Source organism: Brachypodium distachyon, chromosome 3 (assembly GCF_000005505.3).
Source record: "Brachypodium distachyon strain Bd21 chromosome 3, Brachypodium_distachyon_v3.0, whole genome shotgun sequence".
NCBI classification, from domain to species: domain Eukaryota; kingdom Viridiplantae; phylum Streptophyta; class Magnoliopsida; order Poales; family Poaceae; genus Brachypodium; species Brachypodium distachyon.
The window spans coordinates 37,144,863-37,212,060 of NC_016133.3; the positions used below are offsets into that span (position 1 = coordinate 37,144,863).

The 67,198-nt window shown below is 45.4% G+C and overlaps 11 protein-coding genes and 1 long non-coding RNA gene across 20 annotated transcripts; 8 read left to right on the forward strand and 4 right to left on the reverse strand.

Moving 5' to 3' along the window:
• Positions 1-3,290: 3,290 nt before the first annotated feature.
• LOC100837490 (alpha-humulene synthase) lies at positions 3,291-6,798 on the forward strand. Its single transcript, XM_003572114.2, has 7 exons — positions 3,291-3,561; positions 4,031-4,304; positions 4,455-4,842; positions 5,192-5,410; positions 5,551-5,686; positions 5,797-6,045; positions 6,239-6,798. Exons 1-7 carry the CDS (start codon positions 3,379-3,381, stop codon positions 6,530-6,532), a joined length of 1,743 nt encoding a protein of 580 aa, XP_003572162.2. The 5' UTR covers positions 3,291-3,378; the 3' UTR covers positions 6,533-6,798.
• Positions 6,799-7,332: 534 nt separating this feature from the next.
• On the forward strand, positions 7,333-20,622 carry LOC100837794. Of its 5 annotated transcripts, XR_731630.2 has the most exons (14): positions 7,333-7,518; positions 8,238-8,335; positions 8,526-8,755; positions 9,395-9,562; positions 11,324-11,681; positions 11,786-11,929; positions 13,276-13,428; positions 13,511-13,627; positions 14,397-14,474; positions 14,557-14,706; positions 15,936-17,672; positions 19,131-19,181; positions 19,301-20,097; positions 20,325-20,622. XR_731630.2 is itself a non-coding variant. In XM_010236796.2 (13 exons), the coding sequence occupies exons 1-13, from the start codon at positions 7,419-7,421 to the stop codon at positions 19,382-19,384; spliced, it is 3,468 nt and encodes a 1,155-aa protein (XP_010235098.1). In that variant the 5' UTR covers positions 7,333-7,418; the 3' UTR covers positions 19,385-20,273. The 5 variants fall into 5 exon arrangements, 4 of the variants coding, with proteins under 4 accessions (XP_010235098.1, XP_014756574.1, XP_014756575.1 ...); XM_010236796.2 differs by lacking the exon at positions 20,325-20,622 and having other exon boundaries at positions 19,301-20,273; XM_014901089.2 differs by lacking the exon at positions 20,325-20,622 and having other exon boundaries at positions 7,390-7,518; positions 8,171-8,335; positions 8,611-8,755; positions 19,301-20,273.
• An 8,844-nt stretch (positions 20,623-29,466) lies between these two features.
• LOC100826053 (thioredoxin-like protein CITRX, chloroplastic) lies at positions 29,467-31,311 on the forward strand. The gene is made up of 4 exons (XM_003574383.4): positions 29,467-29,768; positions 29,850-29,972; positions 30,792-30,872; positions 30,964-31,311. The coding sequence occupies exons 1-4, from the start codon at positions 29,538-29,540 to the stop codon at positions 31,078-31,080; spliced, it is 552 nt and encodes a 183-aa protein (XP_003574431.1). The 5' UTR covers positions 29,467-29,537; the 3' UTR covers positions 31,081-31,311.
• Positions 31,312-31,653: 342 nt separating this feature from the next.
• On the reverse strand, positions 31,654-32,635 carry LOC100826363 (cytochrome b561 and DOMON domain-containing protein At5g47530). The gene has a single exon (XM_003574384.4). It carries the CDS (start codon positions 32,573-32,575, stop codon positions 31,913-31,915), a length of 663 nt encoding a protein of 220 aa, XP_003574432.1. The 5' UTR covers positions 32,576-32,635; the 3' UTR covers positions 31,654-31,912.
• Positions 32,636-33,768: 1,133 nt separating this feature from the next.
• LOC100838100 (berberine bridge enzyme-like 23) lies at positions 33,769-35,886 on the reverse strand. Its single transcript, XM_003572116.4, has one exon. It carries the CDS (start codon positions 35,687-35,689, stop codon positions 33,962-33,964), a length of 1,728 nt encoding a protein of 575 aa, XP_003572164.1. The 5' UTR covers positions 35,690-35,886; the 3' UTR covers positions 33,769-33,961.
• Positions 35,887-36,379: 493 nt separating this feature from the next.
• LOC100826991 lies at positions 36,380-39,214 on the forward strand. 2 transcript variants are annotated; one of them, XM_003574386.4, is made up of 2 exons: positions 36,380-36,749; positions 37,874-39,214. In XM_003574386.4, the coding sequence occupies exon 2, from the start codon at positions 38,008-38,010 to the stop codon at positions 38,680-38,682; it is 675 nt and encodes a 224-aa protein (XP_003574434.1). In that variant the 5' UTR covers positions 36,380-36,749; positions 37,874-38,007; the 3' UTR covers positions 38,683-39,214. The 2 variants fall into 2 exon arrangements, with proteins under 2 accessions (XP_003574434.1, XP_010235099.1); XM_010236797.3 differs by having other exon boundaries at positions 36,380-36,738.
• A 6,431-nt stretch (positions 39,215-45,645) lies between these two features.
• Positions 45,646-48,231, forward strand: LOC100826678 (ras-related protein RABA1f). Of its 2 annotated transcripts, XM_010236798.3 has the most exons (3): positions 45,646-46,139; positions 47,358-47,833; positions 47,941-48,231. In XM_010236798.3, the coding sequence occupies exons 1-2, from the start codon at positions 45,922-45,924 to the stop codon at positions 47,788-47,790; spliced, it is 651 nt and encodes a 216-aa protein (XP_010235100.1). In that variant the 5' UTR covers positions 45,646-45,921; the 3' UTR covers positions 47,791-47,833; positions 47,941-48,231. The 2 variants fall into 2 exon arrangements, with proteins under 2 accessions (XP_010235100.1, XP_003574433.1); XM_003574385.4 differs by having other exon boundaries at positions 45,647-46,139; positions 47,358-48,231.
• Positions 48,232-49,111: 880 nt separating this feature from the next.
• Positions 49,112-52,938, forward strand: LOC100827294 (RNA exonuclease 4). Its single transcript, XM_003574387.4, has 7 exons — positions 49,112-49,470; positions 49,568-49,652; positions 51,048-51,156; positions 51,243-51,331; positions 51,402-51,466; positions 51,553-51,631; positions 52,472-52,938. Exons 1-7 carry the CDS (start codon positions 49,202-49,204, stop codon positions 52,634-52,636), a joined length of 861 nt encoding a protein of 286 aa, XP_003574435.1. The 5' UTR covers positions 49,112-49,201; the 3' UTR covers positions 52,637-52,938.
• Positions 50,508-54,143, reverse strand: LOC100827597. 3 transcript variants are annotated; one of them, XM_024460917.1, is made up of 4 exons: positions 53,842-54,143; positions 53,459-53,703; positions 52,968-53,335; positions 50,508-50,862 (listed from the first exon to the last, which is right to left on the reverse strand). In XM_024460917.1, exons 1-3 carry the CDS (start codon positions 54,007-54,009, stop codon positions 52,972-52,974), a joined length of 777 nt encoding a protein of 258 aa, XP_024316685.1. In that variant the 5' UTR covers positions 54,010-54,143; the 3' UTR covers positions 50,508-50,862; positions 52,968-52,971. The 3 variants fall into 3 exon arrangements, with proteins under 3 accessions (XP_024316685.1, XP_024316684.1, XP_003574436.1); XM_024460916.1 differs by having other exon boundaries at positions 50,508-50,865; XM_003574388.4 differs by lacking the exon at positions 50,508-50,862 and having other exon boundaries at positions 52,883-53,335.
• Positions 53,214-54,597, forward strand: LOC112271562. The gene is made up of 2 exons (XR_002964686.1): positions 53,214-53,355; positions 53,466-54,597. It is a non-coding gene; the product is annotated as an uncharacterized LOC112271562 (long non-coding RNA).
• A 4,659-nt stretch (positions 54,598-59,256) lies between these two features.
• Positions 59,257-60,435, reverse strand: LOC100838702 (proline-rich receptor-like protein kinase PERK8). Its single transcript, XM_010238377.3, has one exon. The coding sequence runs from the start codon at positions 60,433-60,435 to the stop codon at positions 59,257-59,259; it is 1,179 nt and encodes a 392-aa protein (XP_010236679.1).
• Positions 60,436-63,101: 2,666 nt separating this feature from the next.
• Positions 63,102-66,839, forward strand: LOC100839007 (receptor-like protein kinase HSL1). The gene is made up of 2 exons (XM_003572117.4): positions 63,102-66,058; positions 66,154-66,839. The coding sequence occupies exons 1-2, from the start codon at positions 63,502-63,504 to the stop codon at positions 66,531-66,533; spliced, it is 2,937 nt and encodes a 978-aa protein (XP_003572165.1). The 5' UTR covers positions 63,102-63,501; the 3' UTR covers positions 66,534-66,839.
• Positions 66,840-67,198: the final 359 nt, after the last annotated feature.

Sequence of the window (67,198 nt, forward strand, 5' to 3'; positions counted from 1 at the left end):
CGGAGCTTTGACATGATGTTGGGTGCATGCAGTGTGGCTTCAGGTGACGAGAGACGGTGCGCGTATAAGGCTAGGAGTAGCCTGGAGCGTGTCGTGAGGATCATGTATCTACAAAGCGTCAAGCAATACACTTGGTGTTGAGATGACACGACGCAAGGTGGAGCACGGTTGCAGTCGGACAAGTTCGGCTGGGGTCAGACGACAGTCTGGCGGATCGATGGGGATGTCGGTCGGAACAGAAGACGGTGAAGATCGGCGACAACGACGTAGGAGCGCGAGTGCTGATGGTGTCCGAATTCTGTGGCGTGGCAACACGTGGCTCAGTGGGGCCTGAGATGGTGTGGGTATGCTACCCAGTAGATCTTGGCCAAGATTGCGGATGCTCGACGCGGTGATGCGGCGAGGTGTGCGATAAGCACGGGACACGACAACAAACCATGGCATATGTGGTCAGACAGTGGTTTGACATGTGTGTAGGGGTGCTGAAGCGGTGTTGGTGAGTACTAGGTTCAAGTTGGTGACTGGGTCTATCAGGAAGGTCTGAAGTGATGGACAAGAGTCGGCCATGGGAAATCTGAGAAAGTGTTTTTGGAAAGTCTAAATTGTCAAAGGCTTAGACAGTACATGACGGTATATTCTGTGATGTTCGGTGCACATGGCAAAGTGCAAGTGACGGGATGCAGAAGGGGGCGGAGTGCTATAGCTGTGGGACATGTAGAAGACTATCCGAAAAAGGATGAGAAAACTGTGAATTTGACTCGAGGTGACTCAAGGGCGACGACGACATTCCTTCAAGTTTCATGCGGGAAGTCAACCATAGCGAGGATAATGAGTTTAGGCAACTCTTATGTGGCACCTAACATGCGAGTTGTTCATTTTCACATAGATCAAGGAAGAGGGAACCAGAGTGACGATACATCGGTGTTGTCGGATATGGTGACCTTATGATCGGTGTGTGATGGCGTTGAAACAGATACTCCGGGAAGTTGGGAACACACGACAAGAGTGTGGAAGAACTTATTTTTCGCGGGAGCATTGACTGTTAATGAATAAAAAGAATTAATGAATAAAAAGAAGGAACTACGGTTGCAGGTGAAGTCATGTGATGTCAAGAAAGTAGCAGTGAAGCTCATGTTTAAGTCCAAGGTACACGGAGGTTCGTGCATGACGGCTTCAAGGTGGTGAGGAACATATTCGTCAAGGTGGAGTTTGTTGAGATATGTGTCGAATATGTGTACGAGTAGAGTTACAATTGGACTTGGATTAGCAGAGTGTTAGGTGTTGGAGTCGAACACGTGTAAGCCAGGCCTAATATATAAAGGCATCGTGGGGTAGCCCAAAGGAACTATGACACCATAATAGCAATAGGCTCGCAGGTGGAGCAGGCGGCTTGTGCCGGCGCCCAGGGTGGCCGGTGTTGCGGTATTATGGGGGGAGGAACGCCCGTAGTGATGCCCCGGGGATGTAGGCTTCGACCGAAATTCATTAACAAATATCGTGTCTCGGTGTCATGTTTAATCGTGCATCCGCCGGATTTCGTAACAAGAGAAACATGAAAGATGGCGGTGCGAAAATCAGAACATAGAAAAATGCAAATTTAGAGGAAATGAAGCAAAAGGAGTTTCAAAATAATTGCTGTGAATTCCGTCGTACAAAGATTAGAATTCTTTAGTTGGCTTATTTTCTACTTGCAGCTGTGCAGTTCCAAACCTATTTGATCACCATGGCATATAAAAAAAACTACTCTTAAGGGCAAAGATGAACAGTCCCAACGGGTGGATTGGTGTGTACTCACTCCGTTTCATAATTCTTGTAGAACTATTACATGTATATAGACATCTTTTAGAAATAGAAATATCCATTTTTGGGCAAATTTGAGACAAAAATTATGAAACGGAGGGAGTATTTTTTTTAAGCAGGACAACAACGAGCAACCATTTTAATTAATTAAAAATAAAAGAAACGAGATGAAGCTACCATTTTATAGGAATAAGTGTCCGCGCGTGTTGTGAGCGTCTGCTTTTGTATTGTGTTTCTAAAAAAATGTAGCAGTTGGGGCAGATGGGTGAGCTGAGATTAGGGTTAGGGAGTGTGCCACATATGCGGACCATATATATTGGGTCTCTGTTGGACGATGTGATGGATCAATTTTTTTTTTGAAAAAGCATCCTAGTAGGTAACTCCCTTCGATGCATAATAAGTGTCGGGGATTTAGTACAGAGTCATACAACTTTGTACTAAATCATCAACATTTATTATGGATCGGAGGAAGTACTTGCTAAAAACCCAACCATATACAAGAATTAAAAGGTTGTTTTACAGTTTTCTTAAAAAAACAGTCAGGACACCTAAACGGCTACTCCTTCCGAAAGCAACGACAAGTATTTATGAACGGAGGGAGTAGAATACTATTATTATGAAAGTCGGTTTGTTTTCAATCAGTGACAGTGCCAAGATCGATTTCAATCATGTGATGTCATATACATGTGTTTTATATGCATGTTGTACTTATTTTTTTTCACGTTGATTTCAACGTGTGCATAATTTAGTTTTGGCAAAAAGCAATATGGTCAGTTGATGATCAGAGAACTTATACGTGGTTTCACCATTGTTTTCCTTCATCTCAGTTGTATATCCTCTTAGCCAGATCCGCTAAACCGTCCGTAATACTAATATATCATCTACGTCAGTTTGTTTTATGAACGGATCGGACTACAAAATTCAACTAAGGTTTTTCATATATCATTCAGTAGTCAGATTTTTTTAGTCAGGTCTATCTGCTAAACCGACTCTGTAGGGGGCGGGCTTATAGCTGTTGGAATAGCTTAAGGGACTAAGACGAAGGGTCCAGAATATATATATACCCTTTTCACTAACTCGATCTTTCTCCAGAGAAAAAAAAAACACTAGTTATTTTTCAGAAAAAAAAACTATATATAGTCATGTTACACATTAGGTATAAGCTAGTCATATACCTCCCTCTCGCAAAAAGAAGCTATGAGTGAGTCATACTCACCTAAAGCCACATATTAAAAGGGTTGCATCCTTTCTATGGGTATACCGTGTCGAATCGCTATGATCACAATCCCAGGCGGATCTCGATGCAATCATGCATGGTCTCATCTCCGTGGACTTGTTTATTAGTGAGGCGCATGCATGCATGTGATTCACATGCAGTATTGCATGGGCTACCCGCTATTACAACAAAGCTCTAGCTAAGCTAGCTAGTTGTTAGGTCGATCGTCTGTAAGACTATAAATAGATATCCCCTGCATGTAGTCCTAGAAACACATCACTGCGCACCAGTGCTAAGCAACGACGTACTCCCTACTTTGTAAGTTGTAACTGCACGTAGCTAGCTGATCGAACCAAATCCAAATGGCCCCAGGCATGGCTGCTGCTGGTGTTGTGAACGGCCAGGAGACGATGATCCAAGCCGATAACAAGAGCAGAACTGTGGTCGCCGCCGGTGAAGCCGTCGTCGTTACTTGCGACAAGTTTGCGCCCTCCGTGTGGGGAGACTTCTTCGTCACCTACATCCCTCCTGCTACTATCTCACAGGCATGCATGGATACACGTACTATTATGTGCGCACACATTTAATTTAATTTACTCAACTGAATTTACTGCTGGTTGTCTCTTCAATTTAGGGTTTATACTTCCTCTGTTTCAAATTCTTGTCATTGTTTTAATGCAAATTTGAACTAAAATCACGACAAAAAAATTAGTAAGGGAGGGAGTAGAATGCAAGAATAAAGAGAATTTCGTGATGTTGCATAGCTAGGCTTTCAGAAACCTGACACCGTGCTCAACATGCATGCATGACGCGAAATCACGTACTGCACGTCCAAATAAATCGGCGCCAACTAAATTATGTACTCCGTCCGATTCATAATAAGTGTCTTAGTTTTATTACAAGACACTTATTATGGATTGGAGGGAGTTCGAAATACCTGAAACTGGTTTAAAACTCACAAGATATATACTTAAAAAAGGCTAACTTTGGTCGTGATCGTCTCCATGGATGCAGAGATCGGAGGAGTGGATGAGGGAACGGGCGGAGCAGCTCAAGGGGAAACTACGGCAGGTGTTCGAGGCGAGCAAGGAGGCCATGACCGTAGCCGACGCGCTAACATATGTGGACACGCTCGAACGCCTGGGCTTAGACAACCACTTCCCCGAGGAGATTGGAGCGGCATTAAGCCGCGTCCGGACGGAATCTGACGACGGCTCGGCTGACAGCCTACACTTCGTCGCCCTTCGGTTCCGCCTGCTTCGGCAGCATGGCTTCTGGGTATCTGCAGGTAAATTCATCTACTGCACGGTGTTATCTTAGCTAATCCATAACGACCCTTTCAAATGCAAAGCGGAAGAAAACGTGGAATGTTGGTTAATTACTTTGAACACCAGCATTGTGCACGCTTTACATGTGTTCTGAATCGACGTGCATGCAGATGTATTCGACAGATTCAGAGACGACCAAGGCAGCTTCAGCAAGAGCCTCAGCAGTGACCCGAGGGGCCTGCTGAGCTTGTACAACGCGGCTCACATGGCGGCGCCAGGCGAGGTGGCCCTCGACGACGCCATCGCCTTCGCAAAGGGTCACCTGATCGAGGCCATCAAAGAAGGCAAGCTGGTTAGGTCCCCAATATTAGCCGAGCAGATCTCCCGGGCCCTCGACATTGCGCTCCCACGGTTCACTCGGCGGCTTGAGACCATGCACTACATTGGCGAGTATGAGCAGGAGGCGGCGGCACACGACGACACGTTGCTCGAGCTTGCTAGGCTCAACTTTAATCTCGTCAGATCCCTTCACCTCAAGGAGCTCAAGGCACTCTGTTTGTAAGTCTTTTCTTCTCACAAGGAAAAAAGTTAGAATAAAATAGATAAGCTGCTCTGGCAACAAAAACAATGATCAATCAGCAGCAGGTACACCAACCAATGATGCATATGGAGTGTGCCTGCCATACAAGAAACATGGATAGAATTAACTTTTGTTGAACCAGATGACGTGTGCGGCCGTGCAGAGGAGATCACATATAATACACAGCTTGTCTCACAAACATCATCCTTAATCAGCTCATCTTAAAAAAAAACACCATCCTCATTTTATTAATGAGAGATTGTGTTAAGAGTAAACACGCAACTTTGACATGTTAAGAGTAAATTAATTAGCGATTTTGGCATGCAGATGGTGGAGGGACCTATACGACACCGTGAAGCTACCGTACGCTCGGGACCGGATGGTGGAGATCTACTTTTGGACCTGCGGGATGCTCCATGAGGAGGAGTACTCCACCGCGCGGATGCTCTTCGCCAAGACGTTTGGAATGGTGTCTCTTCTGGACGACACTTTTGATGTCCATGCCACTCTGGAGGAGTGCCACAAGCTCAATCAAGCTATGCAGAGGTAGGCTAACGAGTTCCCTGCCTCAATATATGACCATCCTCTGTTTCTCTCTGCATCTTGATCTAGACCTGCCTTTTTTCGTCGAGATCACTATAAATAATGAAGGTATCTTAACACTTAACTTACTTGTATGTGCGTAGGTGGGAAGAAAGTGAGGTTTCTATTCTACCGGAGTATCTTCACATGTTGTACATCAAAACGCTTAGCAACTTCAAGGAGTTCGAGGACGCTTTGGAACCTAGCCACAAGTACCGCATGTCTTACGCCAAAAAAGCGGTATGGTGCACTACATTATTAAGATGCATATTCGATCGTTCAACCACAAGCAGCACACGCCTATAGTTATATAGTTATGGCGTGTAATATGTTTTTAAACAATTTTGCAGTACAAGCTGTCATCTGAATATTACCTCCGCGAGGCCATCCTGTCGAGCGAGAGATACCGGCCGAGCTTCAAGGAACACGAGGAGATATCCATCATGACGTCAGGCCTGCCGATGCTTACCCTGGTGACTCTGATGGGCTATGGCGACGTGGCAACCCGAGAGGTGTTTGAGTGGGTAAGCCACGTTCCTGAAATGGTCCGTGCTGGTTCCCAGGTCACCCGCTTCCTCAACGACATCTCTTCCTACAGGGTACTCCATCCCATTCTAAATTCTTGACTCAAATTTGTCTAAATATGTATGTATCTATTCTTAAAAAGTGTCTAGATACATGTAATATTTCGACAACAATTTAAGATCGGAGGGAGTATATACTCATAGACGCATACGTACTTACATGTATATGCCAGTTCATAAATAAAGTACATTCATGATATGTCTGCAGCTGGGAAAGCACAAGAAGGATATGCCTAGCGCGGTGGAGTGCTACATGATGGAGGAGGGGTCGACAGGGGACGAGGCTGTGGAGGCGGTTGCGGCGCTCCTGGAGAACAGGTGGAGGGTGTTGAACCAGGTGAACATGGAGATCGACCGCACGCTCTCGCCGGCGGCGCAGGTGGTGGTGAACATGGCGAGGACCAATGAGATCATCTACCTCAAGGGCAGGGATGCCTACACCTTCGGTGGCGATCTCCAGGACCTCGTCACCACGCTATTCCTTAAGCCGGTTCCCCTTTAGGATGCGATCGATACTGTGTAGTATGACTTAGAGCTACACATTCACTGTCCATGTAATAAGCCTACTCAGCACCTATGCATAATGGCAACAGCCTCAGCCTAGATCGACAAAATAAACATACCTCGCCCATGCTGGTACCCTAAATATGTTCAGATCTAGATGCATTTGCAGTGCCATTTATTTCATCTCTTGTATTTGTAAGCAACGCATGTAATAAGTCGTATAACCGTAATGTATCGTTTTGCCGATTTTGAACTTTGCTCGCAGTTAGAGTGTGATTTTTTTTGAGAAACACAGTACAAACGCAGACGCTCACAACGTGCGTACACTCACCCCTATGAACACGAGTACGTCACCTATCAATGAAAGAATAGTGCCGGTTAAATCTTGAATTAATCTAAGAAAATGTGACACTCATGTCAAGTCTAGAACTTGAACCTGTGTGGGATAATTCCACCACCAGGAACCAGACCACCTGAGCTCTCAGTTCACAGTTAGAGTGTGATGTGCACTGTATTTGCGGCACGGGTGTTTCTCTTTTTTTTTTTTGAGCGAAACCAGTGTTTCTCTTGATCCCTCAAAACATTTGTGGGCTGAAACAGTCATCCAAGCAGTTTGTTAAAGGCCGGACCTAATATTTTTTTTTTGAGGGAGGCCCCCTTAAAATAACTGGACCAAATATATTTCCAGAGCTGTAAGTTACAGCTAGATCGGGCCAATTCCGGCCATCCAAGCTGGGCCTTGCGTAAGCTGGCCCCTTAAAAAACAAAAGAGAGGGACACCGGTTCGCTAGTATCTGCAGAGTGCAGACTCGGGTCAGACCTAAAACCCAAACCGATGCCGTTGCGGCCCTCCGACCGCCCAACCCGGCAAAACCCAGACCGCCATGCTAGGGCCGCCGGAGAAGGTGGACATGGAGGTGGAGCCGGCGGAGGCTGCGGCTGCGCTCGTGGCCTTGGCGTCGGAGCCCTCTCCGTCGCAGCTCGGTGAGCACAACCCCTGTGTGCATACGTCGCGTGGGTGCTACTGATTGTTTGATTCTCGAGGGGATGGGATTTGTTAAGATTGTTGAAGATTTCTGTTCAACTCGGGGACTCTTTGGAGCACCAGCTCCTTCTTACTTCAGCTTCCATTGGTTAATTTCCCCAATTTTTAGCTTCGGTAACTATGAACTATATGCTCACGTTGAACGTCCAGACCTAGGAATGGTGTGAATTTTGGGGCCAAACCTGTTTGTAGGTAGTGCCTGCCAGGCTCTTCACTTGGTGACCTTGCACTATTTTGTTCCTTTTGGTTGCTAACTTATCCTGTTTAAAAATCTCAGAGAACCTTGAGGGGCGCAGTTGCTTGTGTGTTAACCTCAGCATTTTCTGCCCAATATTTGGATTTTGGGTTATCTTAATGAGCCTAGTTCACCCTGTGGCAGGTCTACGTTTTTTTTGTTCTTTTTCGTTATATATTGGATGTTGATTTGAGTCATATAAGGTGATTCGAGAAAGGAGGTTGGGTCGATGGTTAGGTTATTGGTGTGATAATATTAACTAGATACATATACTATTACTAAGTACCTTTGGTTAGGTTATTGTGCTAGTATTTCTGTGATCTGAATTGTGGGGACCTCTCCTTTTGCTGTTTCAGTAGTTGTTGGTGGATTTGCATCTCAAGAATTTCCCAGGACATGACTTATTCTTTCATTCTACACCAGATGTTTTCAAGAACAGAATTCATTTATTGCGTGATGGAAACACGAGTGATTTTGATGCTTGGGTATCTTTAATAGGTTCTGTGGAGGAAACTAATGCTGTAAGTGAAGTCTTTTTCTTTCTGGCTTCAATTTGTATTTGGCAGTTTAGTACTGTCTCTCTATGTCCTATTCGCTATCTCATAACTGAATAAAACTAACTGGAAGAACGCATGGTTTCTTACAATGCTTTTGATTCTGGGCTAATGTATGTTAAGCAGCACCTGGTTGCTGATGTTTTCATTCTTTCAGAATGACATAGAGGTTATTAGCTTGGTCTACCGTAGCTTCTTACTGGAATTTCCTTTGTGCCACGGCTACTGGATCAAATATGCAGCTCACAAAGCACGGTTATGCACATATGAAGATGTGGTGGATGTTTATGAACAAGCCGTCCAAGCAGTTCCTCACTCTGTCGATATTTGGGTCAGTTACTGTGGATTTGGTATGAGTGTGCATGAAGACCCTGCTCTTGTTAGAAGGTAAAGGAGACATAAAAGTAACCTGCACTTCGAGGATATATATTTTTCTTTAGATCTTGAAGAAAAAACATCTGATTCTTCGTACAAACAATTTATTTCCTTGTATTCACTTGAATTTTTTGACGATCTCAGAGTATATATAGGTTTTAAGTTGATAGCAATTGATCAAGTACTAGAACTTCGATCTGTCACATTTTCCAAATAAGCATCACACTTATCATATATCAATTAGAGAACTCTTATGCCTGAGTACGAGCATTGCAGAAGTTAAGAATCAGGGAAAAGAAACAGACTGGGACTATCTACCCTTATTAAAATAGATACTCGAATCACTTATCTCTTCTCTCCCTCCCTCTCTCTCTGATTGGTTGAAGGTTAAATTGCACATATTGTAGGCTTGATTTTTGTGGTTGGACTTGGAGATACATTAAGAAGCAATGTTACCCGATAAAATTGACATATGGTGTCCAATGGAAAGGGTATACTGTAATGACTAAGAATGTAATACCGATATTTGTGGCATCAAGTTATAGACACACAATATGATGATATACATCCTTTAATCTGCTGGATACCCCTTGATCCTTCTTTTATCATGTTGCTGCTCTCCATCAATTTTTTTTATGGATTTTGTGACAGGTTATTTGAGAGGGCCATGTCTCTTGTTTCAAGGGATTACTTGTGTTATCACCTTTGGGATAAGTACATAGAATTTGAGAATTCGCAGAAGCAGCTGATTCAGCTTGCTACAATTTATATTAACATGTTGAAATATCCCACAAAGAAGCTGCACAAGTATTACGGAAGGTATATCATAGTCTCTTCCTTGCATGACTTTGAAGATATCACATTTATTTAACATGGCATCATGCAATGGTAGTGTACAACCTCCGAAGACCTTCTCTCGTGATACATAGCAAGTAAAAAATTATGGCACACCAATTAGGCTTGCTCTCTCTATAAGTATTATTAGGCTACTTTTTCCTCGTTCTCCCCATGGTCCACTACTTTTTTCATTGCCATTGATTCCAATCTTATGCCTGATGGGATGTTTGCTTGTTGAATTCTAACATGACTGACCGTGTAAATCATGTAACCCTCAATCAGTTGCTGAGCATGTCAAGCGAGTATGTGTTGCTCCTCCAGAGGTTAGATTTATCGAGCAACTTGGCTCTTTTGGGAAACATAGCTCCAGTGTCACAAGAGAACTATCATTTTTGCTTTTGCATCGCTCTAGATATTTTGGTTCATTGGATTTTGTAAATTTATTGCAGGTTTTGGTAGCATCTTGCTTGTTTTAGTTTTCGAGGAAAAACTAGCTTTATCAGGGTTTACCAATTTTGCTAATATCAGGCAAGGATGCGTAATTAGGCTACTTCAACCCATAATTTTTAAGAAAATAGCATATATCTTACCTTGCCAGTAAGGTTAGACAACAGTTGCGAGGATGGTCAAGGGATCAATTAGACTAGTTCTGTAGTTCAACTTCAGAAGCTACCTGTTGAAGACCATAGGAAAGGTTATGTTGTCTTACTGCTAAGTAAGGTTACCCATTACCAGAAAGCTGCTAGGATTTAAGAGATTCAGACATACTCTTTTTTGAAGGAAGAATTGTTTAGGACCGCTATGAAACATAGATGATAGAGCTACCCATGCAACAAAATTCCTAATTTATAACACTAGCCATCAACTCGTTCATCTGCACAGAAGTTCAACTAACAACTTTTCAATTATCTGTTTGTGAATTTTAATTTTGAAAAATCTATCTTATCTATCCAGAGACTCTTAAGGAAATTGATATGTTAATATGAGAAAATATAATTTGGCGATATCTAGTGCGAGAGTGCGACCAGGTTATGATGGTTCAGGTTTGTACGTCAGGTAATGAAACATTCCATTTAAAACTGTCCAATGCCTACCGTGGATTATAAAACTACATGAACTTCTAGATTCATTTTTGAAGTAAAATTGCAAGAGAAGCCCGGCAGTATAAATAGGAACCCAAATTCGTGTCCACGAGGACTTGGACCCAAGTAGTTGGATTGTACATCCACTCTCCCAACCATGTGAGCTACAGTCACTTCCTCTTTTAGATTCATTGGTGTAAAGTGCAGATGATACTCTTGCAAAAAAGAACTTTGGACGTGTAAGGGACACAATATTAGTTCAGGCATGGACATGTTCTGCGTTGTACTTCGATTCCATATAAGTCAGTTAGAGAAAGTAAGTCTAACGTGATTTGATCTGGTACATGAGGTGAGTCTAAGATCAGTCTAACATGTAATAGGATTAAATCTGGTTCGGCGAGAGACACATCAGTGGTTTATTCTATCATATGCTGATCTGAGCCTTATAACTTGGTCCTACTGAATCGATGACAGATATATTTTCTTTTACTCTGATTAGCCTGGGTTAATCTGGGTTGTTATAGCTTGGTCCTACCAGGACAGTGACTTTCTTTTTCTTTTTTTCTCCGATTATTGTGGGAACATCTATGCATTCTGTGGTCAGTACAGTGATAGATATGTAGAGTTTTACTTGCTGTTTTTTTTTCCTTTTCGTTGCCAGTTTTAAGAAGTTGGTAACATCATTGGAGCAAGAGTTTACAAACTGCGGTGCTGAAATATCATCAGAAAATCTACATACTTCTGAAGTGATGGAAGCTGAGGAATCTGAACGGGATATCTCGATTAAAATTGCTGGCTTATTTGACGGAGGTGGGCATCTTAAGGCCGAATCATTGAGGCAGTACTTATTAACTGGGGACCGTCTATACCAAAGGTCCAGTAAAATTGATGAAGAAATATGTGGCTTTGAGGCATCCATTAGAAGGCCTTTTTTTCATGTCAAGCCACTTGATGATGACCAACTTGAGAACTGGAACCTGTATCTTGACTTTGTTGAGAAGAATGGCGATTTTGACTGGGTATTTTTTTTTTGTCATGAAACTGTTTTCCCTGTGCATCAGGGTAGTTACATTTTCTTTGCTAACATCTGATCACATCTCGCATCTTCGCCTCCTATTTACAGGCTGTAAAACTTTATGAGAGGTGCTTGATCCCTTGTGCTAATTATTCGGAGTTTTGGATTCGCTACGCTGAATATGTGGATGCCAAAGGTGGCCGAGAGATTGCAAACTATGCTCTTGGTCGAGCATCGTCGTGTTTTGTGAAGGTATTGCTTGGCAAACTATTTGTTTTGCTACATGTATTGTTACTCCCTCTGTTCCTAATTAATTGGCGTCGGAAATTTTGCAAAAAAAACCTTGCTATTTCTCGAAATCGACCTGCAGTCCACGTTCTACCAGAAATTTTGCAAAAAAACCCCTGTAGTTTTTTGCAATCAACGCACAGTCCACGTTCAATTGAAGATGTGTACTGCAGCTTGATTTCATAAATTAATAGGATTTTTTGCAAAATGACCGGCGCCAATTAATTGGGAACGGAGGGAGTAGTATTTAAAGCTTTTTGGAAGGACCTTACATGCTTCTGTACTAGACCTGCTGTGCCAAGTACATCAGAAGAAGGCGGAACCGCTTGTGTTTCATCTACCAGGCCTCAGGATTAATTTCCTCTATTCTGCCATTTCTAAAATCGTCAAAAGATAGCCTGTTAATTGTTTTGAGCAAAAAGCCTGTGAATTTCAGAATAAGAACCTAAAGTTTACAGAACAGCTGCAGCCTACATCAGAAAAGAAGGTCTGACAATGCTGAATGATAGCGCTGTTGATTTATCCAGTCTTGAAGTTCATTATTCCCTCCTGCAGCATTTCCTTTGCTTTGCGACGTGGACATTCACGGTTCAGCACTTATTCGATTGCTCAGTAACAATTATGCTTTTTCGTATTTGTTCGTATATGAACTAGTTTATTTCCTTTTGCTTAATCTCAATGATAATACATCTCCCTTTATATACAAATCGCACCTATCTATTCAATCTGAACTTTCCATCTGAAGATGATATTACTTCCCATCTACCAAAGATAATGTTCTAGGTTATCTTGCTAGCCAAGATAACTAATTATCCTTGGGTGTACTCACTTAGCCCCAGTATGGCACCTGCTGCTACCTAGCTCACTAACTACATGGGACCTATCTGCTGCAGATCCACTGCTATATGTTGCAGCCACCGCATCCAGCCGTGCACATGTCTGCATTTACCTTTTTTATTATAAGGGTTTCGGGAGCTCACATTAGATGGAGAGAATAGCCCATCTTCATATCCAAAAATTTAACACTGATAATCTCCTCGCTAAGTACTTTTTGTATATTACTGGCTGATGTATTAAATTGTGACTGTCCGTTCTAAACATCTATTTATGTAATTGAGAGCATATCTGTATTTATGTTCATTTGTTCAGTTACTTGACACATTTTTCTTTCTTTCTGTATGCATCCGTTTTATGTATTCGAAGGATGATAACCTGTGTAATAATGCATTCTGCCATTTTCAATATGAACCAATCGATTTAATCTCCTGTCCATGTAGAATAGGTTTTACAACTTACTTCCATCCAAACAGGGAGTCCCAACTTTCAGCACGTACCATGCAATGTTCAAAGAGCAAATCGGTGATGCACCAGGTGCTCGTGCTCTTTTTCTTGAAGGAAGCAGTGATTTCACTTCAGATTCCTGCATGAACATTAATAGAGTGGCCAACATGGAGAAACGCATGGTATACATCAGTTTTTTTTGTGTATTTGGTGTTGGTTATATCTTCTTTCTGAGAATAATTTTCACTGTTCAACTGTTTGTAGGGAAATACTAAAGCAGCTACTGAGATATATGAGAATGCAATTGTGGATGCCATGCAAAGGCAGAACATTGAAGTAGTTGCTGACTTGTACACTAATTTTGCACAGTTTGTATATGCGGTAGGTATTAGATGACTTTCCACTGGTATCATGTCCATCTTACTTGTACAATATACGAAATGCTTTCTACAAAGACATCCTTCAGCTCATATATTAGTTTCTTCATATATCTACGATGCTTTGCAAATTGCAGCACACTGAAATTGAATTAGGATACACAATATTATTGCGAGTAGCAATATCTGTCTGCATCCATGGTAAAATGTAACACCCAGCCTGTTTTGACATTTTTAGTAGCCAACAAGGGTTTGTGGGGGGTAGGATGGCCCCAAACTGGAATTGCAGGGTGAGACTGAGATGCAATATTAGTTGTATTAACATGAAGTGCTTAAGTTCAAACATAACACCTCCTGGTTAACCCTTTTACATGGACCAAGGGTGGAAGTGTAAGAGGGTAGCAATAATTGTATCTTGCGTGCGTTTGGACTTGGCTTCTCTAGGCCTGTAAATACTATTCCGCCTTTTCAATACAACGAGACACAATGCTTTTGCGTTTTCTCGAAAAAAGAAGAAGTGTAAGAGGGTGCTATGTATGCGTACGCCTGTCCTGTCATTGCGGGGTTTGATCAATTTTTGGGCCTGGAATGTTACATAAGATGCAGGAAATAAATGACTGTTGTAATAACTCTCCTGACTAGTCTCTGTATGTACATCAGTAGGCACATTAGGTGTTCCTGTTTTTTTTTTATGTTGACATATGTTATGTTCTGCAGGCAAGTCATAGCACATTCCTGTTTTTATTTTAGGCTGATGTATGTTTGTTCTACAGGCAACTCGTAGCATTTCTGAAGCTAAAGAAGTCTTTGTCAAGGGAATAAAACAGGCACCCTGTAAACCTTTGATTAAAGTGTGTGTCTTTAATAGTTTTTACATTGTTGTTCCTGCCTGGAATGAGACCTTCGTAATTTCTCTTGTTATTTTTCCACTAGGGATTCATACAGTTCATTAGTACATATGGAGGACCTACAGAAATACCTCTTCTTGATTCTGTTATTTCTGATGCCGTGACTCCTGGATCTGATGTATCAACAGCTTTAAGCCCTGAAGATCGTGAAGATATCTCATTGTTGTTTTTGAAGGTAGAGTTACAGGCAGTTAAGACGTTGTTTCACTTTTGTATGTTTCTTTGTATGGGTGCATGGGTATCGTTTGCAGTTTGCATGCTTTCAGTATAATGCATACCAGTGTGCACGCTCCATTTTAAGCACCAAGAATGGGTTTGTGCACAGGCAGATAGTTGTGCATTGCAGTGAATACCATAAAACAAATAACACTATATGTTGTTACATTTGTTTTTCTAAGTGGGTCGAGCAATCATTTCTAAAATGAAAGCTCTCTTTTCGCTTATTCTCCAATTATATAATTGAACTCAGTAATATGAAGTACACTTGAATTCAATAAACATTATGTTGGACTCATCTCACAAGATCATAATTCACAGTATTTGTAATGGGAAAGTAGGAACACCTCTAATTAACTACGGAGTACCATTGAATGTGGTCCATCAGTCAGTCAAGGATAAACTGTGTACACAATGGTAGTGTCAATATTGGCAGATAATGTCCATTTGGCAGAGTATATATTATCCCTGAATTTCGATGGTACACCTACTTTAACCCCTGACCTACAAGACATGTCTGTACCCCTTAAACGCTTAACTTAAAAGACTGGAGCATTTAACCCCAAGCTCTGGTTTTGAGGGTGGCTCTGTCACCACGGGAGATGACATAGATTGGTTTTACCAGAGTTCACATGGATCTTGTTATGAAGCACATTGGAGTAACCATGTGATGGGCCAAAGAGGTGAACGGACCAAGGGAGCAGAAGGCTTAGGCGGGAAGGGTTGGTACCCTTGGTTAAACACGAATTAGCCAGTAATCTTGCACTATAACTAGCAAAGGCATCTAAAATCCTGATGCATATTCACTAGTGTTGGCTGTGTTGCACGATGAACTAAGCTCTGCTACTGGATGAGCAGCAGGGGAGCTGCATCAGATTCTCTTATATCATGCATGCCATACATATCTTTTGATGCAACAGCTTAAAGTTGGCATAAGTTAGACTTGTTTTGTTTTATACGACTGACATTAGATTTTGTCAGAACTAACAATATTCAGTTCATTGATAACTCCTTTTAAGGTCCGCCCAGGTTAGTCATCTAAAACTAACTGAAGTGGTGGCCTCATATTTCTTTTATTTTGTTCTTGCTTGTCACTCACAGATGAAACTCGTATTCTTTGTAACCCTTCTTGTAAATTTTTTCCTGCATAAGTTATATTGCTGGCCTCAACTGGTTTCCTGCTTGCAGTTTGTTGACCTCTACGGTGGTGTTCAAGAAGTCAGAAAGGCATGGGCTCGCCACAGCAAACTTTGTCCTCATAACACAAGGAACCTGTCGCAGTGGTATTGTACAATTGATAGTAACAAGAGGAGAATAACTGAATTTCTGAGGGTTGCTCATGACCATAGTCCAGAAGGTATGACTACATTGAAACAGTCATCCAAAAGTGACACTTGTTCTTGGCAAGTTGATAAAGAAGTTGGTTTGCAAGTGGACAAGAATGCCGTGGATTCAGGAAAACGACAGGGAGATGCAGGTGAGCAGAACATAGTAGGGAGTGTTGATGTGCACCAGCAGGTTGGCGATACAGCTCAGGAATGCATTGACATGGCTCACAGTCAACATATTTTGGACAATGACGGGGCAGCAAAATCTTGCCCTTCTGTAAATGAGGAAGCCCCTCAAGCTGAATCATGTAATTGCGATTCTCCTTCAAAATCAATTGCTGATGACAAGCAGATTGATGCTCAGGACGAGATTAAGACCACTGAGCTATCTGCAATTGATCATCCAGGAACAGTATGCTCAAGATCCGATTCGCCATCTGGGACAAGCTTACTCGAAGGTGGAATTCCTTCCAATCAAACTCCAATATTTCCCGAATTAGAGGAAAAACATGAGGAAATCCAGGTAAAGGTGGAAACAGAGAATGATGTGTCTGTCAGTGATGTGAAGCCAGAAAAGTCTAGTGATAATCAAGATGCAACTCATTGTGATAGGGTAGTCTCTGTACTCGATCAAGATCATATTCAATCTTCACAGACAGAAGATCAGTCAGTCAGTGCAAAACCTTCCAGCTCAGAAATGGCAACAACACAAGCGACCACATGTTCTCAATTAGCTCCCAGCAATGCAGTGCCTGCTCAAGCTCCACTTCAGCAACAGATGGATAGTTCTCAAACGAACCAACCTGTTAACCTTTTTTTGGCTGGACAAAACATGCAGCAGATGCAGCAACAAGGGCTTGCTTATGCAATTCCTCATAATGTTCAAATATCCTCACAAACTCAAGCTCAACTCTTTGCTCAACCTAATCAGGGAAACCAACAGTACCTCCAAATGATGCAAGGGTATGAATCTCAGATGTGGCAATATTACCAGCAACAGCTGTATTACCTGCAGGCTCAGCATAATCAGCAGATCCAGTGTCTGCAACAGCAGCAGCTTCCAACTGAGCAGCTCCAGCAAAATTATATGCAGCAGGTACAACAACTGAACCAGCAAATGGTTCTTTGGCAGCAACAGGTGCAGCAGCAGCAACAACAACAAGCACAACCTGTTCAGCAACAGTCTAATATAGCACAGGGTCAGTATCACCCTTCAATGGATACTAAACATGAACACAATAAACTGGAATCTCAAATTGATCATCAAAGCCAGCAATTCCAGCAGCAGCAGCAGCTCCTTTATTTCCAGCAGCAGCAGCAGATGTATCTTATGCAACAGCAACAGCAGATGTATCAACAGCAGCAACAGCAGCAGCAGCAATTAATGCAGCAGCAACAGTATCTCTCACAGATGCCGCAGCAAGAACAAGACATGGTACAACAGCAGCAGCAGCAGCTTTTTGAGCAACAACAGAAGCAGATGGTAGTTCTGCAGCAACAGCAGCAACAGTTTGTCCAACAACAGATGCAGCAATATCTGCAACAGCAAGCAAACCAACAAGGGTTCAAGGATCAGAATTACGAGTTAAACCCACAGGTACTTATCTTGCTGTACCCAATTCTGATAAACTGGTTAGGAACAAGTGTGTTAACTTGAGTTACTCTGCATTAGGGCACCTCCAATGTAAATAAGGCCTATATGGTCGACCTTACCAAGCTTTACACATTGAGAGAGTCAACCTTAAGCAGAAAAACGCTGAGCTCGCCCACAGCCTTGTGGCTGGGCCATTTAGGAATAAAAAAGAACATTCTCCCTCTTCTCTCTTCTCGTCAAAAAGCTTGGGGAAGGGCAGTTGCTCTTCCCGAGACATCAGGGATGTGCCGCTGTGAGAAAGGCCACCATCGCCAGACAACGGCTGCCACCGTTGCGAGCCGCTGCCACCATCAACCACCGAATGGTGACCACCACTACCACCGGACACGATGCATATTGGAGGGACGCCTCCAGGTCTGGCCCGCGGATCCGAGCAGATGAACAAGTACAGAAGCAGAGACAATCAAGACAGAGGCACCAAAGCGTGCCTGACGGAGCTCTTCAAAGCGTCGGCCTGGCCTCAACCGTAGTAGGGAGAACCGAAGAACTGATCCGTCCGCCGAAGGTGCTCGAAGTTACGTCAGTTGCGATGTGTTCTTTTCTTAGATCAATTGTGATGTGTTCTGATCAGAGGCAAGATGCGATTTGAGATGATGTTTGGAAAATTAGTCGTCAATGAAGCACTAGCTGTGAGGCTGGAAAACTTCATTGCTTAGAGCTCGATGGGGGTCATGCAGCTGCAGATCTGAGCAGTGGGAGGCAGCACGGTGGAGAAGAGCTCAAGGTGGACAAAGAAAACAACAGAGGAAGCAGGAGATGAAGGATCCAACCGTTTCAAACTTGTAGAGCTGGATCTCCCTATCTCTTCTGTGGTGTGCTCGGGGATGGTGGCGAGAGAACTTGTGGAGGATAGTTGCATAGGTACGAGACGAGATGGATGGCGCATGGAAGAGATATTGGGATGGGGACTTCTGCTGGCTCTGACTAAGGAAAAAGGTTGAGCAGTTGGGTAAAAGAACTGACAGTTAGGCTCCAGCTTAGAGCTCAGGTAGTCCTTAAGCATTGCGGAGGGTTTAGTTTGCTATGGCAGATGTAGTAGGGCCCAGCTTATGGCCTTCGTAAGAATTAAGGATTGGAGATGCCCTTATGCTCCTAAGAATAACTAAAACGAATGTGAGTAATCCATGATTTTGAGGTTATTGTCCATTATGTTCCAGTAGCTAGTAAAGACAGGCTCACTTTGTACGAAATCCAGCTCACCTGCCTTTTCCGTTACATGTTTCTATGGTAATTCATGGTACCTGACATAATATCTTGGAATCAACCTCAACTATTAGTTTCTGACTAAATGAGATTAAGTCGACTTCTAGAGGAAGGTGGGAGCACGGCTAACTAGTGTGGAAGCATATTTATATTTGATTAGCCATCTGTGCTGCTTCTTAGGATTTGTTTTCTTTTCAGGATGCAAAGAAGAGGCAAATGGAGCATGGTCAACAATCCGAAGCATCACAGGTGACATGCAATATCAATACACTCGTGGGGTTTAGCTCAGTTTTGAAGTATTTTGTGTCCTGATTTATTTAATCTTTGCCTAATCAATTTTTTGGTCCTAATTTGATAATCTCCTGCAGAGTGATGGTTCCAAATTGCGGAGTGGTGAGCAATCTGAGTTGTCCTACCCATCAACTCCACAGTCTCAGCGCTCCAACTATTGAATCATCTTGTATAATCCTTGTGTTCTATAAGCAAAGGATCCTCGAAGTTCCACGTGATTGATTTAAGTACCATTCGGCACATCGGGTCCATGAAAATATTTAGGAAAGCAATGTTTCACTTGTTCCATCAGATGGCATTGAGCCCATATTGTGTCAGAATGGTGATGCTGAGCGCCCTATTTCCTTGGTACAGAAGTTTGAATGCTTTCATTTGCTATCGGTGTTTGCTACTGGTGTGCATACCGTACCGCCTTGTACAACAATTGGCACAATGTTTGGAGAGCTAGCTTCTGCTGAGTATAAAGTGGTGAAGAATGACAGCTGTGCCGGACAGCCTGCCATGTCTAATGTCATGAGCACTTGTCCTGTCAAAGAGCACTGCTACACGGTGGGAACTATTTTCACTCGCTGCAAAGTCTAAATCCACAGAAGATAACAAAATGTGATCCCATTCAATCCGATCATAGCTTGCTGCCACAGTGGTCCTGATATATCCCCTTTCACTCTGAGGAAAATATGTGATCCCTCTGGCATCCACCAGAATGGAAATCGGCTCTACAGAGTCACGAGCAAAGCGAATTGCAGCACAAGGCTGGCTGGAAAGTGTGTAGTTTATGCTCATTATTATAGTGCGGTATCGCCTTGCGTACAATTTATTCCTTACGATCCAAGGGTGAATTAGTTAAGGATAAGTTACATGGCATATCTGTCAGGTGAGTCTGTTTGTACAACAATCATAACAAATTTGCAGTAGGCATAGCATTCAAACTGCATCATGATCCTGTATTCGATGCAGCAAAATCTGTGCTTTTTAATTGTAGTTGTGCTGGTAATAGTTAGCACGGCGGTTTAAGAGATTTAGAATTTAACGGTTTTTTTCTCATTTAAACATAGTTGCTTTGAGATGACTGATCTTGATACCTGCACATGTTTTCATCAGGAAATACAAGGATTGGCTGCTCGGTTTGTCTAATGTTTCAGGTGGTCAATTAAAATAGTCCAATAGGAAATGGAAGGTTTTTGTTTTGGGGTTTAAGCTGGTAAGGGTGAATAATCTGTACTGGAGTAGAAGAAATTGGGGTCTTCTTGCAACACGTCAAAGTGAAATTGTGGTTGTGGCCTGTGGGTGACGGGTTGTCTAGGCCGTATGAGCTAACAAGGTCAGCGCAAAACTCAAATATAGCGTAATATCCTTTCGATGCTACGAATTAAAAAATAAATTGCATATTTAAAGAGAATTTTGTATTACCGTCTGTTATCTTAGATTAATTAATTCACGTTTGGTTTGTCCCAACGTTTTATGTGAAATCAATAAATAACGTTGTTCAATCGTTCCAATGTTTTACGTGAAATCGATAGATAAGGTAGTTTAAATTTGACTGGTCACCACTACAAATTGAGTTTTTTAATAGAAATAAAACTTGAATAAAGATAACCTAAAGGCTAGGAAGTGCGGCTGCACTTTTTCGTTGAAGTGAGCGCACGCTCCTGCGAACCGAGCGATCGAGCCGAAGCCATCGAACCGCCCGACGTAGCCCTGACCAGGTGGTTCCATTCCCTCCCCCCCGTAGGCGTGGGCCCCACCCCCCGAGACACAAGTTTGAATCTCGGGGGACGAGCCATTTCTCTCCTCCCATTCTTCTCTGCCTCGCCCACGGAAATCTCGCTCTTCTCTCCTCCCATTCTTCGCGATTTCGCGTCCAGCAACCGCCGCGCGACCGGGGCGGAAGCGAGGGAGAGAGAGAGGGTTCTGCGGTGGGCACTCCTCCCGTCTGTTGCCGGGGATTCCATGGCGCATCGGGGGCCTGCGAGTTCGTGGGGGAGGCGGCGACAGACTAAACCTAGCCGGCGACGAGCGCCACAAGGGGGGGGGGGCGCTTCAACGGCGACCCGAGCGAGCGAGGTGTGACCCCCTACTTCCCCTTCCGTCTACCCATATGGCATTCTCACGGGCATTATCTGACCCCCCAAAATGGCGACGGGTTTGAAGGTAGGTGCCGGATGTTTTGTGTGTGTTAGGCCGCCGTAGTGCCCGTGTAGTTCTCCCCCCATAGTTGTCCTCGTTCATCGCCTCCCTGCGCCATCCCGTTGTTATCCCTTAGCCCCAGGAAGAGATGAGCTGTTGCGGGGGTTTGGGGGCGCTTGCATGCAGCGGGATTTGCGGATTTTGTCCGTTTTGTTGAGATGAGATGGGTTGGTTTTGCATGAAGCGGCTTCGAATTGAGTTGGGGTGATTAGGTTGATGATTTTGCAGGAAGATCATTAGGGCTTCGAATTGATTTTAGGTTGATTAGGTTGATTTTGCAGGGTTTTTCGAATCGATTAGGTTGTTTTTTGCAAAAGGCTTCGAAATTGATTAGGTTGACTTGGCGGCTTCGAATATGGTTGCTCAGATGGATCGTGAGGGTTGCCTAGTTTTGTGGGTTAGTTGTAAAGTTTTATATGGGTTGCAAAATACCCAATCCTAAGATGCTATATATGGTTGCTCAGATGGAACATAGAGTTGCCTAGTTTTGTAGGTTAGTTGCAAAATAGTTCTGTATGGGTTGCAAAATACCCAATCCTAAGATGCTATAGATGGTTGCTCAGATGGAACATATAGTTGCCTAGTTCTGTGGGTTAGTTGCAAACAGTTCTGTATGGGTTGCAAGAATACCCAGTCCTAAGATGATATACATAGTTGCTCAGATGGATCATAGGGGGGTTGCCTAGTTTTGTGGGTTAGTTGCAAATTTGTTCTGTATGGGTTGCAAGAATAACCCAGCGCTAAGATGATATACATAGTTGCTCAGATGAATCATGGGGGGTTGCCTAGTTTCGTGGGTTAGTTGCAAACAGTTCTATATGGGTTGCAAGAACACCCAGTCCTAAGATGATATACATAGTTGCTCAGATGGATCATGTGGAGTTGCCTAGTTTTGTGGGTTAGTTGCAAAACAGTTATATATGTGTTGCAAAATAGTAGAGTTTGCTATATGGTTGCTCAAATGGACCATAGAGTTGCCTAGTAGTTTGTGGGGGTAGTTGCAAAAATAGTTCTGCATGGGTTGCAAAATAGTGCTAAGATGCTATATATGGTTGCTCAGATTGAACATAGAGTTGCAAAATAACTCTGTATGGGTTGCCTAGTTTTGTGGGTTAGTTGCAAAATATCAGAGTTGCTATATGGTTTCTTTTTTTTCATTTGACATGTGAATCACATATTCATCCTGCTTATTTTTTTTTCAACGACAAGGATTTGTTTTGCACTGGGTCCGGGGGGCTGGGGGGGGGGGGTTGATAGTTTATGTATGTTCTAACGTGTTATTGTGTTTTTCCAACAACCAATGGCTTCCGGTGACGACAACACGGGTACCGTTGGCGAAGATGATGGCGGAGGCAGCCGCACTCAACCAGCTGTTGAGACTGCACAGGTACAGCCTGCACAACTTAACTTCTATACTAGTAGCATCATGTCATTTTTTCTTGATCTAGCAACTTTTTTTTTTGTGTTTTTTGAGCCAGCAACTTTAATGCTAGGATTAGTAAGCCTTAGATTGTTTTTCATTTTCAGCACTGCAAGCACTAAACCAACATTTTTGTCATTGTGCTATTTCCTTTTTTTTCAACCTTTTTCTAAGCCCCTTTTATAAACCCTTTTTCTAAAGCGAAACAGGTAGTTTTCCCTTGATGATCATTTTGGGTTTTTCTATAGGTTCAAGCTTCCAGGGATGATAGCATCCTAGCATTTTTTTTTCCTGGCAATCCCATCTGCAAATGCTAATTCTCTCATTTTTATTTGTCTTTTTTTACAGCCCACAGCTCCCGGGGACGATAATATGGACACCGCCGGTGAAGTTGATGCCGGAGGAAGCAAACTGCCTGTTGAGACAACACGTGCTCATGCTCGAAATCCGGTAAGCGCAGGTAGCAATTTCCACAAGTGTATACGCAAAACATTTCTTTTGCTGCAAACCCAGGAACCGACCTTTTTTTTTACTAGAGTCCTAAATTACCTAAATTAATGTCATCTTTTTCAGGCAAAAGGACGTAGATTCTATAAACGGGCTGCAAAGCGCACAAAGCCACCCGGTGGACCAGAGGAAGGTCAAGAACAAGATCTGCAAGTTGAAGAACAAGCTGCACAAGTTGAAGAAGGAGCCGCGCAAGAGATTGCAAGAAAAGGGAAGGGACCCAGAGCTAGAGCTCCTGACCCTAAGAATGTAAGAACTGAAAAACAACCTAAGACCACTATTTTTTCTCTATTTTTCCATTTTTTTAATGCTTCCACTGAGTCTTTTTTTTTGCAACTACAGATATGCAATGTTCAATAGTAAATAGAGCTGATGATTTCTTATGCAAACCACAAGTCTACCCCCTAGCAACTAATCAATCTAGATATAGCAACTCTTTTCTTAGCACTAGCAATTTTCTGCTTTTTTTACTTGGGGGAACATGCATGAGCTACCAACTAATATACCAGAAATAGCAAACCAATCAAACAAGAGATAACAACATTTGATAGTAGCACTGGCAACTTTTATTTTACTTAATTTTTCATAGCAGGAACACGCAACTAATATTAGTTGCCTAGCAACTAGCCAACTAGCCCTAGCTACTACTGCACTAGATATAGCAACCTTTTTTGTTAGCACTAGTGTCGCACCCGTGGCACCCGGGGTACCACCTTTGCTCAACGCGTGGGTCGCCTCACTTGCTTCCTGCAAGGACGGCACCCTGGGCAGCGCGGTGCGAGTTGCCCGGGAAGGCACCAGCCCGGCAGGAGCCTGGGAAGGGGGTTGCCGTGGACCAGGACTAGCCGGGCTGCGGGGGTTACCTCGGAAGACAGCGTGAAGATCCTCGTCAGGACGCCCCCAGGGAAGCCCACTTGCCGGGGAGAGTGTTCCCTGGCGCAGGCGTTTACAACAGGGCCGATGCCCAGCAAGCAGAGTACCGACGCCACGTGGCTGCCCTGCAGGCTCCTTTTGTGCAGGGCTGGTCAGAGCGTGGAGTGTGGCACAAGCCGAGCATTAAATGCTCCGACAGGGAGGAGGTTACCCGTCTAGTCAACCTACAGTGAGTAGCTTGCAGTGAGTAGCCTGCAGTGAATCTAGGGCACGTGTGGCCCTAGCTACAGTGCGTCTCACCGTGCATGCATGCCAGCGCAGCGAAGGCAGCTGCCTTGGGCCTCTGTTCGACGGGTGTCCTAGGGCGCCCCCCCATGCAGACTGTGGCACCTGTGGTATCCCCTTGAGTATAAAAGGAGGACCCGCGCCACCGGTCAAGGGGTTCCGATTTCCGAAGGTTAGACTCGAGCGTAGATTGCAATCCCAAGAGATTTAGTCCAGAAGTAGCAAGTAGCCACTTAGCAGAAAGGGAAGAGAGCGCTCGGGGGCTCCCCCGGCAACCTTGTAAGCGCTTGTTCATTGGCTAATAAACACTCAGAAGCAGGACGTAGGGTTTTACACCTCCGGGTGACCCAAACCTGTGTAAACCGACTTGTGCATTGCAGCGCCCGTCATTGGCCTCGCCGATGATCGCCAGAGTGATCTCCAACGCCCACTGCCAAACCAAAAAAGGGGTGCCTCGCATCCCCGGTGTCTAAGCCCCGGGCTACGACAACTAGCAACATTTCATTTTTTACTGGGGAACATGCATATCATTTTTTGTAAGAGCTAGCAACTAATAATACCAGAGATAACAACTAATCAAAGAAGAGCTAGCAACATTTTGATAGTAGGACCGACAACTTTAGGTTACTTAGAACTAGCCAACTAAAGACACTAGTTCTAGCAACTACTGCACTACAGCTGGCAACTAATAAACCAGACCTTGCAACCAACTCAATAGAGCCTTTTTTTTCCAACACAAAATGCACTTTTATGTGTTGTTTATTAGAATGTTCTAACAACACCCATTTTTTTCTTTACGTCTCCACAGCGTGGTAGGAATCGGGCCTCGCCCTTCAGGCTTTTCAAGCTGAATGAGTTGCTCAACGACAATCAAATCAAAGTCATTGAGGATTATGGTTTTGGGGGGCTAACATACGTCCCAGCAACCATGTCTGATAAAATGACCAAGTATCTCATGTCGTGCTACCACGCCGACTCCTGCGAGATGGTATTCCCTGAGAGGGGCAAGATCGCCGTGGATGCAAACAGTGTGAAGAGGATCTGGGATCTTCCAAACAGGGGGCGGCCGGTGCCATACGTGGTAGATCAGGACGCCAACCACACCATCATTGAAATGTATGGCCTGGAGAATGCCAAATCAGCATAGCTGTCCACCTGGGTCGATATCATAAAGGACATGAACGGGACAGCAGATGACAACATTTTTAGAGCATGGCTCATCGCAACAATCAGCGGGTTCTTCATGATATGCTATCGACCCAGAACAGCAACTCCACCCTCATCTGGAGTCATACTCATATCAACACACTCATTGTAGTCTTGCGACACAGCAGGCCTCCTACCCAAAAAAGAACCGAGCTTCTCTTGTGCCGTCTTCATGATATGCCATCGACAATTGCGATGGACGGTGTTTGGGAACACGTTTGCAATCGAGGCCCTCATAGCATAGCCCTGATTAGTTATTATATTCAGGGGAGCTTACCCACCCATTGCATCCAGATATTGCTGAAACAGCCAATCAAAGCTCGAAGCCGTCTCATCCCTCATGAATCCGCAGCCCAACATGAAGGATTGCCCGTGCCGGTTGATGCCAATGAAGGGGGCAAAAGGCATGTTGTATTGGTTCGTGAGGTAGGTGGTGTCAAACGATATGCAATTGTGGTAAGACTCTTTATATGCTTTCCTCGCTATGCCATCAACCCAGAATAACAACTCCACCCTCTCGTCCTCATCCAGCTTCACATTGAAGTAGAAGGATGGGTCCTCTTTCTGCTTCGCCATGAAGTATGACACCTTTTCAGCCATGTCATCACCCTTCCTCTCAGACCTGATCTTCGAGCGGAAGTTGCTGATTGTTTTCGTGGTGTACGGCACAATAAACCCATTCCCATAGAACGTGGACATGAGCGTCATCATCTGACCTGCGGGATGGGTGGACAAGCAACAAATCAGCACAAGCAAAAAAAAATCAGTAACTTGAATTACTTAGCAAGCCATGCATTTTTCTACAGGTAGCAACTTCGTTGACCTTTTTTCAACAATTCACAAAGAACTAAATGTGTTACACATGTGTAACTCCACCGTGCTTTATTTTTTTCATGGATTCTGTGCTACCAGCCATCTAATACAATCATAAAGGAAGATGCATTTTTCCATGTCCAGTAACTACACAAAAGCAGACTACCAACTACATCACAAATTACAGCAACACATTCAGATATGTCAAGCAACCATGTGTCTTTTTTACCTGTCTCAAGATTGCAGTCGTCCAATATTCTCAGGAACGCCTCTTCTTCGGGCGATATATTCTTGTGTGATAGCAGGTATTTTGTGAGAGAGGGCTTGGTTATCAACTCATGGTTATGCTCCGCCACAAAAAAAATGACCTCCCACCTTCCATCAATTAGTTTCACCGTCATCTTCGCTTTGCATCCAGTTTGCTTGATCGACTCTCGTCTTCTTTTTTTCACCACCTTCCTAAACAGCAACGGATCTTCATTAGGCACATCCACATGTTCCTCATCACTAGAACTATCGTCGTGACGTGCCTTAGATGAGTTGCCGGTGGGATTAGATGATTGGCCGACAGCATCGTCCATAGGTTTGGGCTTTCTAAACTTGTTGCAAACAAACTGCTACTTCTCCACCAGATTTGTGTAAGCCGACCGCCTTGATGTGTTTGATTTGATAGAAAAACCCATCACACGCGCATAAGCATTGTAATGCGCCTTGGCACCGGCCAGGGTATCAAACCGCATGCCCAGGAATGGCTCCTGTGGCTGAGAGGAGTATTCAATCTCTCGCTCAATGTTGTCAGGAGCATCACAAGCAACTCCGGTAGTGTCTTCAGCAACTCCCACACTGTCTTCAGCAACTACATTGGTGTGATCAGCAACTGCAGTACTGTCTCCAGCGATAGGCGCCCAGACCAAGGGTTCGTTCTCAGCAATGCGAATAGTCGCAGGAGACTCTCCCACTTCCTCATGCATAGCAACCGGGATAGCTGGGGTGCAATAGGCTGGTTCAACACATTCTCCAAAGCCATCATCTAGGTCACATGGGATTTCGTTCAAGTCCAGCATTTTTTTACCCCTTTTTTTTGCAACCTGCATTAGGAAAGTTGCACATTTTGCCCATCAGTTCCATGTCTTGTCATAGATAAAAGGGCAGATAAAAACAACAACAAGGCAACATTTACAGCACTAACAAAAAAAATCAAAGCAACTGTTACAGAAAAGGCAGCAACTATCCTTGCTAATCATGCAACTTTTCATACGAAATTGGTAACTTAACATGGGTATCTAACATTTCCAGCTGTGTGCTTTTTTTTACGCAGGTAGGTGCCTCGAGTATGATGATGATACAGGACAAGAATGCACAGGGAATTGAAGTTCAAGAATCTTTTTGTCTCTTATACACAGCTAGTTTGATGTGTTACTTTTTTCTTGTATATAGACGCTATGGTCTAGTCAGAAAAATGCCCAGAGACATATGGTGTTATGCTACTTTCTCTATCTTGTATATAGACGCTATGCTATATGGTGTGCTACAAATTAAGTGTGTGTATAGACCTACCTATAATTATCTACCAACTTCCTCATAGTTTGTTCCTAAGTTTGTTTTTCTTCATGTGCTATGCAGTTCATGGTAAATAGCAGATGCCCTACTTTCACTTTCATGTGCCTAGAATAGTGGGTTTCATGATATATGGCATCTGCAAAAAATGTCATGATATATGGTTGTACACATTTTTTGTCCCCTTTTTTTTGCAACTTTTAATTGTGATGCAACAACTTGTCATTTGTGGAGTAGCAACTTCTCCACTCTAGAGTAAACAATTTTTTTTTCCTTTTTAATGTGCTATGCAGTTCATGGTAAATAGTAGATGCCATACTTCTTTTTTCATGTTCCCAGAATAGTGGGGGTTCATGATATATGGCATCTTGCAAAAAAATGTCATGGCACTTGTGTTGCTATCTAGTTTGCACACATTTTCCCTCCTTTTCTCTTGCAACTTTTAAATGTGACGCAGCAACTTGCCATTTATGGAGTAGCAACTTCTCCACTATAGGGGGGTAGCCTCCCTTGCAACTTCTTAATAGAGCTTGCAACATGACGCTTTTTTTTGCACTCTGATGCCTTTTCACGCAACTTTGTTGAAGAACACAACAACTTAGCACAGTACAATATGACTGGGAACTATCAACGTTAAGAGCGGCAACTTTCTTAGTAAACCAAAAAATTGAGCCCAAAATAGAGCTAGCTAGTATCTCTTTTCTCGGGGGGGGGGGGGGGGACTTGATTTTTTTCTCATCCAAACAACTAACCAGAACGGAGGTTTGCAACTCACAAGATCGGACATGCAATTTCCTGCAACTTTACAACTTGTAGGGCACAAAACGGACTGAAAACGCAAGCAAGAGGGGGAGAACAGGAAGCGCGCTGCTTTGGTTAGGAGGGAGGAAGGAATGCACCTTTTTTTTAGCCCTTTTTGCGGCAGTTTTCTGCTGGTTTTAAGCGTTGCAGGGGGTGGTCGTCATTGCCAACGCTAGGCCAGATCCAGCGTTGCTTTCGTAGGGAAGAAGAAAGAACCCACGAGGGCAAGAGAAGCAAGGGTGTGGGTGGAACGCGGGCGTGGTGGGGCCAGCTAGCCACGTGAAGGGTGGTAGGTGGCGCGGGGACGCGCGAAAAAGGGGGGCGCGGTCCCGTGCGGGGCGCCGAGACCAGGTGGGGGCCGGTCGGGATGGACCAAGTGATTCCTTTCCTTTTCTGGCCACGCGGGATGGGGGGCGGGTCCGCACCTAACTTATATGGCCGTTGGCTGGCTTGGCCTAACCAGCCAACGGCCGCCCACTAGTAGCGCCCTAAAGATAAATCAGCCTCTCAGAAAAATTATAATTATCCAAGCAGGTGAAAGGAAAAAAAAAGTCAGAGTTCGGAGTTGAGACTTGAGACTAGAAATACAGCGAGCGAGAGCCGACAGGATAGGATTTATCTCGCTCTCTTGGCTCATCCCCAGCTCTCTCTCTCTCTCTCTGGCCATGGCCGCGGCCGTCTCCTTCCTGGCTTCCGCCGCCCCTTCCCTTCCCCTAAGGTTCCGCCTCCCCACAGCCGCGAGCACCCTCAGCCTCTCCATTTGGGGCTCCCCCGCGCCCAATGGCACCTCTTGCAGCTTCAGAAGCATCAGGAGCCGCAGGCCAACCGTTCGACGGAACGCCGCTGAGACCTACGTCCCAGGCTCCGGCAAGTATGTCGCACCGGACTACCTCGTGGTACGCCTTCTTCTTGATAATTCCTTCCTGATGCTTTGTTTTTAGTCTAGTCTGAGTGGGGCTCTGCTCATCGATTTGCAGAAGAAGGTGACGGCCAAGGAGTTGGAGGAGCTCGTGAGGGGGGTGAGGAAGGTGCCACTCATTGTGGATTTCTATGCTACCTGGTGCGGACCATGCGTTCTCATGGCGCAGGATATCGAGATGGTATACCCTTGTTAATTTTCACCCTCTTCAGTTATGTATACATTGCTATGCGCTTGCTGGTCGGATTGGCCAAGACACAACATCGGTCGCCAATGCGAGGTTCGTTTACTCTCGAAACATTGGGACATCAGAAATGGCAATTAGTGGAGAAGGGAACTGCTATGCTTCTCTCGCTATCGACACTGCTGAGTATGCAATGTGTGAAGCTTCTGCAGAAATTTTAGAACCGCAATTGGCTGAGTCTAACTTGTACCTGTCTGGGCATGATCATATGATGGTATGAGACTGTCCATGCCATGTGGAGGTAGTCTAATATGTTGGTGAAGAAGACGTTTATTACAAAGAGTTCAAACTATTTAGAATCCAATCTGAAATCAACTGAAAATAAAATGTTCTGTTACAAATTTCCACTTTTACAAACAAATCTAAGATTCCTGATTTTCAGTAAAATATAGGAATCTTGCCTGAAGCATGTAGCTGGTAGTGTTGTAGTGGTCCTTGTATGTTCTCAAATCGTGAGATCATCTACATTCTTTAATAACCTTTCCTGCAGCTCAATGTCCTTGATAGTCATGTTGAACTGCATAATTCCTGTATTACTTGTTTTATTGATGAGATTGTAATGTAATATGTTCAGCAATAAGATTTCAGTCACATCTATATCAAACAGAGGCAGAGCATCCAAGATATTCATTTGGATTTTTAGTCAGTTTCGTTCAGTACCATGCACTTGCCATTATCTTCTTATTGTGCCTTGTTACTTGCACTAAATTTACTGCTGTACTGTAAACTTATTTCAACATTCCTTTTTTTTGTCAGCTTGCGGTTGAATATGAGGACAATGCCATGTTTGTTAAGGTGGACACAGATGATGAATATGAATTTGCACGAGATATGCAGGTAACAGCATCCTAGCACATATTGAGCCAAGCAAGCTATTATTCCTCTCTGCTCCATTTTCTGAACAGTCAAGCGTTGCTGAAACATACAGGTAAGAGGACTTCCGACGCTGTATTTCTTCAGTCCAGATCAAAGCAAGGACGCCATTAGGACCGAGGGGCTGATTCCTATCGAAATGATGAGAAACATAATTGATAACGAGTTGTAATTTGATGTGTAGGCCCATAGGCACATAGTGTCTTTAGCAGCTAAAATTTTGGGTCGTGCCTTGTAGTGTTAAGGATTTAGGTACAGGCTGCCGAGTTCTGGTGGATTGGATGGAGCTTTGTGTTTCTCCAGCGTGTGAGATCTGCATGAGTAGGCTGTAGCATAAGGTTTCGTACTTGAGACTAACAACTAATTTTAGTAATTCTATTGTAGTACCTTCTCTTGTTCTTCATCCTAGTTGAAATCCTTAATAGATCAACCTCTGTTATAAATTATAAGACGTTTTGGCACGCTAAAACAGCCCGCCAAAACGTCTTATAGTATGGAAAAGATTGAGCAGTAGTTAATTCGGTATGCAATGGATCTTTGGATGCTTTATTAGAGTAAAAGTACTCCGTATTTCTGCGTTCTTACATCTGACCTTTTTTCAGGTGGTCAGATTGACCATGCATTTACTTGCTTAGCTGAATTGAATTGAATGTAACAAAACTTTGGAGTTAATAGTTAGGCACTTCCGTATCTAGGGAATCTCATTGCAAATGAAATACCCACATGTATTTAAAACATAATATCATTTTTTTTAAACTAATAATGTCAAATTATCAAGCAAAGGCATGCATATGTTGATATACACACATACATATATATATACTCCACTATATTCCACTGCGCCGATCGAGCAAATTACAGACGATACGAACACTCCGTACAGGGAGCACAGTGCTGTACGAATACCGCGAGGCAAACAACCAAAGATACATAAATGCATATACGCACGTACGGATACGGACGGGAACAAGCTAGCAGCTAGCGCCCAACAAGTGTACTGGGGATCACTTGCTGAAATCGATGGTGCCCGTGGAGAGGATGTTATCCCCGGCGGTGGGATGCGCCGCCGGCACGCCCTTCACCACGGAGCTCCCCCGCTGCCAGACGTGGTTGAACTCGCTCCCTTTACCGGCCGGCAGCGCCACCGTCGCGTAGACCACCATCTCCTTCCCGCCCTCGGCGTACTCCGCCGCCACGTCCGAGATTAAGAACCCCATCTCATCCTCCGCGGCCGCGGGCGCCATGGACGGCGCGTAGCTGTCGAGCAGCGTCGGGTACGCGACGACGCCGCCGTCGGGTCCCCGGAACGCCACCACGGCCCGAGCGCCCACCATGCCGGTGCCCTCCGGGTTGATCCCCCACGCCACCCAACCCCCGCCGCTGGACGACGGCGCGCGGAAGGCGACGGACACGGTGCTGTTGTTGTGGCCGGCGCCGGCGCCGGCCGTGTAGTTGTAGTGCAGCGTGGTGCCGAGGCGCGGCAGGGCGGCGCACGCGGCGTACACCTGGTTGCTCGAGAAGGTGTGGCTCGCGCATGAGGATGATGTTGCCTGTGCGTTGGAGGCAGTGGACGACAGGCCCGAGAAGTTTAAGGCGATGGCTGCGAGGAAGAAGATGAGGGAGAGAGGCATGCTAGCGGCGGCTGCGTGGCGAGCAGAAGGTGCCATCGATGTCTTGAAAGAATGGAGGTACCTAGTGGCCGTGCAGTCGGGTTTGGAGGGAAGGGGGTTCGGTGGGGGTTTAAAAGGGGCGGGGTTCGGTGGGGAAGACGAGAGTTGCTTGGAATTGTGCAAGTAAATCCATCGTTTGTCTGTCAGCTCGATCCATCGCCCATCGGTAGGCTAGCTAGCTATCGACCCACAAATTTGATCACCGGTTACGTGCTTTATATATCTCAGGTGATAGATAAACATCTGCCTGTTGAGGTTGCACGTACATAGCTCCACGACGTGTATATGACAACAAAGTATAGCTTAGCTGGCTGCCTAGCTAGCGAGTGTTAAGAACAAAAATTTAATACTAATACTATATTCTTGAACGTGTGGATGAATTCATATCTGCCAAGAAAAATGGGACTTGTATCTAAAACAACCAAATAGAGCAATTTTCATATCTGCCAAGAAAAATGGTGTAGACACCGAGAGAGCAAAAACAAAAATCCTTTTCCAATACAAATTAAAATTTCAACTTTGAAAATTAAATTTCTTCTAACTTGTTGACGAAGTTCTCCTCCATGTCTCTTTTTTCTCTCTTTGACAATCTCAATATGTGTAATGACTATTTGGTTACAACATCTGATAATAAAGGCATCCAAGTCGGTGTTTTTACTGAGTAAATTTCAGAAAATCACAGCTTTGTGGCAATTGTATCGCAGAACCACACTTATCACAAAAACATCCGCAAAATCACACATTTTGAGGCGGATTGTCTCATGTAGCCCAAAACCGAGTGGTTTGGCGGTTTCACATGATTCCTTACGGTGCCACGTTGGCATCGACCAGACCCGACCCGTTAACCCGTGGGAAGTAGAAGAGTGGCAAGGGCTTTAATCGTTTACAACTATCTTTACTCTATTCAATTGGGGTCGCGGCGGTTACTCACATTCGGACTATCAATTGAATTTGTTTGTATCACTTGTTTTTAAATTGTGTTTTTATCCCTTGTTGATATGGTACAAAGTTGAGACAAAATGTAATAGAGTGTATGGTACGAGATATAACTAACACTCCCTCCATTCCAAAATGCACCTCGTATAAATTTGCGCACTTGTATCAAGGCAGCTCTCGTTTCTAATGCATGACCACTCATATTGGGTTAATAATAAATGAATGTAAGTAGTTATTGGCCGGATGCGGGTACCAAGAGGAAATGAGGAGTATTGTGAAACAAATGAGAAAAATCTACACGTTGTATTGTGGAGTTGAGGGAGTAGTCCAAAACTTTCTTTTAAAACACGTATTTTTTAGTCGGCAGCAAAGTTTTATGCACAAGCTATTTAGAACCTTGCTTTATACAGCTACAGTAGCAAGGATCGCGAACCTGCATCTGAACTGTCAACTCTCTGAAACCAATCCATCCTGTCTCTGCCTCTTCCTAGTGCCCACAACAACAAGGGGGGGAATGCTCTGCTCGCTCCAGAACACCTGCTCAGGATCCACCTCACCCTTCACCATTGCCAGCCTCCGGAAGTTCCCTCTGAAGTACTTCTCCCCCCACACCCTGGCCTCCTCATACCTCGTGTTGCCGTCCACGTTCTGCCCCAAGTCCAGGTCCCTGAAGTTGATGTACGCAGCTCTAGGCCTCTTGCTCACATAGGGTGTCATGAGCTCATGCACCTCCCTGACCCAACCCAAATGCTTCTCCTCGTATGACACATTCTTGTCACCTCCCCACTTGACGAAGTACTGGAGATTGTAGAGGTACCCTTTCCGGTGGGCGTACGGCGTGTCCGATTCCGGTATCTCGCTCATCCTGCCGCCCTGGGGGTCGATGCCGATCGAGCCGCCTTTCTCTTCGACGATCTTGCTGAGCAGCACGGCGAGACCGGCTGCCGGAATTGGCGACGTGAGGTAGTCCAGCTTGATCTTGTAGTAGTCTTTGGGTTGCAGCGTTCTGTCAAGAAGCACTTCTGCGGGTTGCCCATCGGTGTAGCCGTAGAAGTAGAGCATGGATTGAAGCCAACTCATCTCCCTGCAGTCGCTCGGATTGATGCCGAGTTCAGGCAAATGGCTGTCCATTTGGGACACCATGCCGCTGCAGTTGCCAAGAAAGAGCGACTTGAACACCACCTGTGGCCGCAGACTCCCGCCGCCGCCGTCGTCGTCCGCCTTGGGCTCCATGGCCGCCTTGACGAAGAGGTCGTCCGGGAGCGCGTGTGTCACGAGCTGCCATCTGGTCAGGAGATGGATTATTGCTTGTTCGCCGCCGTCTCCTCGCGGGATTAGCCGGCGCACGGTGAAGGCGGACACGACGGGCGGCACGGGGACCAGCCTCACGGTCCAGGAAACGACGACGCCGAAGCTGCCGCCGCCGCCGCCCCTGATGGCCCAGAAGAGGCCCTCCCCCATGGCGGCCCGGCCCAGCAGGAGCCGCCCCTCCGCGTCCACCACCTCGGCGTCCACGACGTTGTCGGCGGCAAGGCCGTGCTTGCGCATCATGGGCCCGAACCCGCCCCCGTTGAGGTGCCCGCCGACGCAGACCGTGGGGCAGATCCCCGCGGGGAACCCGAGCTTCCCGCGGCTGCCTCGCGCCACCGCGTAGTAGAGCTCCCCGAGCGTGGCCCCGGGCTGGGCGTGGGCCACCCGGCGCGCCGCGTCGACGCGGACCGCCCGGAGCGCGGCGAGGTCGAGGACGGCGAAGCGGCGGGCGGGACGACGGAGCGCGCGGTAGGAGAGGCCCTCGTAGTCGTGGCCGCCGCTGCGGGCGCGGACCGTGAGGCCGTGGGCACGGCAGCAGGCCACGGAGGCCCGCACCTCGGCGACGGTCGTCGGCGTGAGGAGCAGCGACGGCGACGGGCAAGGTGTACGCGGCGAGGCGAAGCGGAGGTTCTGGATGGTGGAGTCGAGGAGGGGCCCGTAGGAGGCGTCCGCCGGCGCGTGGACGAGATCGGACGGGTCGGCGGTGGCCGGCGAGAGGCGGGACACGCAGCGCAGGAAGCTCTCGTGGAGGCCACGCTCCTCTTGTCCTTCTCCTTGCGCCCGCGACGGGGGAGAAAGCGTGACGAGGAGGAGGAGGAAGAGAAGGAGACGGTGGACAGGGAAGAGCTCGAATGATGGCTGCATCGTCTGCTGCTCGCGCGCGCGGGGCTTCTCTTGCGGTGGCCGATCAATGATTAGGGGTGTTCTGTACCTGGCATACGGTGATTGGGAAGGAAAAGGGAAATGGGGAAGCTTGGTTTCCAAGCGCCTCTGCCATTCAGGTGACGTCCGACCGTCGGATAGAGATATAAGCGTGCAACGCGCGTGGGTTTTTTATTTACGTATCAAAGTGTCGTCTTCTTCGAGCTTGCGTACGTGACGGCCGGAGGTGGAGCTGAGGGCCTGAGGCCTCGAGAGCTCTGGCTGACGTCGCGCGAGGTTTGTGATCAGGAAGATCGAGGGAGATTGAGGGGGACGTGGTGTTGATCTGGACTTCTCGTTGCGTGACCGATACAACACGAGTTGGTTGAATTCGAATTCAGGTTAAAAAATTATGTTTTTCTATCACATGGATTTGTAGAGTAAGAGACAGTCAGAAAAATAGTAATGCTTTTGAGAGAAGGTTAGTTATAGTGTGTTCCACAGAATCTGATATTAAATCTCTATGGTTGAACAAGTTGATTTCTTCAAAATAAATTTCAGAATTTTAGGACCATAACGACGAGCGTCAAACGGACTAATTATATACTCATAGGGATTTTTTTTTTCGCTTCAACACCTACAGCCGCTCAGTCGAAAAATCGCTTCGGGCACTTCGGAAGTGCTGAGTAGTTTGTCAACCGCACTCTACCGATTCCACGGTTCCACCTACTTCTGTCCCATCCTTGTCAACGAAACCCTCACCCAGGCACCCAGCCACCCAGCCAACACCGATTACCACCACCGGACGCCACGCCTCCTCCCCTGGCCAACGCCACCGCCGGCTCGCCTCCCTCACCGGCCAGAGCTCCAACTCTTCGGCCGCGTCATCTTTGCCCCTTTCCTGCCTCCCCTCGACCCCCTTTCCCTTCGTCCGGTGCTGAGATCCAGCACGGGTGCGGCGTGGGGAGCCAGATCCTCTACCTCCACCAGAGCGAGCACGGCGCGGGGCACGACACGAAGGCGGCGGCGGCAGCTGTTGGCGGGAAGAGAAGGTGAGATGGCGGTAGGGTACCCTCTCCCTGCGGCAGTTGACCGATTTCTTAGTTTCCTTGAGTGTGTTCCTGTTCCCCTGCTAGCTTCTACTAGGACTGAGATCCCCTCAGATGTGAACTGGTGTCCTTTATTCACTATATTTGGGTGACGTCAGAACCATGACTTGTGTAAATTTACATGAATTTCTAGTTGTGCTACGGTATCATGACTTGAGAGCACGGTAGCATCACTTCATCACGGCCTAACGGGTAGGAAGTAAACTGTGGCAGTATTTTCTGAACTACTCCCTCCGATCCTAAATTGTTGTCGAAATATTACATGTATCTAGACGCTTTTTAAGAATAGATACATCCATTTGGACAAATTTGAGTCAAGAATTTAGGATCAGAGGGAGTATGATGAAGTTGTCACAACATTACAAATGAGGGGTAGAAAAAAATGGGATAGGGAGTTTGATTCATTATGTTTTGCCACGAAAGCTCGTTTCTAATTATCCCTAGGAAAATCGCATTGTAAAACAATCGTTAGTAAAATGTCCATTTTTTAGGTTCTTAAACGTATAATTGAAGCAACCCTTAATCTGATAAGAAAAGAGGACCTCAGCAGTACTGTTTAACAGCCCACCAAAAAACTGTTCTTGACATCTCTATTATGCTGCATACTGCGTAATTCGTTACACTCTTAGTATTAGTTTCAATGTTCTTCCTTCTCTATTACTCCCTCCGTTCCTAAACAGCTAAACATAAAGAGTCCTAACTTTGTCCTAAGTCAAACTTCTTAAACTTTGACCTAGTTTATAGAAAAATATACCAACATGTACAACTCTAAATTAGTTTTAGCAAGTCCATTATGATATATCTTCATAGTATACTTATTTGATATTCTATATGCTGATACATTTTTCTATAAACTTGGTCAAACTTCAAAAAGTTTTACTTAGGACAAAGCTAGACTTCTTACATTTAGGAACGGAGGTACGGAGGTAGTATGTTGGTTCATATCTGAATATGCTGCATATATACTATCGAGAAGTCTCAATATACATTATTTGCGATTACATGTATTTCACGTTTCAACACCGCGCAATTGTTGGAGAATATAATCGTTCAATTGGTGTTTCTTTCGTCTTGTTAGGTGCTTCTCTTCACAGTAAATGAGATTTTGAGTTGTACATGAAAGATAGTTCATGAACAGAGCACTAGCCATCTCAGGTATCTATGGTAGAACCACCTTCAGATGTTAGATAGTTTGTGAACGGAGCACTAGTCATGTTGGATATGGATGGCAAGGAAGCACCCTCAGAGGTTTTTGTTGATCCATCACGTTCAGCAAGCAACACTGACGAGGATGATGATTGGGTGATAGTCAAGAAACAGCGGATCACCATATGGATCCCTCCATTATCACCTGCAGCTGCAATCCTTCAAGCTGGCACGCCCAAAGTAATTTCTACACAAACTAGCCCGCCAAGAATGAGCAGGAGAAACTGCAATACTGCCACAAAAAAGCAACCGAAGCAGGGAGGAGAATCATCATGCAATCCTGTTGTCCCGGTTGTAAAGTTGGACTGTACCAGACATGCAGATCGTGATTTTCAAAGACTGTCTCATGAAGACACCGAGAAAGCAACAAGTTCATTTGGAAACATCTATGAGCCGAGGCTGCCCATTATTTCTTCATGTCTTACGAATAAGATCTTGCGAGCCCGACTTCTTGAGAGACGGGTTGCTGGGTTTGGCGGGCTGAGGAATTGGCTTTTCACTTGTGGTCTTGGATGGTTTGTCAAAATATTGGATAGTAGAAAGATGGGGGTGTATCAGATAGTTTCCCTTACAATGAACCAGCTGAAAGAGATGGGCCTTATTGCTGTAGGACCACGGAGGAAATTAATCCATGCCATTGATAATCTCTGCAAGCCTGGCCAGTCTGAGATGTTTTGTTGATCTCAAATGTATTCCAGTTGATTAAATGTTTTGATGCTATTTCAGTATGGTGTCTGAAGTAGCTTCCTGTTTTTGATGGATCAGTGACTTGAGCATGGAGGAAATTAATCCGTACTATTGATAGTTTCTGCAAGCTCTGCGAGTCTTCAGTGTTTCTTGATCTCAAGTGTATTCCAGTTGGTTAGATGTTGCGATGCTGAGTCTGAAGTAGCTTCGCATTTTCGACAGTTCAGTGACTATATCCATCGGCAAATCACTACAAATCACTAGAATGGTTCAAAGGTTCTGTTGTGACCTAGATCCAAAGATGTAACTAGTATGATTGTATGAAAGAGGTTTTGTATAGAAAATTAGAAGACACAGAACAGAAGATATGTGGTGGCATCTAAAGCCTTTCTTTCTGTAAGAGCATGACTGCTTGAGGTATGAATTAAACCTCTCCACTGCTTTTTGATCTGTTAGCAGGAGGTTTTGTGTTTTGAGCATCGAGCGCTCCTCCAAAACTGGAATCAAGATGTGTTATGTGTCTGCAGTCTACATGTTTTTCCTTGCTTATGTGTCCGTCATATCAAGTTTGTTCTTGTTTCACTTCGGTTCTTTTATTTGTGTGCGATAGATGGCAAGGACATCTAGATTACTCCCTCTGTACCATAATTATTGTCGTGAATTTGCACTAAAATCACAACAAGAATTATGAGACGCATGGAGTAGTTGAGAAGACTAGCTTCTTTTTTGTCTTCCACGTCATTTCGAGAGGACAATAAAGCATATTATAAAAAAGTTATCTCCTAGTGTGATATTTTGCAATTGCACTTAATGTTTGAATAAATAAAATTAAGGGAGAACGTTCCGTACTTATCTTAGCGTCTAACTCCGTGCGTACCGTTCGATTGCCACCCTGATTTGTTTTCCCACCCAACAACCTCCTCCCCTCGTATCCCCTCTTTCCCCAATCTCCTTCCGTGTTGACACCGCCTCCAGACCAAAACGACCACGCATCCTTCAACCTCCTCCTCTAGCCTATGTGCCTTCGCTCCAGGAGGTCCAACACTGGTGTTGCACACAGCGGGCAGGCGCAGCGAGCCGGCGAGGTTGGCGGCGCCCTGCGGCACGGCGGCGCGTGACGCGGTGTTGACGACAACGGAGAAATTCTGCACCATGAGGACGACCTCAGGAGTCAGTCCAATTCCCACGGCTTCCTGGTAGACGCAGAGACGGAGCTTGGCGAGGACGTGACAGGAGATGCGGTGGGAGAAGAGCTTGTGCTCGCGTTGAACTCTGATGCCATCCCGATTGGCAGCTGCCGACGTAGGAGACCGCACTCTGGCGTGGGTTGGGTAGGGCTTGGAGATGTGTGGGCACCCGACACCATCGCAGTCCAGTGGGACTCGCCCTCGCGGGACACCATCACTGGCTTGCTGCCGTGTGCCAAAGTGTCGGGTCTAATGGTGGAGGGATTGTATCTGCGTCCTGCGCAACTGTCTCTCCTCGGGATTTTGCTCTCTGCCTCGACTTCACCTAGCTTCGGTGTATGGCAGGTTGAGCCAGGTCTCTGCTTCGTGGTCCTCCTCCGAGGTCTCGCATGGGGATTGGGGATATAGATGGAGGTGGAATTGACCCGGTGGATGGCGACAACACGACGTCCTAGCTAGCGAAGGGCACCGGCAAAGGCGATCGACTTCGCTGCTGTTAATGAGTGATGGCTGGCGAGCGCCGCTGTGAACAACTTGAAGTGGCAGTACCCAACATGGGGCAGCTCGCCAATGCTGCAAGTAGCCCTGGCAAATGGTTTCGTATGGAATGGTTACAATGGTTTGGATCGTTTAATGGGTTTCCTCTGGACGGGTGCGATTGGGCTGAGTTCACAAAAAGTCTGGTCTGGTTTGGTTTTTTATTCAAATGCGGTTTGATTCGGTTCGGTCTGGGGCCAAATGGTTCGGTTTAACGTGGGTTCAACCCGTGGGTGTAGAACGGTTTCAGCCTGAATCAGCCCAATGCCCCAGCGAGTCCCGACCCTATTCGGGACTCCCTGCCACCGCCTGCCTCCGTACGACGGTACTCCGCCGCCGCCCGTCTCCTCCGGGCCACTCCACCGCACACCGCAACCTCGTCCACCTCGAGAAGCAAGGCCGGGACACAAGCCCGGCGTGCGGACGCCGGAGGCCGCCCTCCCCAATTCGGCTGGATCTTGGAGGAGGAGGAGGAGGGGCGGCCGGCGGCGAGGCCATATACAAGGATTCAACGGCAGCGCGCAGGTCGGTGCTCTCCGTCCCTCCTTCCCCTCCCTTCCGATCTGTGGACTTCAAACCAGAAGCTGGGATATATGTGTGTAACAGCACATTACATAGATGCAAACTATAAGCTTCATAAGAAGATTATTTCTTTCAAAAATGTCAAGTATCTTCATACCGGTTTAGCTATTGAAGATGCACTTTCAAGATCAGTTGCAGATTGGGGGATCAAAAGGAAGTTGCTCACAATCACTTTGGACAATGCATCTAACAACACCAAGGCAGTGACATCATACTTACAGAATGAAGATCATGGTCTTTTGCTAGATGGACTAGACTTTCATGTGAGGTGTTCTGCACATATTCTGAACATTTTAGTCCAAGACGGGTTAGTTCATGTTAAGGAAGCAATAAAGAAAATCAGGGAGTTGTATAGACATATTGAAACTTCACCTTCTCGCCTGCAAACATTCAATTCTATTGCTGATCTGAAGGGACTCCCAAAGAAGGCCGGTTTAACTCTTGATCTTCCACATCGCTGGAATTCTACCTTTGACATGATCGAAGAAGCTTATCCGTACAAACATGTTTTGAATAGTTATGCAGATGAAACTAAGGAAGTGGTTGCACCAACTGAAGAAGAATGGGCTGCTGCAATGTCAATTGGGAAAGTCCTTAAAGCATTTGAAGAGGCTACACTTATAGTATCAACTGATAGGAAACCATCAGCCCATATGTTTTTGAATATGGTGTTGTGTATAAAAAATGCTTTACTAGATGCAGCATGGCAAACCGATCATGTGTTGAACAATCTGGCTGATAGTATGGCTACAAAATTCAGCAAGTACTGGGCTGAGGCTTCAATGAACACAACGCTTGTGATTGTTGCTATTCTGGATCCAACACAAAAGATGGATTATGTGGAGTTCTTTTATGGAAGTGTGTGTTTGTCCGAAGATCGCATTGAAAGCAATATAGAACGCACAATACAAAAATTGAAGCAGTACTATGACTTGTATGCAGAAAATGTGAAGAGAACCATTGAGAAGTCAATGCCTTGTCAACCTGAAATTTTGTTGGGTTCACCGGTGCTAGGAAAAAGGAAACTTGATGAGGAATTTATAAGGTACAAGGCTAGGAGAAGAGCGAGGAAGGAGCCCGGTTCAGAGCTTGATGCTTATCTTGAGGAACCAGCTTTGCATACTGTGAAGGACTTTGATGTCTTGGGATTTTGGGAGCAAAACACGGTAAAATACCCTGTACTTGCAGCAATGGCCAGAGACTTCCTCACAATACCTCTAAGTACAATCTCGTCGGAATCGGCATTCAGTCTTGGTGGTCGCATCCTTGGGGACACACGAGCCTCTCTAAAACCTGATAGTCTTGAGGCCCTTGTATGTGGAAAGGACTGACTGACCAAGCGTCGGTGAGTGAGATGGCCTGACAATGTTTACCCGTAGGCCTATGGGTAAGTATCATGATTAGTTTACTGTTATGTAGTCATAATCATTGAATATTTTTTGTGGACATGATTGAAGTTCTCTTGCTAAACCAGCTTGCATAGTCTTAATTACATCATCATTATTTAGCTTGTCTAGCTCTCTTGCTGAACCCTGAATAAAGGGGCTCCTAAGAGCAACTCTTAAACCTGTGTTGTAAGATCTTTTGTTTCAGGTGAACAGTGTTTCTTTCTTCAATTTAATTTGTTTGTAAGATGTTCAGTTTGCTTTCTTCAAGCTCAGTTCCATCTTCACATGTACCTTAATTTGTGCTGAAAGTAGTTATCAATCTTTGTTGTCAATTGTCAGAACAAGCAAAATTAAGCCACCAGATTTGTTCACTAGGTATATAAATGACAACCTCACTCCAAAAGTTACTTTGATGATGTTTGATTGACATGCCTTTGATGTTTTTACTTGGCTGATGCTTTTAGCTTCAGACCTGTGAGTTTGATTGGCCTGTCTGCATGTGATTATCTTACTCTTTGAGTTTGCAGGGTTTGTCCGGGGTGCAGAACTTCACAAAAAAATGGCATGCTCTGTAAAGTATAACAAATGCTATCTTTTTAATTGATCCTCGAAGGCTAGCTCCCACTGCAGGATCTTTTTTCCTAGTCTAGTGTAAGATTTTATCATGTTTGCTCTTGTTTATTTTGATTTATTATTAGCATTTTCTTTTATTTTGTACTCCAAACAGAAATGGAGTACTGAACCTGAAACTGTTCATATCATTTGCCATCATGGGCTTCCTTAATGCCTTTTGTTTTCTATGCAGAGGATGATCGACACGGGCAGTCACGGCTAGCAGTTTATGGAATCATTGTTGTCTTCGTTGATAGACTCTTGATGAACTTCAGAAGGACTATTTATAGTGACTAATGTAATAATACTCCGCATATAAAGTTTGACAATGATTTGCTTGTAGAGCCTGATTTGCATGTATCAATCTTGCTGAAATTAACATGCAATTATCGATCAACAATGTTCTTGTTTTTTTACCGGAATAGTATTAATGGGTTGTTACAGCGGCAGCTGCATTTGCATGTACCAATCTTGCTGATTGACTCTTCATTAGCTTGTTTGCTCCTATCGATAGCCAAATGTTGTTAAACACCAACCCGTCCCAGCTGCACGCCACCATCCATGGGTTCAAACCGCGTGCATAAAATGGGTTTGGTTTGGTCCGGGGGAAAAACTAGTCTGGATTGGTGCGGTTTGGATTTTGAGGAGTGAGTTTTGGTTTGGTGCAGTTTGGTTAATTCACGTATGCTTGAATGGTTTGGGCTGGATACGGGGTGGGTTTCAACCATTTACCAGGCTTAGCTGCAAGTATGTAATTAACGAATGTTTTACCGATGTTATATGGGTTAGATTAGCCAATACTTTCTAACAAAGTTACCCATTTGTTTGGGTTAGAGCTATCACCATATCCCAATATAATTACCCAACTTTCTGGGTTAGAATAATCATCACAATGCTGTTATAGTTACCCAATTGTATGGGTCACGTCGTAACAAAGTTACCCATTTGCTTGGTTGAGAGTTACCACCATATCCCCAATGTAGTTACTCAACTGTTTGGGTTAGAATAACCATCATGATGCTATTATAGTTACCCAATTTTTTGGATTAGAAAAGTAATCATCATGCACCAACAAAGTTACCCATTTGTTTGGATTAGAGTTATCACCATATCTCCAATATAGTTACCCAGTTGCCTGGGTTAGAATAACCGGCATGATGTTGTTATAGTTACCCAATTGTCATCTTGAAGAGTAACCATCATGTCATAACAAAGTTACCCATGTGTATGAGTTAGAGTACCCATCATATCCCTAATGTAGTTACCCAACTGGTTAGGTTAGAATAACCATCAAGATGTTGTTATAGTTACCCAAATTATCTAGGTTAGAAAAAGTAACTAATGACACCCTAACAAAGTTGCTAATGTGTTATTTGGGTGAGAGTTACCACCATATCCCCAATGTGGTTACCCAATCTTTTGTGTTAGAGTAAACAACATGATGTTGGTATAGTTAGCTGTCTAGGTTAGAAGAGTAACCATGATGACCTAACACAGTTATCCATATGTCGGGTTAGAGTAACCACCTTATCCCTAATATAGTTACCCGCCATTTTGGGTTAGAGTAACCATCATGTCACGCGTTATAACTACCACCACAACACTCGCATATAGTTACCTCGGCTGTTTTCATTAGATTTAGTTTTCATGCCTGTGACTACGTATGAATATCCTGATAACTCACATATTACCATCAAATAACCCGTGGACTAAAAAACAAGTTGTCGAAACATACCACGTGAGATCTAGTTTTGAGGTTGATAACTACTTGTGAATAGCCGATAACACATGTGCTTGAAGATAAGTCTCAAAAGTGTTCCGAAATGAGATCCAGTTCTGTAGCCGGTAATTGTTTGTGAATATGTTGATAACTCACATATTACTGATCGGTAACTTTTGAGCCAGAAAAAAGTTAGCGGTACATAGCCAAGTGAGATCTAGTTTTGTAGCCCTCGTCGTAACGAATTCAATAGTGAAAATGGATTGTAAATCACACATCTCATGAAAATGTTAAAACTTTTCGAAGTTTGAACAAGGAGAATTTTTGTTGACATCAGCAATTTTGGTTTGCATGCATTAAAATGGATAGCAGTTTGTGTAAAATGAAGGTGCATGCATGTGGAGAGGACAACGTAATTTGAGTTTGCATGCAACGAGAGTTCTAGCACTAATCGATCAGCCTGTTAATTACGGGGCTGGATTGACAGAGTGACAACCCGTGCTAACCAGCGTGCGCTCCTGCTTTCCGACGGATCGTTCCGTACTTACCTCAGATGCATAACGGTTGCCAAATAGCCATTATGAAATATATATTTGACGCTGTACATAATGTTGATATTTTTTCAAATACCCTACGTTTTCGAAAAGTAGGATTATCTTGTTTGACTTTTCCCTCCCTTGAATGTTTTATAGGTTTACCTGATGATGTCTGTTGTTGCTGTTTCATCTGTGTCCAGGCAAGCCCAGTGTGGTTGCAAAGTTCGATGTGCGTACATCAGGGTCCAAGAATACGCCAAAATATCACTGATCCGGTTTTTTGTTTAAAGCTATCACCGGGTGATTTTTTTTTTGTGTTAAAGCTATCACCCAGGTGATGGATGACGTGTAGCCGCTGGCCGCTGCTGGGTCATTGCTGTCATTTTGGATTTGGGCCTTGTTCTCCAACCGTCCTTCCTTCCTCCGCCCTCCCTTTCCAAAACGTTCTCCGCCGCGCTTCCTCTCTCTCCCTTTCTCGCACAACCTCTCCCACCCCTCGCTGGAATTCCGATAAGCGCGCGCCGCCGCCGCCGACCCCAGAGACCACCACCTCCGACCCCCCATTGGCGGGAAGGGCGTGGCCGCTCGATTCGATTCCACGAGGACGAGGGGCGTGGCCGTACGTCCGTCCATCGATCGCGTGATCACCGCCGCGGGGGAACCGAAGAAGAATGGCGTACCGGGCGGACGACGACTACGACTACCTATTCAAGGTGGTGCTCATCGGCGACTCGGGCGTCGGGAAATCCAACCTCCTCACGCGGTTCACGCGCAACGAGTTCAGCCTCGAGTCCAAGTCCACCATCGGCGTCGAGTTCGCCACCAGGAGCATCAGGGTCGACGACAAGGTCGTCAAGGCGCAGATCTGGGACACCGCCGGCCAAGAGAGGTACCATATATTTTTCCCTGTCCATTTCCTGGTTACGGATCGTTTTGCCTTGCTCCTTAATCTCTGATGCTTGCGCGCAGCTAGAGGGTTTTGAGGAATTTGGTTGGTTTTTCTAGGATTCAGGTAGTGCGGTATGCGTCAAATGTTGCGAAATTCAGGTCGCCCTGGATTTGCTTTCTGGGTGTCAGTTTTGCAAGATTAGGTTGGGCACTTAGGTCTGATTTGTTTTAATTCTGCATTGTTTACCATCATGTGTTGACACATTATATATTGTTTCTGCTATTTTAGCGTGTATGATCTAGTTACGTTGCATTCATTTAGGCGATTTAACTATTAGGCACACGATGGGCCTGTGCGATGCCTTTGCTTACTGGTCCTTAGAGGATTGTTTGTTGCCAGTGATTTAATTTGTGGTCATTGTCATGTACCATGTTCCGTTCCTTACTCGCTTCCTGAATAATCTTTGAGTGCATTGTGTTAATTTTACCTACATATACACTCTCTGCTCAATTTGCCACATAGTAACTTTAGCATTGCAACGTAATGAGAAGATTACTAACATATAGTGATTGTGAGTTGTGACGCCTGTAGGTCTTTCATACATAACTAGCTTTCCTATCATCATTACATAGTCATATTAATCATTTGTGCCAAGAACTTAGCAATGATTTTGTCCTGTCGCTTCAAACACAAAAGTTAATGCATAAATGCACTCTTCACCTTAATAGCTTAATCATAGTGATCTCCTTGGAGCAATGCTGATTTCCAAGATGATTCTTATTTTCGTCAGACTTATCCAAATTCTATGCTTCCTATCTTTAGTGTAAAAAGAGCTCTTCTGCTTTATTCTTCTTCAATGCCCTTCAATCCAGTGCTAATTCTGGCAGTTGCCCTTTAACCCTCAAATAGAAAATGCACGATATGGTTGTTACCGTTTTTTCTTTTGGATATGAACTGTTGTGTTTATTCTTATTGTAAAAATGTCGCCCTTGAAAGTATTGGCTGCATCTCATTTCTGGTATTGTAACTGCTATTGTAAAATGTCAAGTCATGATGTGCTGAAGTCAGTGCATCATCTTGTCCGGTCATGTGAAAAAATAAATGCTTCTTTTTTCGTGAAAGTTCTACAGGTGTTATTTTGAAGTTCTCTATATTCTTGACGCAACTTTTGTGCATCTTACCATTGGATAACATATAATCTGTGCAATACCTTTGTAGGTATCGTGCAATTACAAGCGCATATTACCGAGGGGCAGTTGGGGCGCTCGTTGTGTATGACGTGACACGCCATGTGACCTTTGAGAATGTAGAGAGGTGGCTGAAGGAGCTCAAGGATCATACCGATGCTAACATTGTCATCATGCTTGTCGGCAACAAAGCCGATCTGCGCCACTTGCGGGCTGTCCCTGTGGAGGATGCGAAGGCATTCGCGGAGAGGGAGTACACCTATTTCACAGAAACCTCTGCCCTGGAGGCCATGAACGTAGAGGACGCCTTCACCGAGGTTCTAACGCAGATCTACCGAGTGGTCAGCAAGAAAGCTCTTGACATCGGTGACGACCCTGCTGCTCCACCTCGAGGGCAGACCATCAATGTCGGGTCGAAGGACGATGTCTCTGCCGTTAAGAAGGCTGGATGCTGCTCATCCTAATCCCTGATTATGGTGAAAAGTCTTTACATTACCGGATCATATGGTGGGTAGCTGAAACAAGAGAATGTCTTGTTTGGGTATGCTTTTGGAAGCCCATAGTTAACCCAGGGTTCGAAAAGATGAACACTAACAGTAACACTGAACTTGCAGCCATTTCTTGGTGGCAGTCCTTTTTCTGGTATCCTAATTGCTGCACTGCTGTTGCATATCTGACGCGAGGGATTCCTTCCACAGTTGATTATGTAACATACCCTACTAAATATTGCTGTAACTGAAGCTTTTATTCTTTTCTTCTTTCTTCTTCTGGAGAGAGAGCGTTAGTACTATTTTCTTCTTGTTGTATGAAAATTCACCATTCTTCTGCTGAGTTGAAAATATTGTAAATCTTTTGGAGGAGAATAATTATTGTAAGCATCGAGCAATGCGAGTTATAATCTTAAAGAGATAGAAGATGCTATGCTCGTATAGTAGTATTATTCTCTTGTTTACATTCGGGGTGATCGTCATGAAGATACATCTGTTGCCATTTTTTTCCGGCAGCACTAGGCATTGGTTGGGGTGATATTTTTCAACCCATCCGTCGTCTTCTTGACCGTCCGATTTTTTTTCCTGAGAAAGCACAAAGCTTATATCGTCATGCATTAATAGAAGAAATTTATGTACAAGCTTAAAATGGTGAACCCTCCAGCGATACAATGCCACACATTGACTCTCCATTGATGTGTCAGGTGACCTTTCTGCTTTTCTATCTTGATGGTAACTGGGAGATTGGAAATGTCGGACTGAGCGTCCTCAAACAGGGGCAGGAGGGCAAATAAGATTGACTCTTTTCACATCAAAGCATCACCATGTCATTAGGAGCGAGACGACCCAATCACTTCGGTACTTTGTTTTCTACACGACCGGAATTTCGCATTCTTCTATAACTCTGACAGTCAATCTCGACGGAATGTCCGACCGAGCGTCCTCGAACAGGGGTAGGAGAGCAAATAAGATTGACTCTTTTCACGTCGAAGCATCACCATGTCATTAGGAGCGAGACGACCCAATCACTTCGGTACTTTGTTTTCTACACGACCGGAATTTCGCATTCTTCTATAACTCCGACGGTCAATCTCGACGGTTGATACACAGTTCAGTTTAACATGAGGGCATTTTTGTCCTCCAAATTTGGCTTACTTGACAAAGTTGCTGAATTTTTTAACTGTACTAAACAAATCTGTGACAATAAACGTTAGGCAGATTAACCACTTGATTCAAAAGACGGACAAATCATCAAAGTACCGGGATAGAAGCAGGGGATAAATATCAAAGAAATGCTCCGAAGCAAAAGGCAAAACCCGAAACCCTGGAACTAAAACCTACAACCAGAATCCCAAACCCGCCTTCGGCTCCCGCGCCGCAATCGTCCATGGAGGCTCCGCCGCCGTCTTCCGGAGCGCCGGCGACCGCCGCGAACACTAACCGCACACGGAAGCGGAAGCCCAAGCCCAAGCCCAAAGCAGCCGGCCCCTCCACTCTAAACCCTAACTGGGCCCAGCTCCAGTCCAAGCTCCCCGCCTCCACGTTCCTCGGCAAGCGCAAGCACCGACACGGACCTCCCCCGCCCCCTGAGCCGGCTCCTACCCCGGAGGCGGTGGAGTTGGGTGTCAAGCTCGAGCCGACCTCCGACGACACCAGGTGAGCACGCTCTGTCGGTCAGTTACCTTCCTTGGGTATGCCGCTTTGAGGCATTTGGGTTTTGACTTTGCTGTGGAGGAATGGTGGCATTGGCCAGCTTGACGAAGGCGTTGGCGATCGATTGCGAGATGGTCGGGGTTGGGGCCACCGGAAGCAAGAGCGCCCTCGGCAGGGTCACCTTGGTAAGCACCTTTTTTCTTTTCTTTTGTTTCTTGTGTATTTACTTGGTACTAATGTTATGCTTGATTGCTAATTTCTACTGTGTCAATGGTAAACGATTGTGGTTCATGGATTTTGTTCCTAAAATTGAATGACAAGATGTCCGAGAATCTGTGCAATCTTGAAATAACAGTATATATGATGCTTTAAATTTGGTGGGGAATGAGATTGCAAGTGTTCTTCAGTCATAGTCTGGATGTTATGAAGTTGAGTTTTATTTCATCGGAGGGATATAGAATTCAGTTCAGCAATCCACAACTGGACATGGTCACGAGATGTTTGGCACTCTGGCTTGGCTAATACTAGGTGCTTGTGGCAACTTTTGAACTCAGATATTTTTTAGATAAAGTAAACCTTTGCTGTTTTGCATGCCTCCCTGCCTCTGCATTGAAAAGATGCACACAGCCACAATGTTAATGAGCTAAAAAAAAGGTTGCCGCAGAGTTAGTAGTTTTACTTGTAAGGAAGATTAGCTCGAATTTTGAAGTAGTAAAGGCAATATTCGGGCATTAGTTTGAATAAATGTTGATTATAGCTTACATTGTAGTTAGAAATATATTGCTCTCTTTTTTAAAGAAAGAGAAAAATCCTCTGATTTCATTTACTAAATCCATCGTCTGCATTTTTTAAATAAGAAAAAAAATACTCTGAAAGATGAAGGGTGAACATATTCAGCGGATCCTCTGAACCAAAAAACGTTCTGACCGAAACATCCTGGAAAAGGAGAAGCAATTGGGGAAGCAATGTCCCAATAAGCCTTCACACCAGTTGTCCTTCCAGAAAAGGGCTGTTTTACCATCCTTAACTTGGCACAAAGCAAAGCTTCTGAACTTGGACACCAGTTTTATTATCTCTCCACCAAAAGGAATGAGGGACCAAACTGTCATAGTAGGAGTGTCAAATAAGGTTAACCCAAGGGATCTCTCGGCAATTGAAAACTTATGCAGATGCTTTAAGAGGAGAGCTTCATTGAACACCAAAAGATCCATCACCCCAACCCCCCTTTGCATTGAGGAGTACAAACTTGATATACAATATCCAGTATATTCAGACTTCTGCCACAAACATCTGTGCATCCTTCTGCTTATCGCCAACTTAGTGCCTTCAGGGAGCTGCAGCACACTCATTGTTTAGATAGGAAGGGCACTAAGACCAGCCCTGACCACTTGAAGTCTACTGCCAAAGGAAAGAGCTGAAGCGTGGTGAGCACAGAATTAACTATGTTGCTCAACATTCTATAGTGTTTGCCGTGTGAAATTGTAAATAATGGCCAAATGCTGAAATACTTTAGAAATCTATTCTAAATATAGTCCCTCTGTTTGAACATCGCTCTCTAATCTTATTGTTCTCTCCATTAGGTTAATTCCTTTGGCAATGTTGTATATGATGAATATGTACGACCAATGGAGCGAATAGTGGACTACCGTACCCATATTAGTGGTATTAGACCGAAGCACATGAATAAAGGTATGCATTACTACGCAGTACGGTATTTTATTTCTGTTGATGCTTGCGATCTTATGGGTTATGCAACACTATTTATGATACTGCAGCCAAAGATTTCTGGATCGTTCAGAAGGACGTAGCTGAGCTTATCACAGGAAAGATTCTTGTTGGGCATGCCTTACACCATGATCTTAAGGTTGTTAGGACTTTTATCTCCATTTATCAAGCACTTTGTTAGCTTGTCTTATGTAGTACCCCTTTTCCAGGTCCTGCTGCTAGGCCACCCAAAGAAGGACATCAGAGACACCTCAGAATATGAGGTTTTCCGAAGGTTAGATGGTCTAAACATCTATTCTGTTTTGATAGTCCATGCTCTTATGAAGATTGTCCAACACTGTATTGACATTTTCAATTCAGGGAGGGGAAGCGGAGATCGTTGAAAGATCTTGCTGCTCAAGAACTTTGTGTTAAGATACAACAGCAAGAGCACTGCCCGGTATGTTATTCTATAGTATTTTAGCCCTTGAGTTCCGTTTTGTCTATTGAGCCCCTGAACCATGCTATTTTTCTACTTTACCCCAATAGTATTCGAATTTGTTTATTTGTCTATTGAGACCCTGAACCAACAAATTGGTCTTGCGGCTAAAAAATTGTGTCTAGTTGAACTATTACTTAGAAGCAGGGCATAATGGTATGACTATCACAATTATAATAATATTTCTATATTAAAATGGTACACATATTACTACTCCCTCCGACCCATATTGCTTGTCTCAATTTTGTCCAAATATGGATGTATCTATGTTTAAAAAGCATCTAGATACATGTAATATTTTGACCAGTAATATGGATCGGAGGGAGTATTTCTGTTTGGATATTTTACAGAAAACATCAAGCAAGTCCAGTTGATATCATTAACAATACAAATATCATTCATCAATCATCATTGACTCAAATTAACACCGATGTTACAGATGTATTTGTTGAATGGTGAAAGTAAACGGACTTTAATTGAATAGAATCGATGATGCAGGGGATCAATCAACACAATTTTATTTCAATGCCTTGATTGCTCAAACTGCATTTGTTTAGGAGCTCAATGAATAGCATTGGACTTTGAGGGTTTGATTGTACAAAATTAAATAGTGCAGGGTTTATTGTAAAATTTGCCTTATTTAACATATTTGTGATCTTTTCTCGATTTCATGATCCATAGCTACTACGTGTTCAGTCACTTGCTAGAAGACTGATAATCATTTACCTTGGGCTAACAGATTCCTGTCAATATTAGTTCTGTCAATAACTAGCTTCCATGGCCTTTTTGGTAATCTTGTAGATTGAGGATGCCCGAGCAGCAATGTTCATTTACAAGAAGCACAAGAAAGGATGGGAGAAGAATAGGAAAGAACAATTCAAGTTCAAAAACAAGATCAAGAAGCGAGGCAATAAGAAATCTGCTGAAGCCAATGAGGACTCAAATGTCCCCACAGTTCTTCTATAGAAAATATAGATGTAGGGATCTAGGGATAAGCAATATCATGCTTAAAATGGAATTGACGATGCTAAAAGGTAGCATGTGAGAATTTTGGATGGAACTCTGCCAACAAACTTAAGATCAGTGTTCTAACCCAGGAGTTACTGAAGCTGAACCATGAACTTCCATACAATACCTGATGGCGATGTTGTGATTCCATTTGTTGATTCCGATTTTTTCTCTGCATAGCGTTTGTTTTACGGGATGAATTGCTTACAAGGGAAATTTTGTGCTTGGACATTCTTCACATGTAATGCAACATTACACAACAGTGCCTGTTCTGTAACAAAATATTTACCTCATCAAGTGAAAAATGTTACAGGTGATAATATTGGGTTGCTGATAATCGCATTTTGAGGACTTGGCTGCCATGTAGTGCTAGCAGATGCAAGAGCTCTCTGGTCATGCTGTTTTCTAACTGTAAACTGGTGTTGGTGCAGTGGCAGGGAGTTGCTGTCCAGAAAGTGTAGGATGAACACCATGAATACCGAGCAGGCGAACATCGGTATCGGCCCAAAGATCCACATCAGCAATGTCGTTGCAAAGTAGAGCGCTCGGAGGCCTGTTGACCAGAAGTTGCCACCTCGGATCATTGCATGCTGCACGTAGCTTGCTGGGACGTCAGAGTCCAGTGTGCTTACCAGGAAGCTGGCTTGGACATAGTACCTGAATAGCACAGCAACCAGGTTTTTGAATCTGTCTCCTTTGATAAATAAGTCTTCATTGAATCCGCTGCCATCGTACTCTCAAATTATGTTTTGTAGAATCTGGTAGCAGCTGAAAGTTTACCTTGCAGAGTGGATGAAGCAAGTGAAGGACACCAGGAAGCAGACAAGGAGCGAGATGTACTTCACCGCAGCTGTTGCCTGGCTGGTGTCGCCGTAGACAAGCTGCGTCATGAACACCTTGGTCGTGCTGCTCACCCATGCCCCGATGAGCGAGCCCAGCGCGATGGACAGCGAGGCCAGGTTTGTGGACGCTGAGATGCTGCTGGAGATTACGCTCAGCGCCAGCGCCGTCTCCTCTGGTGTCGTCTGCAGCAACAGCCAAACGCAGCACAGTCAAGTTCATCAGTCAAAAAACTAACATGTTACCGACAAACACAACCGAATGATGGACGAGTCAAACAGAAAATTCCTCGGAAAGTTGAAGAAGATCAACAGTGCTGTTACCTGGGTCATGCGCCGAACCCATGCCAGCTTGTTGTGGTTCTCATAGCCGATGACGGTGGTGCCCGGATGCCGGAGAATCCGGTAGAGGAGGAGGAGGTGGTAGCCGAACATGATCACCAACCCACACGGCACCAGCACCAGGTCCAGGGAGCCCTTCTCCCGCAGCATCTCCTCTCTAACCTCCCTCTTCGGTCCCTCTTCTGTTCTTCCCTTATCTCATTTCTGTTTCCATATGTGATATGATCGTGCCCTGTGCTTGTGTGTTTTATTTGGATTTTGTGTTTGTGTGTGCGCCAGTGGCCGGAGTTATCAGCCGGTTGCTTCTGGGTTTTGTGTTGGATTGTCGCTTTGGGTGCAAGATACGAGGGAAGGGGAAGCAAATTGTGTGAGCTTTGCTTCGAAGAAAGGCAGTGAGATAATGGCTTCACGGGTTATTATTGGATATCTCGAGCTCTTCCAACCGAACCAGCCGTGGTGTTTCCCTGAATTCTCAACTTTCTTCAAGGCTCAAGTTTAATTTGTAGTTTAGGAGTACTCCCTTCCCATGTTTCAACTTTGATTAAATTTGAATCTATACACTAAGTCATGTCTAGATACATCCAAATTTTGACAAACTTGAGACATTCTTTGTTGGACGGAGGGAGTAGTAGATTTTAAGCAAAGGTTTATATCCGTTAAAGGTACGGAATAAACAAGTCTGTTACGTATGCCTTCTGTGTTCGTATATATGCAGAGTATGTGTTTGCTTGCACTCAACAGAAGAGGTAGTACACTTGAACTATGTATGTTTCTTAATTGACTCGATCAGGTCAAAACCCAAATATGGCACTTGATCACTTCGGATCAGCTAGGTGGTTTTGAATCAGTTTTTGACATTAGTTAGATTGCTGGATTTCCTAGTTTATTTAGTAAAAAAAATACGGAGTATGTAGCATGAAATTTTGCTAGCTGCGACATCACGTTGCTTGCTTAGACTTTGTTCGGATGGAAAGCGAAAATGGGTCAAGGGAAAACGCACGTTGTAAAAATTGAAGTCAGGAAATATCATTTATTCGGGGATTGAGTATACGGCAGATATCTGCGGAGATGTCCAGGACAGACGGGAAATGGGATGGTTCATTTACACGATGGTTTTTGTGGGTTTAAGTGGAGAATGAGATGGTCCAAATATTGTACCTTGCACCCTCCTTTCCTAAAAAAATGCCGTGGTCGTCATTGTATTCAAATAATTTTGTTCTCAATATGTATCATCGTTCAATTAGACTAAAATTTTCTTTGCATGACTCTCTTTTGCTATTTCTAATGTCATCTATTAGTACTACGAACTGGAGTAACACACACAGTTTCAAAAGGTAAGAATTAGCCTAGAAAAATGGATAATGTACTGAGTATGTGTTTGTATTGCCAAGAGGGTCAAAACAGATTCGATCTTAGAGTTACATCAAAAAGACGGAAATCAACGAACTGAACCAGAGAAACAACGTGGTCAATCCATCTGTCATTTTGAATACCACAAAATGCGATCTGTTTTTTCTGCCCGAGAGAAAACACACTGCGCCATGTCCATAGGTCTTCAAGGGATAACAGTGCCGTTCCATGGCTTCCTTGCTAGGGACGATCCAACTAAGCCAAGGCCACCTCCAATGACGGACCAAGATTTGCCTTGAGTCTAGGGCTAAGCACCTAAGTTCAGGGCTAAACAGTGTATAATGTGCTAAATTAGTAGAGATTTTCAATTTTCTCCTATAAGTATATAAAGGAATTTGGTTCAGCCCTGCTGTTGGTCCGCCCCTGGCCGCCTCAATCTGAGAGCCCTTTGCAAATTTGTCAAGATCTACCCACCCCACCAAAGATTTTTGGCCTGCAGACTTGTTGCCGGCTGAAAAGACAAAGTGAGTAAAAAACATCTTATTGTACATATTTTATTTTACTAAAGGCTAGAATTGATGTTTATTTTGTAAACCATCTGATAGGCACAATACAACTAGAAGGTTCCGGGGGCTGCCAAAAAATCAAGAGTAGTTGCTAATACTGAGCCAACTAAAAATTACTCCCTCCGACCCATGTTACTTGTCGAAATATTACATGTATCTAAACGCCTTTTAAACATAGATACATTAATATTTGGGCAAATTTAAGACAAATAATATAGGTCGGAGGGAGTAACTATTTTTAAATTATGCCGAGGACCCTCAGATCAGATTTTAAGATTCTCGCAAGTGAAAGTGAGAGTAAAAGATCTTGATCAGTAGACCGGAATTCATCCACACATAATTCACATGACTCTTGATAATGTGGCTATATAAGCAGTCAAATATAACAGTATAACACCCTCCATTTAATTAGGAGTGAAGTCGGGAGGGGAGAACCATACCAAATTTTATAGGGTCTATTCATTGTTTAGGGCAATTTCTCAGTCAACAGACAACTATTGACATTGTACATATGACCAAATCATCCGTCTAATTTCAGATTATGATCAACTTTCTTTTGCTTGTTCCATTGACATAGGCCATATGTACTTGGCCTTGTATTCTATCGAGCCTTGGTCTTGTGTTGTCAATCTATTTAATATGTTAGTTTTTTGTTTGGATAGTTTGGCTGAACAAACTAAAATCTTACAAATATTAACATTACAAAATATATAAATCAGAGGATCTTATGTTGATTAGAGAATTTTGTTGATGTTAGTTCTTATGTTGATTAGAGAATTCATGTTAGTTCTTATGTTGATTAGAGAATTTTGTTAGCTATCAGATGTTTTTGTGTTGATTAGAGAATTTTGTGAGTTATTAGATCGACACGTCTCTCCGATTCTTCTCCTTCCCAACCCGGAACCCAACAGTGACTCTCATCTTTCCAATTACGTAAACAGTGGCTCTCCTCTGACAACCCACCGCAGCGCAGAAAAAATTGAGCCGCATGGTGTCAGTCAGTGTGCACGCGAGCTCGCTGCACCGCACCGAACCGCTTCAGCCACATTTTGTGGCAAGCTCGACGCTGATTGAATGTAGAGGCTTGGCATTGCGTGCGGCCATCTTCACCACGGCGTACATGGACTCAGCAATAGGGCTTGTGGGCTTGCCACGCCGAGCGTACTGACTTTCGATGTCGGCATGTTCGTCAGCGTGCCGCGCGTTTGTCGGTGCGTTAATTATGTGCATATAAATTTGCACATTTATTACTACCTCCGTTTCATAATTCTTGTCTCAAATTTGCCAAAAAAAAATGGATGTATCTATTCCTAAACAACGTCTAGGTACATGTAATATTTCGACAAGAATTATGGAATGGAGGTAGCATTTTAGTAGAATGTGGAATTGAAAAAAGTATAAACATTGTAAAACAGATTGGCTGCGGTCAAATATAAACATTTACAAAAAATATAAAAGCAACAATTAAAATATATGCAACCAAATATGTGTGCGACATTAATTTTAGAAATGTTCACATCATAAACGTTTTTTCTCGCCATCATAACTCTGGTATTAAGTCTGTCTTGGATCAACATCGAAAAGAAGAAATTTTGATTTGATAAACAGACAGATTTCCAAATCCATTTGAAAGGAATAGGTGCCTGAGCAATTGATGCAAATTTGAGGTAGACCTTATGTGATTGATGCAAATTTAGCCAAATCTTCTGATGGAAACTTGGATTTGAATGGAATGTTGAACTCCCCTTGATGGACATGCTTACTGAAAATCACAGGCTATATGAGTGCATCTGCTTCAAGGAATCGTTGATCCTGGGATGTTGGTCTATCTGGAATCATAGAAACAGAATCATCTTTGATGTTGCCAATAAAGATATTGAGGATGCTTTCAGAATGTTTAGAGAATATTTCATCCTTGTTAGACACAGAGACAAACCTAGCTTGAGAGAAGGCATGAGTGCCTGGTTGGACACTTTGTAATTTACCTTCCTCCCACACTTGTAAATATTCTTTGTACATATCATTAAAATTTATAAAATGACACAGTAGGGACCATCCCTACTGTTTTTTCGTCAAAATAAATAAATATTCACATTAGTCGGATATTTGAATTATATATTGTTATTTGTGCAACCATGGCGTATAATATGTGTAATTGATCAGCTAAAAGATGAATCTAGCTGAATGAGATGATAAATTTAGATGTTGTAAAAAATAGTCTAGACTTTTTTTATTTTTTAAACGTATTAACCAATGTGAAAAAGAGTAAGAAATTAAAAATAAAATGTGTGTCTTATATCATGTAGAGCGACAAAACAAACTTACCGTAACAAATAAAAAAAGATACGAATGGACAAAAAAATTATTAATATCTAATAGATAGGTCATTAGAAAATATACCGAATATCTAGGTGTGTGAGAATTAACATACATAGATTTTTTTTTAATTTTACTGCAGAATTTTGTACAGACATAAATAGTTGATGTTTTTAATCATAAATACTCGATTTTAAATGAGTAATATATGAACATATGCAGATAAACATTCTTATGACTGCACATATGCCAAACCTGCTACAAAGCGAGCCTACACAAAGAGTGCAACTCATGTGCATACAACAAACACATATTTTTTTTTGGCTCTCTAACCAGACAGGAACGAATAAATAGAAAAAAACATACATATATCGTTTGGCCATTAAGGCTGATTGACTATTTGTTATTGCTCAATCGAATGAGAATTAGCAAATCCTACTTTCATACAAACAAATAAAAGGTGAAGAGCGCGGATGTGGTGAAAAAAAAATTGTTATAAAGAATGGATGAAACATAAAAGGAGATAAAGCTAATCCCGCCAAGCCTCAATCGTGAAAAGCGAGGAGTGCGGTGAAAATAAAAATAAAGTCTTATAAAGAATGGATGAAACATAAAAGAGAGACACGACAAAACTAATTCCGCGAAGCCTCAGTCGTGAAAAGCGAAGAGTGTGGTAAAAGTATTTCTCAAGAGGATTATACTCCCTCCGTCCGCAAATAAGTGTACTTTTAGTTCTTGTCCTAAGTCAAATCTTCAAAGTTTGACTAACTTTATGGAAAAAAAAACATTTATGGCACCAATTTAGATCAGTAGATCCGTTTTGAAATATAGTTTCATTTTGTACTGATTTGTTGTTACAAATATTCTTATTCTTTTCAATAAAGTTAGTGAAAGTTTAAGTCTTTTAACTCAGGAGAAGAGGTAAAAGTACACTCGTTGTAGGAGGACGGAGTATGTAATTTTCAGAAAAATGGAGAATCGAGAAAGAAAACAACTGACAACTCTCTCAGTTCCTAAATTGTAAAATAACGACAATAATTTAGGAAGCGAGGGAACAAGCATATCGAATTCCTACGCTACGCTGTCAGTTGATTACTTTGAAACAGCTGAGAATCGATTAATCGAAAGACCAACAACGTGGGGCGGGTTTGCATCGATCCGTCATTCACACCGGATTCCGGAGCAGCATCTCCGCCTTGTGCGCGCTGCGGCCCGGGCCAAGGAGGCACCCGCTGTGGCGCTCCTCGCCGCCGTCCTCCTCCGGCTGCACCCCGTCGTCCCGGCAGCGCCCGTACGCCGCGTCCACGTCGTCGAGGATGGCCGACACCTCCGCCATGCCGGGCCGGCTCCGCGCGTCGCTGTTCCCCACGCACGCCAGAGCCACCCTCGCCATCCGCGCCAGCAGCCGCGGCTGCAGATCTGCCTTGCCGGCCCGCGCGTCCAGCAGCACCTGACGATCCTCCGCCGACACGCCGATGCCGCCGCGGCGTATCAGCGGCAGCGCCCAGCCCGCCAGCCGGCCCCCGTCCCACCGCCTGCCGGTCATGACCTCCAGCAGCAGCGCCCCGAACATGTACACGTCGTCCTCCTCCTCCGCACGGACGACGTCGCCGAGGAATCCCGCCAGCCCGTAGTCGCAGACCACGGCACGCGCGCCGCCCGCGACAGCGGCGGCAACGACGAGGACGTTGCAGGGGCGCACGCGGCCGTGCGGCACGCCGTGCGCGTGCAGGTGCGCCAGCCCTCTCGCCGCGCCGGCCGCGACCGCCGCGCGCCGGCGCCACGTGAGCGGTGGATGCTTATCGTCGTGGAGGAGGGCGTGGAGGGCTCGGGAGCCGGCGGGGGCGCGTTGGACCAGGAGGACGCGCTCGCCGGGGCCCTCGGACAGGCCGACGAGCGCGGCCAGGTTGGGGTGGCGCGGGAGGATGGGCAGGGACCTCACGGATGGAGGGAAGCGGCGGCCGCCCGGGTCGCCGAGGATGAGGTGCGGCCGCATGCGCTTGGCGGCGAGCTGAGCCTCCTGATCCCTAGCCCCGGGGGACGCCGCTGCTAACGCGTAGACGGTGAAGTGCGGGCCTTGCCCGATCACCCGGCTCGAGTGGAACCCGTCGGTGGCGCGCTCCACGTCGGCCAGCGGCACCACCGGCAGAGGCAGTGCCTGTGCGGCCGGAGCTTCGTCGGACGAGGCCAAGCCGTGGGGGGCGCCGGGGCCGCGGCCGGCCATGCGCTTCTTTCTTCGCCAGAGCAGGAGGAGGAGCGCGGCGGCCAGAGCGACGAACGCCGCGGCGACGGCGGCCACGACGGCGTGGTGGACGGCGTCCAGGGCGGCGGTACTGCCGTGCATGGCCGGATCAATCAACCAATCAACTGCCGATGCCAAGGAGGACGTGGACTAGATAACTAGAGGGAGGCACACGTTCCGACTTCTGAGAACACGCAAATTAAGGCACACGTACGGACGTGTGCAAGGTCATATAGCTGGAGATTACTTGTACCCCGATCAGGCGATCATAGCATATGGGAGTATATCCAACTAGCCGTTGAAGCTAGACTTGCAGTGAAGTACAGTAGGAGTACATATATGATCGGATTGGATGCCCAACTTGCATCAACCCGAGAATAAAACCTAGGTTAGGATCGAACCGCAAGCTCTTGTACTCATCTGTTTGTGCTCACGCATGCATGAGCACCTTGAACAGGTACCAGTGGTTATAACTAACGTGACCCTGTTGTGTTTTGATTATTAAGCGAAGAGGGCTGGTAAGGGTGGTGTAGAAAAGTGGTGCCTGCATATTGTCGTCTGACCTAAACAGGAACACAATATTAATTGTTGTGTTATATTTATCGGTTTTGCTATATCAAAAGTTGTCTAATTAAGTCGATTGCTCAGTCGTTGGATGTGGTTTCTTTTTTTAGGTTCGAAATGAACGATGGACGGGTTGAATTTTGATGCCGTCCAAATCCTGATCCAATGAATTTAATAAATTGACTGATATTTAAACATTTTGCTTAAAAATCAGGTTCTTGAAAAATGGCCACACCCCTAATTTATTACTTCTCACATTGTTTACATCCTCGTACATTGCTCAACAAAACAGGAACATTTTGTACACGTTTAGTTCTCACAGTCAGTTGATACATGAGTCTGCTGGACGCACACAGTTTAGTGATAGGACTTGTGTGAAAAACAAAATTTCGATGCAACTAAAAAACTTGTGCATACTAGCATGCATCTTATGTAAAAAAAATCATAACGTTCTAGTATAACCTAAGACGTGTTACTAAGGCAACTTTATTTTTTCAGCCTCACGAAAGCTACAGGAGAGAGCGTTTTATTTCAAGCTAGCTAGTGAACCCTGTGTCTAAAATGTTCGAGTTGAAATCACCAAAAACGAAAGAGTGAGACAACGACAACGTTCTCACTGGGGCCATTCATGGAACCGGGCCGAACGGAATGCTGGGGAGCGTCTCGATTGGCTCAGTATTTGGCAATCTGAAAAGCAGCGACGTTCTCTCGCTCCAATTAACAGGCCGAGCGCACGCATGTTGGCATGTTTGGTTTTATTATGGATGGATGGATTCATAATAAAAGAAGGCTACAAAAAAAGAAATTGAGCTACAGATCACAGGTAAGCTCTGGAAACGGCCCATTTAGGCGATGAATTTGAGGATAACTCACTCACAAAAAAAAATCCCCTAAAAAGAACTCACAAGAAAAAGTACGGTCCACTCCATTGTTTAATTTTCACAAATGCACCTCTCAGAGAGTGCCACCGAAATGAGTTACTGAACAAATTAACGAGATTTTTTTACAACCCATCAACTTTTGCAACTCATGCGCAAACAATTATTTGATGTTGACCCACAAAGCGACATTATCCTCATTGATAATGGTGGAGTTTTGTATACAGTGTCTTGACTTGGTCACTCATGACCATACAAAATCATGCATACACGCTTTTTTGTGTGTAGAAACAATTATATACGCCAACGTGACTCTGCCTACACGATTGCTAAGTTGTAAACCACCGGTCTCCACCACAAAGAATTAGACTACCATTTACATGTCTCGATTCTTTCCGTGTAGAACAAGCGAAGGGTCCTTTATACTTTGTATATACAGGAAGATGCCTAAAACCGTTATATTGATACCGTCGTTTTTTTTAATAACTTTACATATATTGTCACTTGGTAGCTTGAGACAGGGCTGTTCAAATTCGGTTCCATTCTGAACCGTGTACTAGCTAACGAAAAAAAAATGTTGTTTTGCTGCCTCACTAAGACTGTCTTTGTTTTGCTTGTCTGGTCCTGTTAAACTTTGTTAAGCTACTGTCGGTGGTTGTAATGTGTTAGGACGTAGTGGTAGGGACAGGTTTTCGTTCCGTAGTCAGTCTCCGATTGCGGAGGCTGGTCAGCGGGTTTCCTGTCCAGGTTAGGGTAATTCTCTTTATCTCGTCCGGTCGCACTATCTACCCAGCTTGCTTGTTGAACTTTGTATTTCCGTTAGTAATAATGAAAAGGGGAGACCCCAGGTGGAAAAAAAAAAGCTAACGAAAAAATATTTTTTTTAAGTGAAACAATAGGTCAACACACAGAAAATAGCCGCTCACCCGTTTACCATGTTCGAACAGCCCTGGGCTGAGAATTGTGTAGCTTAGCTCATGATCGAGAGCGGTTAGCAAACGAGAACCTCTCCTCCTCGTCCTCCTCCCCCAGGGCCTCACGATGCACGCGTGCGTTTCTCCAACTACTTAGCCGGGCACTTGCTTCAGGCCTCAGCTAGCCTAGCAGCTTCTCGCTAGCTAGCTAATCACACACTCCATCATACTCCGGCTCACGCAAATTTTGCATCTGAGGCAGCGCCCCCAAGGCCCAAGCTAACAACACTTGGCCTCTCACACGTGGACGCGCGCGCCGTAGCGTACCGTGCAAGCACATCTCTCGGGTGCCCAAACGCTTTTTAAACCCCGTGCATGTAGAGGTGAATCCAATCGAATACCGACCTGCAAATCCCTGAACTTAACACCCTGAATTTTTTAATCCCGGTCATCAGTGTCCTTTGACCCCCAACAAGTTCCCATACAGTTTAGTCTAGATGCAATTGGAGCCAAAAAGTTTCCTGAATTGGATCGCTGCTTGTAGTATTGAGTTCATCCTGTCTGTTAATCAGTTTGGTTAAGCATCAGGAGTTCACGACACCCATCTCATGATGAATCTGAGTTATCTGGAAAGCTCCTCGGTCCGTCGACATATTCAGAATCCAATCAACTGTCTAATCTAAGTAATCAGGCACGAACGAAAGAACGGCCTGAGCAAAGACCCACACGCTTTAAAACCCAATCCCCTGGAGCAGTTAAGCCCACCACTCCCCCCCCACTAATCCACTCCACTCCACTCTCACGGCTCTGCCATGACTCCCCTGCTCCTCCTCTTCCTCCTGCTCTGCACCCCCGCCACGCCCGCCGCATCCCTCGCCGCCGACTTCTCCGTCCTCCTCGCCGCCAAAGACGCGCTCTCCGACCCCGCCTCCGCGCTCTCAGCATGGCGCACACCTTCCCCCCTCTCCCCATGCCGCTGGCCGCACATCCTCTGCAGCTCGTCCGACGATGACCCAACCATCGCCTCCCTCCTCCTCTCCAACCTCTCGCTCGCCGGCGAATTCCCAAAACCGCTCTGCTCGCTGAGTTCCCTCGTCCGCCTCGACCTCTCCTACAACTCGCTCACCGGCCCCTTGCCTCCCTGCCTCGCCGAATTACAGTCGCTAAAACACCTCAACCTCGCCGGGAATTCGTTCACCGGAGAAATCCCGAGGAGCTTCGGCGCCGGGTTCCCTTCCCTCTCGACGCTCAACCTCGCCGGGAACGACATCTCGGGCGAGTTCCCGGCGTTCCTGGCAAATGTCAGCGCCCTCGAGGAGCTCCTGCTCGCGTACAACCCTTTCACGCCTTCCCCTGTCCCGGACGCCATCGCCCACGGTCTGCCACGGCTCCGCGTGCTGTGGCTCGCTGGGTGCGGCCTCGTCGGGAACATCCCGGCTTCCATCGGGAACCTGAAACGCCTCGTCAACCTCGACCTCTCCACGAACAATTTAACCGGCGAGATCCCGGAGAGCATCGGGGGATTGGAGAGCGTCGTGCAGATCGAGCTCTACTCGAACAAGCTCTCCGGCAGGGTCCCGGCCGGGCTGGGCAAGCTCAAGAAGCTGCGGTTCCTGGACGTCGCCATGAACCGGCTGTCGGGGGAGATACCGCCGGACCTGCTCCTCGCGCCGGGGCTGGAGAGCCTGCACCTGTACGAGAACGAGCTGTCCGGCCGCGTTCCGTCGACGCTGGGGCAGGCGCCGGCGTTGAACGACCTGAGGCTGTTCAGCAACCGCCTGGTCGGGGAGCTTCCGCCGGAGTTCGGGAAGAACTGCCCGCTCGAGTTCATCGACCTGTCGGACAACCGGATTTCAGGCCGGATTCCGGCCACGCTGTGCAGCGCAGGGAAGCTGGAGCAGCTCCTGATACTGAACAACGAGCTTGACGGACCGATCCCGGCCGAGCTTGGGGAATGCCGGACGCTGACGCGTGTCCGGCTGCCGAACAACCGGCTGTCCGGGCCCGTGCCGCTGGACATGTGGAGCCTGCCGCATCTGTACCTTCTAGAGCTCGCGGGGAACGCTCTGTCCGGCACCGTGGGGCCAGGCATTGCCCTGGCGCAGAACCTGTCGCAGCTGCTGCTATCCGACAACCATTTCGCCGGCGTGCTGCCGGCGGAGCTAGGCAGCCTGACAAACCTGGTCGAGCTGTCGGCCGCCAACAACGGGTTCTCCGGTCCTCTGCCAGCGACGCTCGCTGATCTGTCCACGCTCGGCAGGATTGATTTACGGAACAACTCGATCTCCGGGGAGCTGCCACAAGGTGTTCGACGGTGGCAGAAGCTGACGCAGCTCGACCTGGCAGACAACCGGCTCACGGGGAGCATCCCGCCGGGGCTCGGGGAGCTCCCCGTGCTGAATTCGCTGGACTTGTCGAGCAACGAGCTCACTGGCGGCGTGCCGGCGCAGCTGGAGAACCTCAAGCTGAGCCTGCTCAACCTTTCCAACAACCGGCTCAGCGGCGACCTGTCTCCTGTCTTCTCGGGCGACATGTACGACGACAGCTTCCTGGGGAACCCTGCTCTCTGCCGCGGCGGAGCGTGCTCCGGCGGGCGCAGAGGGGCGGGCGCAGCCGGCCGTCGGAGCGCCGAGTCCATCATTACCATCGCCGGAGTCATCCTCGTCCTCGGCGTGGCGTGGTTCTGCTACAAGTACCGGAGCCATTACAGCGCGGAGGCCAGCGCCGGAAACAAGCAGTGGGTGGTGACATCGTTCCACAAGGCGGAGTTCCACGAGGAAGACATCCTGAGCTGCCTGCACGACGAGCACAACGTGATCGGCGCGGGCGCCGCCGGCAAGGTGTACAAGGCATTCCTCGGCCGCGGCGGGGACGAAGACGTGGTGGCCGTGAAGAAGCTGTGGGGCGCGGCGAGGAACAAGGAGCTGTCGTCGTCGTCTTCGTCCTCCAACAAGGATGGCTTCGAGGCGGAGGTGGCGACGCTGGGCAGGGTCCGGCACAAGAACATCGTGAAGCTCTGGTGCTGCCTCCGCAGCGGCGACCGGAGGCTGCTGGTGTACGAGTACATGCCCAACGGCAGCCTGGGCGACCTGCTCCACGGCGGCAAGGGCGCCGTCCTGGACTGGCCGATGCGGTACAGGATCATGGTCGACGCCGCGGAGGGCCTCTCCTACCTGCACCACGACTGCGCGCCGCCCATCGTGCACCGGGACGTCAAGTCCAACAACATCCTCCTCGACGCCGACTTCGGCGCAAAGGTCGCCGACTTCGGCGTCGCCAGGGCCATCGTCGGCAGCGGCAACAACGGCCGCCGCGCCCCGGACGCCGCCGTGTCCGCCATCGCCGGCTCCTGCGGCTACATTGCTCCCGGTGAGCCGATCAACTCGACTCCTTGATCAGTCGTCTGCTTTTGTATGATCGACTGAATTCTTCTTGCTTATTTGGTTGTGATTGATTGTTTTCAGAGTACTCGTACACGCTGCGGATCACGGAGAAGAGCGACGTGTACAGCTTCGGCGTGGTGATGTTGGAGCTGGTGACCGGCAAGAGGCCCGTGGGGGGGCCGGAGCTGGGCGACAAGGACCTGGTGAGGTGGGTGTGCGGCAGCATCGAGCGCGAAGGGGTGGACGCCGTGCTGGACCCGAGGCTCGCCGCCGGCGCCGGCGAGTCCTGCAGGGCCGAGATGCGCAAGGTCCTCAGCGTGGCCCTGCTCTGCACGTCCAGCCTCCCCATCAACCGCCCGTCGATGAGGTCCGTCGTGAAGCTGCTGCTCGAGGTGCTGCCGGACAGCAAGCCCGCTCTTGTGCTGGAGCTGGAGGAGAAGCCGCCTCTTGATGTCGTCTGACGACGCCCCCAATGTCAGAAATCAAGACTAATTAAACAGTAGCATTTGCCACGCCTATTTACGATGAAGAATAGCTCTGAAATCTTAGTTACAACCTGTAGCTGTAGCCAGTGAGTGGACTCAACGTCAATCTAGGCCTGCTTAATCAAACATACTTAATAGTAGTATCTTGGTAAAAATGTAGTTTGTAGTATCTCTAAACTCCCATGTAACCAGATGGTCCCTTGAGTACTAACTAATGGTCACCATGTTCATGTTTGTTTGCTCATTGCTTAGACTGGATCCAAGGTGCCTTTTTGCCCCTAAGTTGGATTCTTTTTTTCTCCAGATGTGTGTTCATCAACCAGTCAAAGACCTAGCTAGTTTCAGATCTCCACAAAAACATTACAAAGGGTTCAGGGGCTGGATTTGGTTCAAGATTTTTCCAACTAGTATAAAACTGGTGAGTAATCCGGTCCTTCGGTAGGTACGTATGCAGTAGGCCGCCATTCGAGTGTGAGTTGTGTCTGGTCCAATTTATCATATTCCCTCTGATTCTAAATTCTTGACTTAAATTTGTGCAAATATGGATGTATCTATTGTTAAAAGACGTCAAATTTGTCCAAATATGAATGTATCTATTTCTAAAAAATGTCTACGTACATGTAATATTTTGACAAGAATTA

Excerpts from the sequence above, each read along its gene's own strand:
- LOC100837490 (XM_003572114.2), top strand. The coding sequence starts at position 3,379 with ATGGCCCCAGGCATGGCTGCTGCTGGTGTTGTGAACGGCCAGGAGACG. Across the intron at positions 5,411-5,550 it reads CTCAATCAAGCTATGCAGAG|GTGGGAAGAAAGTGAGGTTT; the intron begins GTAGGCTAACGA and ends GTATGTGCGTAG. Across the intron at positions 5,687-5,796 it reads TGTCTTACGCCAAAAAAGCG|TACAAGCTGTCATCTGAATA; the intron begins GTATGGTGCACT and ends ACAATTTTGCAG.
- LOC100837794 (XM_010236796.2), top strand. The coding sequence starts at position 7,419 with ATGCTAGGGCCGCCGGAGAAGGTGGACATGGAGGTGGAGCCGGCGGAG. Across the intron at positions 8,336-8,525 it reads CTGTGGAGGAAACTAATGCT|AATGACATAGAGGTTATTAG; the intron begins GTAAGTGAAGTC and ends TCATTCTTTCAG. Across the intron at positions 9,563-11,323 it reads CTGCACAAGTATTACGGAAG|TTTTAAGAAGTTGGTAACAT; the intron begins GTATATCATAGT and ends TTTCGTTGCCAG.
- LOC100826053 (XM_003574383.4), top strand. The coding sequence starts at position 29,538 with ATGGCCGCGGCCGTCTCCTTCCTGGCTTCCGCCGCCCCTTCCCTTCCC. Across the intron at positions 29,769-29,849 it reads TCGCACCGGACTACCTCGTG|AAGAAGGTGACGGCCAAGGA; the intron begins GTACGCCTTCTT and ends ATCGATTTGCAG. Across the intron at positions 30,873-30,963 it reads AATTTGCACGAGATATGCAG|GTAAGAGGACTTCCGACGCT; the intron begins GTAACAGCATCC and ends TGAAACATACAG.
- LOC100826363 (XM_003574384.4), bottom strand. The coding sequence starts at position 32,575 with ATGGCACCTTCTGCTCGCCACGCAGCCGCCGCTAGCATGCCTCTCTCC.
- LOC100838100 (XM_003572116.4), bottom strand. The coding sequence starts at position 35,689 with ATGCAGCCATCATTCGAGCTCTTCCCTGTCCACCGTCTCCTTCTCTTC.
- LOC100826991 (XM_003574386.4), top strand. The coding sequence starts at position 38,008 with ATGTTGGATATGGATGGCAAGGAAGCACCCTCAGAGGTTTTTGTTGAT.
- LOC100826678 (XM_010236798.3), top strand. The coding sequence starts at position 45,922 with ATGGCGTACCGGGCGGACGACGACTACGACTACCTATTCAAGGTGGTG. Across the intron at positions 46,140-47,357 it reads GACACCGCCGGCCAAGAGAG|GTATCGTGCAATTACAAGCG; the intron begins GTACCATATATT and ends ATACCTTTGTAG.
- LOC100827294 (XM_003574387.4), top strand. The coding sequence starts at position 49,202 with ATGGAGGCTCCGCCGCCGTCTTCCGGAGCGCCGGCGACCGCCGCGAAC. Across the intron at positions 49,653-51,047 it reads CCCTCGGCAGGGTCACCTTG|GTTAATTCCTTTGGCAATGT; the intron begins GTAAGCACCTTT and ends TCTCTCCATTAG. Across the intron at positions 51,157-51,242 it reads ACCGAAGCACATGAATAAAG|CCAAAGATTTCTGGATCGTT; the intron begins GTATGCATTACT and ends ATGATACTGCAG.
- LOC100827597 (XM_024460917.1), bottom strand. The coding sequence starts at position 54,009 with ATGCTGCGGGAGAAGGGCTCCCTGGACCTGGTGCTGGTGCCGTGTGGG. Across the intron at positions 53,704-53,841 it reads GGGTTCGGCGCATGACCCAG|ACGACACCAGAGGAGACGGC; the intron begins GTAACAGCACTG and ends CTGTTGCTGCAG. Across the intron at positions 53,336-53,458 it reads TGCTTCATCCACTCTGCAAG|GTACTATGTCCAAGCCAGCT; the intron begins GTAAACTTTCAG and ends TGTGCTATTCAG.
- LOC100838702 (XM_010238377.3), bottom strand. The coding sequence starts at position 60,435 with ATGCACGGCAGTACCGCCGCCCTGGACGCCGTCCACCACGCCGTCGTG.
- LOC100839007 (XM_003572117.4), top strand. The coding sequence starts at position 63,502 with ATGACTCCCCTGCTCCTCCTCTTCCTCCTGCTCTGCACCCCCGCCACG. Across the intron at positions 66,059-66,153 it reads CTGCGGCTACATTGCTCCCG|AGTACTCGTACACGCTGCGG; the intron begins GTGAGCCGATCA and ends GATTGTTTTCAG.